At 40.6% G+C, this 72089-nt stretch overlaps 2 protein-coding genes and 1 long non-coding RNA gene across 11 annotated transcripts in view; all 3 read left to right on the forward strand.

The window, feature by feature from the left end:
• The first annotated feature begins 12633 nt into the window (after positions 1–12633).
• Positions 12634–23283, forward strand: LOC113127760 (uncharacterized). 4 transcript variants are annotated; one of them, XR_003295467.2, is made up of 4 exons: positions 12634–13911; positions 19073–19672; positions 20384–21925; positions 22293–23283. It is a non-coding gene; the product is annotated as an uncharacterized LOC113127760 (long non-coding RNA). The 4 variants fall into 4 exon arrangements; XR_003295469.1 differs by lacking the exon at positions 12634–13911 and having other exon boundaries at positions 17924–19246; positions 19418–19672; XR_003295466.1 differs by lacking the exon at positions 12634–13911 and having other exon boundaries at positions 17924–19672.
• Positions 23284–25172: 1889 nt separating this feature from the next.
• On the forward strand, positions 25173–39979 carry septin3 (septin 3). 4 transcript variants are annotated; one of them, XM_033325177.1, is made up of 10 exons: positions 25944–26424; positions 31651–32055; positions 32145–32273; positions 34521–34602; positions 34837–34974; positions 36433–36550; positions 37442–37537; positions 37663–37802; positions 37922–37973; positions 38526–38613. In XM_033325177.1, the coding sequence occupies exons 1-9, from the start codon at positions 26145–26147 to the stop codon at positions 37923–37925; spliced, it is 1392 nt and encodes a 463-aa protein (XP_033181068.1). In that variant the 5' UTR covers positions 25944–26144; the 3' UTR covers positions 37926–37973; positions 38526–38613. The 4 variants fall into 4 exon arrangements, with proteins under 4 accessions (XP_033181069.1, XP_033181068.1, XP_026158709.1 ...); XM_026302924.2 differs by having other exon boundaries at positions 26075–26424; positions 37706–37802; positions 38526–39979; XM_026302926.2 differs by lacking the exon at positions 25944–26424 and adding an exon at positions 26640–26798 and having other exon boundaries at positions 37706–37802; positions 38526–39979.
• A 15200-nt stretch (positions 39980–55179) lies between these two features.
• The window catches only part of atf7ip (activating transcription factor 7 interacting protein), a 38076-nt gene continuing 21166 nt past the window's right edge, over positions 55180–72089 (forward strand). For 2 of the 3 annotated variants that reach the window (XM_026302930.1, XM_026302933.1), the window contains exon 1: positions 55180–55756. The gene's annotated coding sequence lies outside the window, so the exon portion shown is untranslated. Of the gene's footprint in view, positions 55767–72089 lie in introns of all 3 variants that reach the window. The other variant, XM_026302931.1, reaches the window with a different exon arrangement.

A 72089-nucleotide genomic window follows, 5' to 3' on the forward strand; every position in this document is an offset into this window, starting at 1 on the left:
CTTCTCTCCATGTTAGAGCATTCGGGGGGGAGTGTTGGCTTTGGATGTTTTGATGTTTCTTCATTTTGTTTAGATTCCCGTATCTTGTCCTTGGCAGATTCCCGTCGTATCTTGTCCTTGGCAGAGGGAAGATTGTGGCGCAGGAAGAAAAATAGGTTGGAGGTGAAAGCTTTTACTCCTGATTTATTTAGAGACAATCCGTCTCCCTTAAAAAGATGCCTGCGATCCCAGAAATGGTTAAAATTATCAACAAAATGTACTGAGTGGACATCACATGCAGTTGAAAGCCATGTGTTCAGTGCTAGTAACCTGCTGAATTTCTCAGTTCCTCCTCTGACTGGTGGTAGAGGTCCACTGATAAAAACGTCTGCATTTAGCGACCTTACTGTGTTTAGCAGATTATTAAAGTCCTTTTTGAGGATTTCAGACTGCTGCTTCACAATATCATTTGCCCCTGTGTGTAGTACGAGGTTTTTCACAGTTGGGTTTTTTGCAACAATGCTCAGGATTTTGTCAGTAGTGTCAGAGACCATATCTTTTGGGAAATACAGCACTTTTGTGTTGTTACTGCACATCCGTCTCACATCTTTTATGGCCAAGTCGCCCACAATCAGAGTCTGAGGCCCTGTTAGCTTTCCTCTTAGTTTTCTGTCTTCTGTTGAGTTTTCAGACCTTACCCCTCTCTGTGGATGTGGAGGATTGTCCAAGTGATCAGATGAAGATCCAGGGTCCTGCGGTAGTGGAGTGAATCTATTTTGTAGCTGTACAGTTAGTTTCTTAGGAGTTTTGTTGCTCCTTTTCCCTTTAGCTGTTATCCATGGCTGTGCTTTCCTCTGCACATGAGTTGAGGAGGATGATAACGCTGGTCAGCCTGTCGCATCACAGATTTCTGGGCGCTGAGTTCTGCCTGTTGCTTGTCCTGATTTAGTCTTTGGCTTTGCTCCGAGAGCGTTCCAGGGAGGACTGATACCAGTAGTTTTATTTACCCGGACACAACCCTCCTGTTGCTCGGTCTTGTTAGTGATAGTTATCTGTATACTAGCATGCTCTTGTCTGCTACTATGGTAGAGTGGTAGAGTAGTGTCCTCTTTCCCAGATAGTCCATTTATCGCCACGTACATCTCTAACCTTTGCACTTTAGTTTCCAGCATAGTGATTATCTGTAGGAGTTTGCTGTGATCGTCCTCAGGGAAGGGAGGCATGGTCATCGGAGGTTGATCAAAAATAAAAGTAAAAATAAAATCCTCACTAAAATTCCAAATGCGGTAAAAAAGGGGTAAAATAATGTTAAAAAGTGTATTATAAAATCATTGGGTAAGAATGCATGAAGTAAAAAGGAATAAAAGCAAAGTAAAACTGACAGAAGCAGGAGCAAGCAGAAGTGTGTGTACACTCTACAGAGGCAGGAAGCCATCCTGCTTACTCATTTTAAAAACAGTGACCTGCAGGAGGTGGAAAAGGCATTGGGGATAAAGCATGCATTCGGTACAGTGCATCACCCACGGTCCCAAGGAAAGGTTGAGAGGATGAATCAAAACTTAAAAACCAAATTAGCTAAAATCTGTGCACAGACCAAATTGAATTGGGTAGATGCACTCCCCATTGCCCTTATGGCAAATTCAGAGTTCATTGAATCAGGCCACAGGGTTTACTCCTTATGAGCTCTTAACAGGAAGACAATTCCCAGGCCCAAACTCAAGTACCAAGTTAGCAAAGCAGGTTGAACAGTCACACAAGTACCAACCATATTTTAATGAACTTAAAGCTTTGGTGTCAGCTTTTGCATTACAGGTAAAGGAGAACCAGGAGGGGGAAAACGGAGCTGATCCACATACGGCGGAGTGGGTTCTGCTAGAGGTCATCAAACAGAAGTGGACAGAACCCCGGTGGACAGGCCCCTACCGAGTGGTGGAAAGAACGTCTCATGCAGTCCAGCTGGACGGCAAAGGAGAGACGTGGTTTCATTGGAGCCAGCGTGTGCCGGCACTGGAACCAGGACGCACCCTGCAGGACATCCAGAAGGAGCAGGAGGAGAGCGCATCTCAAAAGGGGGACTCGGCTGATTCTCCCATTCAGTCTGGTCCTCAATAAAAAGGGCAGAATAATCCCTTGGACCAGGCTCTGGCTGGGGTAGTCTACCCCCAGACCAGCAACGCGCCTGATCTGGACGGGTCGGGCTGAAGAACAGAAGAAAGAAACGGAGGAAGTCTGCATCCCAGAAAAGAGACTCTTGAATCGCTTTGCACCCGTTTAATTACCACTGCTATAGAAGGTAAACAGGATGTTAAACAGATGATGCCCCTCCTCGCCACAGGCACTCTGGAGAAGGAAGAACATAAGTTCTTGCAACAGTATGATCTCTAGAAGAGATCAAAAGGGGGAATTGTGAGGGGTCAAAAATAAAAGATTGAATTATTGTAATCACTGGTGAACAAAAGCCAGCCAGCCTAGCCCCGTTAGCTGGTGTGGAGCCACCGAGCTCAGGGTCTGTTAGCGGTCCAAGGGCAGCTCTGGAGCAGCCCGGAGAATTAGCCTGGGTTACGGTCCGACTGAAACAAATTCCTAAGCAGAAGCCCACGGCTCATCACCTGCCTGTTCACGTTTCTAATTTCTCTGGACCCCTCCCCGATCTGACCAGCGATGACATGTTTAGCTGCATGTCGTCGTTGAAAATAACAGTCTCAGCAATGCATTTAATTCTATATTAGATTCAATTGGTTTCACTCAAAATGTTAATAAACCCACCCACTGTTTCAATCACACCCTTGATCTTGTTCTGACCTATGGCATCGAAATTGAACATCTAATAGTTTCTCCTCAAAATCCTATTTTGTCTGATCATTCTTTAATAACTTTTGAATTTAAGATAATGGATCATGCAGCATTTGGAAGAAAAATCCACTAGAGCAGATGTTTATCTGACTACGCTGTTAAAAAATTTAAGAAAATGATTCCATCTTTATTTACATCTATGCCATGTGCCAACACAGTGGAGGGCAGCTGCCTCAATCCCTCTCCCTACCAAATTGATCATATTGTTGACAGTGCTGTAGCCTCACTGCGTGAAACGCTTGATTCTGTGGCCCCTCTGAAAAAGAAGTTAGTGAATCAGAGAAGACTAGCCCCATGGTATAATTTACATATTCGTACCTTAAAGCAGGCATCACGAAGGCTGGAAAGGAAGTGGCGTTCCACAAATTTAGAGGAGTTTTTTCTAGCCTGGAAAAACAGTCTATTAACATATAAAAAATCTCTCCGTAAAGCCAGAACTGCATACTGCATACATATTCATCACTAATAGAGGAAAATAAGAACAATCCCAGGTTTCTTTTCAACACTGACAAAAAGTCACAGCTCTGTTGAGCCCAGTGTTCCCTTAGCTCTCAGCAGTGATGACTTTATGAGTGTTATATGAATTCAAGCAGACACGGAGTAGGGAGGAATCAGGAGTCTTTATTTACAGCTCGAGGGAACGTGGAGGAATGCTGGAATCAGGAGATCAGAGCACCGGTGGTCTGGAGGTCAGTCGGCTAGGAGGTGGTGTGGGGCTCAGGAGAAAGAGGGTTTCGAGGATGGAGTCCTTTGAACGGCGATAGGTTCTGCGTTGCAACAAGTCACTGCAGTCACTAACGAGATTGGAGGTCTGTTCACTAGTGGCGGGCGTTTTTATAGGCAGCTGAGGGACGAGGGACAGGTGAGTCTAATTGATCATCAAAACACAGGTGAACTGGATAGTCTAACCGGATTGGGGGGAGAGTCCGGCTGGTCCGTGACAATGAGTTTCTTTACAAATATAATCACAACTATTATAAAATATAGGGATAAAATTCAGCAGATGCTTCCTATACCTACAATAAATGAATCTTATACTACAGTGGTTCTTGAATCATCTGTAAGACCTCATTTATGTTTAGACTGCTTCTCTCCCATAGATCTCTCTGAATTTACATCAGTAGTTGCTTCATCTAAATCATCAATGTGTCTTAGACTCCATCCCGACTAGACTCCTTAAAGACACCCTGCCATTAATTAACTCATCTTTATTAGATTTAGTAAATTTATCTCTAGTATCAGACTACGTACCACAGGCCTTGAAGTTTGTTGAGACACTGAAACTAAATGTGCTTTTGAGATGTTTTAAAGTGTTTACGGTTTCGTTTACATGAACACCTGTGCTTTCATTGCAGTAAAGCAGAGATCCAAGCTATCAGCTGTTTGCTCTGTGTCTTTGTGGTGAAAGCTTTTTGAAGCTGTTGCTCGAAGGCAAAACAAGATGTTTCACACCCTGTAAACTGCAGAAAATCAAAGGAGAATGAAGTGGAGAGACAAGGCTGTGCAAGTGTCAGAGACAGTTTGTGTCTATTGCGTTTTGGGATATTCAGATATAGTCGATTGAAGTGTTGCTCACTAGTCTGTTTTTGTCATTTTGTCTTAAGATCAATGTCTGAGTGTGGTTAAATTATTGCCAACTTTGACCACCTCAGCAGAATGTAAAAAGGATCATGTCAAAAATAATTCATTTATTTTTGCACTTTTTAGAAAACCTTTAGGACCTGATTCACACAACTAAGGACAATAAAACAGTAAATGTCAGGTTTGGTAAAAAAGGGACCAAGGACCCAATTGCAGGTAACCACCCGGTAAGGTCTTTATTGAGCCGTTGGTTATCGAGCCTCCGAAGGGAAGACAGGGGACCGGTTCAGGCGTTGGTTTCTGCGGCGGAGAGAGACTCTGGGTCGGGGAACTGAGATGGCGAGCCGGCAGGATCGCAGGGCGAGGAAGTGGCCGGGTAGGTGACGGGACAAAAGCTGGCAGCCTGAGGACAAGAAAAGGTAAGTTAGGATCAGGTTAGTCAGCGGTTTAAGAAGCCGGACTGTACGTGACTACCAGGGGAGGTAGACGGACGAACTGGCGATGAGACCGAAGAGGATCAGGGCTTTTATGGCAGAGTGGACTGATTGATAATCGTGCTGCTCGGCCTCCCGCACCTGGGACCAATTACCTGGGAGTAGAGGGATAGCAGTAGAGCAGGGAGGAGAGAGAGAGATGAGGGAGGGACAAAGGAGAAGGCGGCAGGTCCCTGCCGCCTCATGACAGTAAAGTTAAAAAGATAACTAACAAAATGTGAAAATAAGGAAAGCTTGTACAGTGAAATGACAAACGGACATTAATTACAGTGTTTTTCCAGAGACGAGAAGCCCTGAGAACAAAGATTTAATCAGGTTATGATTTAATTAATATTTTCAACTGAAAAATGACTTAATTATTTCAGAAATGTTTGCCTCAAGCGACATGTAACCTGAAAAGGTCAAAGTTTGAGTGATGTGTAAACACCAAGCAGACATGTTAAGATACTGTAAATGGGCGAAACCTGCTTTATTAACCAGGTCACATAGACCACAACCCAGCTTAAGATTTGAAGTGTGGAAGTCTATTCTGGACATTAAACTGTCTCTAACTTCACCCTAAATCATGTGAGGGGCTGAGAAAAGCCCATAGACTAATGCAGTGCACTGTATTTAGGAGATGAGTTATTGTAAAGAAAGGAGTACTGGTGCTTTTCCCACTGTGCACTGTGCCAAAGTTTCACTCTTTAAGATTTACTGCTCTGTTGAAAACTGCCTGACAGGTCCTACTTAGAGAACAAAAGCATTTTGGGACAGTTTGCTTTCTTGACATGTTCTGTCACCTTCTGACATGTTCAAAGGAAAAACCTGCCTCTGCAGTGCATGATGCTTGGTCATAATTCTGGTCTCTTCAGGCTGAATTTCCACTAAAATCATTCGTCATTACGTGTTGCATTCTGGTTTCAAGCAGGTATGTGGTGGTGTATATGTTTCTACTCTATTCCTGCATATGTGGCGGATGTACACAGACTTCTTGACGGTCTGTGATTTTACCAAGTAGTTTGCTGTTTTATCGGTTACTCTCATTCAAATATTACTGACTTTATGAGAAATAAGACAAATAAGACTCTTTGTAGCTTTGTGGCAGTTGTTCAGCAGTAAGGATCGGGAAAGGTAACGTTAAAGGATCTGTTTCCTTGTAGGTGAATCACTTCCTATTGCAAGCATGTGGTGCTGTATAGTTCGTCTACAGATTAGCAACAGACTAGCTATAGTCTAACACACCTAAATCCTATTCACACCTATTGCGGTACTAGTCAAGTACCTTTCTGTTTTGACCGGTATTTGTTGCTATTTTCTGACTTAGCGCTCGTTAGCCTACCAGTTAGCTTAGCTAGCTAGTAACTTGGCCTCTCCCTCTCTCTCTCTTTCTTGCTCGGTGTGCCACATGTTTAGTTATTCCTCTGCCTCCTTTAGTGATAATGATACCTGTAATAAGTGTAAGGTTCTGTTAGCCTTGGAGGCGAGGATCACTGATTTGGAAGCGTGGCTCCTCACCTTCGAACAAAAGCCAGCTAGCCTAGCCCCGTTAGCTGGTGTGGAGCCACCGAGCTCAGGGTCTGTTAGCGGTCCAAGGGCAGCTCCGGAGCAGCCCGGAGAATTAGCCTGGGCGACGGTCCGACGGAAACGTACTCCTAAGCAGAAGCCCACGGCTCATCACCTGCCTGTTCACGTTTCTAATAGATTTTCCCCGCTCAGCGACACACCCGCTGAGAAACCGACTCTGATAATTGGCGATTCCATAGTCAGGAACGTGAAAATAGAGACACCAGCGACCATAGTCAAATGTTTCCTGGGGCCAGAGCGACATCGAGTCAAATCTGAAGCTGCTGGCTAAGGCTAATCGTAAATATGGGAAAATTATTATTCACGTCGGCAGCAATGACACCCGATTAGGCCAATCGGAGGTTTAAGCATGTTTGTTTATTGGAAATTAGCAGAGGAGAAGTTCTTTTGGTTCACACACGAGTTTTAATTGAAATTCCAAACTCTTGTACAAGGACCCCTTCCTGGTCAGAAAATCACAGTCTGCAAGCAGTTAGCTGCCACCAGCCTCGCAAGAAAGAGATGCAAAACAAAAGAAAACATGACATTATATTTTAGCCAAGAATCGCATCTTATTGCTTAACTACAGGTGAGGGAGGTCGCGGTTTAGACTTGACTCCCCTTCGTTGGTGCTCAGGCTCAGTCCTGGCCTCTTGGCACTTGTCTCCTCCAATCCCTGGGGGCCAGCACCCTGTTGTGAGAACTAGGAAGTTAGAAGCTTCAGTCTTATCTGTCATTCCCTTATTTGGAGTTATTCATCACGCAGCAGTGTCGAGGTACAGTCTCTTCTCTGCCTTCAGCTTTCAGTGTCTAATTACCGAGTCACAACACATTCATAACCTGCAATTCATAACCACATCTACATAGGTATATTAGTATGCAATATTAGTGTGAGTGTAAGCGGTGCGTTCCTTCTGCAGGATCCTACGCTCTTTTCAATACCTTGTGTGTCTCTTCACACTGTGGAGACAGTGCTTTAAACCTTCTTTCTTTAGTGTGTCAGGTCTGCATAACTCTTTGCAACAATGTGTGCATAAACAATATTTAACAAGATAAATAGGATGTAATTGCTAAGAGATTGTGTCTGCCCCTTGAACATATAAATCAAATAAATCAGAAGTTAACAGAAGAGGAGTTATTCATAAAAACCTAATAAAAATTAAGACCACTCCTCTTATTGAACAGAAAAACACTCCACTCCCTACCAAATTGATCATATTGTTGACAGCGCTGTAGCCTCACTGCGTGAAACGCTTGATACTGTGGCCCCTCTGAAAAAGACATTAGTGAATCAGAGGAGATTAGCCCCATGGTATAATTTACGTATTCGTACCTTAAAGCAGGCATCACGAAGGCTGGAAAGGAAGTGGCGTTCCACAAATTTAGAAGAGTTTTTTCTAGCCTGGAAAAACAGTCTATTAACATATAGTCTAACCGGATTGGGGGGAGAGTCCGGCTGGTCCGTGACAATGAGTTTCTTTACAAATATAATCACAACTATTATAAAATATAGGGATAAAATTCAGCAGATGCTTCCTATACCTACAATAAATGAATCTTATACTACAGTGGTTCTTGAATCATCTGTAAGACCTCATTTATGTTTAGACTGCTTCTCTCCCATAGATCTCTCTGAATTTACATCAGTAGTTGCTTCATCTAAATCATCAATGTGTCTTAGACCCCATCCCGACTAGACTGCTTAAAGACACCCTGCCATTAATTAACTCATCTTTATTAGATTTAGTAAATTTATCTCTAGTATCAGACTACGTACCACAGGCCTTGAAGTTTGTTGAGACACTGAAACTAAATGTGCTTTTGAGATGTTTTAAAGTGTTTACGGTTTCGTTTACATGAACACCTGTGCTTTCATTGCAGTAAAGCAGAGATCCAAGCTATCAGCTGTTTGCTCTGTGTCTTTGTGGTGAAAGCTTTTTGAAGCTGTTGCTCGAAGGCAAAACAAGATGTTTCACACCCTGTAAACTGCAGAAAATCAAAGGAGAATGAAGTGGAGAGACGAGGCTGTGCAAGTGTCAGAGACAGTTTGTGTCTATTGCGTTTTGGGATATTCAGATATAGTCGATTGAAGTGTTGCTCACTAGTCTGTTTTTGTCATTTTGTCTTAAGATCAATGTCTGAGTGTGGTTAAATTATTGCCAACTTTGACCACCTCAGCAGAATGTAAAAAGGATCATGTCAAAAATAATTCATTTATTTTTGCACTTTTTAGAAAACCTTTAGGACCTGATTCACACAACTAAGGACAATAAAACAGTAAAGTTAAAAAGATAACTAACAAAATGTGAAAATAAGGAAAGCTTGTACAGTGAAATGACAAACGGACATTAATTACAGTGTTTTTCCAGAGACGAGAAGCCCTGAGAACAAAGATTTAATCAGGTTATCCATCCATCCATCCATCTTCTATACCCGCTTTTCCTGGCTCAGGATCACGGGGATCTGCTGGAGCCTATCCCAGCTCTCTCTCGGGTGGAAGGCAGGGGTACACCCTGGACAGGTCACCAGTCCATCACAGGGCCACACATATAGACACACAAAGACAGACAATCTCACACACTCACTCCTACGGGCAATTTTTTAGAGTCACCAATCAACCTAACATGCATGTTTTTAGACTGTGGGAGGAAAACAGAGTACCTGGAGTAAACCCACGCAAGCACAGGGAGAACATGCAAAACTCTACACAGAAAGGCCGGGACCCACGACCTTCTTGCTGTGAGGCAACAGTGCTAACCACTCAGCCACCATGCTGCCCCTTAATCAGGTTATGATTTAATTAATATTTTCAACTGAAAAATGACTGTTTGCCTCAAGCGACATGTAACCTGAAAAGGTCAAAGTTTGAGTGATGTGTAAACACCAAGCAGACATGTTAAGATACTGTAAATGGGCGAAACCTGCTTTATTAACCAGGTCACATAGACCACAACCCAGCTTAAGATTTGAAGTGTGGAAGTCTATTCTGGACATTAAACTGTCTCTAACTTCACCCTAAATCATGTGAGGGGCTGAGAAAAGCCCATAGACTAATGCAGTGCACTGTATTTAGGAGATGAGTTATTGTAAAGAAAGGAGTACTGGTGCTTTTCCCACTGTGCACTGTGCCAAAATTTCACTCTTTAAGATTTACTGCTCTGTTGAAAACTGCCTGACAGGTCCTACTTAGAGAACAAAAGCATTTTGGGACAGTTTGCTTTCTTGACATGTTCTGTCACCTTCTGACATGTTCAAAGGAAAAACCTGCCTCTGCAGTGCATGATGCTTGGTCATAATTCTGGTCTCTTCAGGCTGAATTTCCACTAAAATCATTCGTCATTACGTGTTGCATTCTGGTTTCAAGCAGGTATGTGGTGGTGTATATGTTTCTACTCTATTCCTGCATATGTGGCGGATGTACACAGACTTCTTGACGGTCTGTGATTTTACCAAGTAGTTTGCTGTTTTATCGGTTACTCTCATTCAAATATTACTGACTTTATGAGAAATAAGACAAATAAGACTCTTTGTAGCTTTGTGGCAGTTGTTCAGCAGTAAGGATCGGGAAAGGTAAAGGATCTGTTTCCTTGTAAGTGAATCACTTCCTATTGCAAGCATGTGGTGCTGTATAGTTCGTCTACAGATTAGCAACAGACTAGCTATAGTCTAACACACCTAAATCCTATTCACACCTATTGCGGTACTAGTCAAGTACCTTTCTGTTTTGACCGGTATTTGTTGCTATTTTCTGACTTAGCGCTCGTTAGCCTACCAGTTAGCTTAGCTAGCTAGTAACTTGGCCTCTCCCTCTCTCTCTCTTTCTTGCTCGGTGTACCACATGTTTAGTTATTCCTCTGTCTCCTTTAGCGATAATGATACCTGTAATAAGTGTAAGGTTCTGTTAGCCTTGGAGGCGAGGATCACTGATTTGGAAGCGCGGCTCCTCACCTTTGAACAAAAGCCAGCTAGCCTAGCCCCGTTAGCTGGTGTGGAGCCACCGAACTCATGGTCTGTTAGCGGTCCAAGGGCAGCTCCGGAGCAGCCCGGAGAATTAGCCTGGGTGATGGTCCGACTAAAACGTACTCCTAAGCAGAAGCCCACGGCTCATCACCTGCCTGTTCACGTTTCTAATAGATTTTCCCCGCTCAGCGACACACCCGCTGAGAAACCGACGATTCCATAGTCAGAAACGTGAAGCTAGAGACACCAGCGACCATAGTCAAATGTTTCCTGGGGCCAGAGCGACATCGAGCCAAATCTGAAGCTGCTGGCTAAGGCTAATCGTAAATATGGGAAAATTATTATTCACGTCGGCAGCAATGACACCCGATTAGGCCAATCGGAGGTTTAAGCATGTTTGTTTATTGGAAATTAGCAGAGGAGAAGTTCTTTTGGTTCACACACGAGTTTTAATTGAAATTCCAAACTCTTGTACAAGGACCCCTTCCTGGTCAGAAAATCACAGTCTGCAAGCAGTTAGCTGCCACCAGCCTCGCAAGAAAGAGATGCAAAACAAAAGAAAACATGACATTATATTTTAGCCAAGAATCGCATCTTATTGCTTAACTACAGGTGAGGGAGGTCGCGGTTTAGACTTGACTCCCCTTCGTTGGTGCTCAGGCTCAGTCCTGGCCTCTTGGCACTTGTCTCCTCCAATCCCTGGGGGCCAGCACCCTGTTGTGAGAACTAGGAAGTTAGAAGCTTCAGTCTTATCTGTCATTCCCTTATTTGGAGTTATTCATCACGCAGCAGTGTCGAGGTACAGTCTCTTCTCTGCCTTCAGCTTTCAGTGTCTAATTACCGAGTCACAACACATTCATAACCTGCAATTCATAACCACATCTACATAGGTATATTAGTATGCAATATTAGTGTGAGTGTAAGCGGTGCGTTCCTTCTGCAGGATCCTACGCTCTTTTCAATACCTTGTGTGTCTCTTCACACTGTGGAGACAGTGCTTTAAACCTTCTTTCTTTAGTGTGTCAGGTCTGCATAACTCTTTGCAACAATGTGTGCATAAACAATATTTAACAAGATAAATAGGATGTAATTGCTAAGAGATTGTGTCTGCCCCTTGAACATATAAATCAAATAAATCAGAAGTTAACAGAAGAGGAGTTATTCATAAAAACCTAATAAAAATTAAGACCACTCCTCTTATTGAACAGAAAAACACTCCACTCCCTACCAAATTGATCATATTGTTGACAGTGCTGTAGCCTCACTGCGTGAAACGCTTGATACTGTGGCCCCTCTGAAAAAGACATTAGTGAATCAGAGGAGATTAGCCCCATGGTATAATTTACATATTCGTACCTTAAAGCAGGCATCACGAAGGCTGGAAAGGAAGTGGCGTTCCACAAATTTAGAGTTTTTTCTAGCCTGGAAAAACAGTCTATTAACATATAAAAAATCTCTCCGTAAAGCCAGAACTGCATACTATTCATCACTAATAGAGGAAATTAAGAACAATCCCAGGTTTCTTTTCAACACTGACAAAAAGTCACAGCTCTGTTGAGCCCAGTGTTCCCTTAGCTCTCAGCAGTGATGACTTTATGAGTGTTATATGAATTCAAGCAGACACGGAGTAGGGAGGAATCAGGAGTCTTTATTTACAGCTCGAGGGAACGTGGAGGAATGCTGGAATCAGGAGATCAGAGCACCGGTGGTCTGGAGGTCAGTCGGCTAGGAGGTGGTGTGGGGCTCAGGAGAAAGAGGGTTTCGAGGATGGAGTCCTTTGAACGGCGATAGGTTCTGCGTTGCAACAAGTCACTGCAGTCACTAACGAGATTGGAGGTCTGTTCACTAGTGGCGGGCGTTTTTATAGGCAGCTGAGGGACGAGGGACAGGTGAGTCTAATTGATCATCAAAACACAGGTGAACTGGATAGTCTAACCGGATTGGGGGGAGAGTCCGGCTGGTCCGTGACAATGAGTTTCTTTACAAATATAATCACAACTATTATAAAATATAGGGATAAAATTCAGCAGATGCTTCCTATACCTACAATAAATGAATCTTATACTACAGTGGTTCTTGAATCATCTGTAAGACCTCATTTATGTTTAGACTGCTTCTCTCCCATAGATCTCTCTGAATTTACATCAGTAGTTGCTTCATCTAAATCATCAATGTGTCTTAGACCCCATCCCGACTAGACTGCTTAAAGACACCCTGCCATTAATGAACTCATCTTTATTAGATTTAGTAAATTTATCTCTAGTATCAGACTACGTACCACAGGCCTTGAAGTTTGTTGAGACACTGAAACTAAATGTGCTTTTGAGATGTTTTAAAGTGTTTACGGTTTCGTTTACATGAACACCTGTGCTTTCATTGCAGTAAAGCAGAGATCCAAGCTATCAGCTGTTTGCTCTGTGTCTTTGTGGTGAAAGCTTTTTGAAGCTGTTGCTCGAAGGCAAAACAAGATGTTTCACACCCTGTAAACTGCAGAAAATCAAAGGAGAATGAAGTGGAGAGACGAGGCTGTGCAAGTGTCAGAGACAATTTGTGTCTATTGCGTTGTGGGATATTCAGATATAGTCGATTGAAGTGTTGCTCACTAGTCTGTTTTTGTCATTTTGTCTTAAGATCAATGTCTGAGTGTGGTTAAATTATTGCCAACTTTGACCACCTCAGCAGAATGTAAAAAGGATCATGTCAAAAATAATTCATTTATTTTTGCACTTTTTAGAAAACCTTTAGGACCTGATTCACACAACTAAGGACAATAAAACAGTAAAGTTAAAAAGATAACTAACAAAATGTGAAAATAAGGAAAGCTTGTACAGTGAAATGACAAACGGACATTAATTACAGTGTTTTTCCAGAGACGAGAAGCCCTGAGAACAAAGATTTAATCAGGTTATGATTTAATTAATATTTTCAACTGAAAAATGACTTAATTATTTCAGAAATGTTTGCCTCAAGCGACATGTAACCTGAAAAGGTCAAAGTTTGAGTGATGTGTAAACACCAAGCAGACATGTTAAGATACTGTAAATGGGCGAAACCTGCTTTATTAACCAGGTCACATAGACCACAACCCAGCTTAAGATTTGAAGTGTGGAAGTCTATTCTGGACATTAAACTGTCTCTAACTTCACCCTAAATCATGTGAGGGGCTGAGAAAAGCCCATAGACTAATGCAGTGCACTGTATTTAGGAGATGAGTTATTGTAAAGAAAGGAGTACTGGTGCTTTTCCCACTGTGCACTGTGCCAAAATTTCACTCTTTAAGATTTACTGCTCTGTTGAAAACTGCCTGACAGGTCCTACTTAGAGAACAAAAGCATTTTGGGACAGTTTGCTTTCTTGACATGTTCTGTCACCTTCTGACATGTTCAAAGGAAAAACCTGCCTCTGCAGTGCATGATGCTTGGTCATAATTCTGGTCTCGTCAGGCTGAATTTCCACTAAAATCATTCGTCATTACGTGTTGCATTCTGGTTTCAAGCAGGTATGTGGTGGTGTATATGTTTCTACTCTATTCCTGCATATGTGGCGGATGTACACAGACTTCTTGACGGTCTGTGATTTTACCAAGTAGTTTGCTGTTTTATCGGTTACTCTCATTCAAATATTACTGACTTTATGAGAAATAAGACAAATAAGACTCTTTGTAGCTTTGTGGCAGTTGTTCAGCAGTAAGGATCGGGAAAGGTAACGTTAAAGGATCTGTTTCCTTGTAGGTGAATCACTTCCTATTGCAAGCATGTGGTGCTGTATAGTTCGTCTACAGATTAGCAACAGACTAGCTATAGTCTAACACACCTAAATCCTATTCACACCTATTGCGGTACTAGTCAAGTACCTTTCTGTTTTGACCGGTATTTGTTGCTATTTTCTGACTTAGCGCTCGTTAGCCTACCAGTTAGCTTAGCTAGCTAGTAACTTGGCCTCTCCCTGTCTCTCTCTTTCTTGCTCGGTGTGCCACATGTTTAGTTATTCCTCTGCCTCCTTTAGTGATAATGATACCTGTAATAAGTGTAAGGTTCTGTTAGCCTTGGAGGCGAGGATCACTGATTTGGAAGCGCGGCTCCTCACCTTCGAACAAAAGCCCGCTAGCCTAGCCCCGTTAGCTGGTGTGGAGCCACCGAGCTCAGGGTCTGTTAGCGGTCCAAGGGCAGCTCCGGAGCAGCCCGGAGAATTAGCCTGGGTGATGGTCCGACTAAAACGTACTCCTAAGCAGAAGCCCACGGCTCATCACCTGCCTGTTCACGTTTCTAATAGATTTTCCCCGCTCAGCGACACACCCGCTGAGAAACCGACTCTGATAATTGGCGATTCCATAGTCAGGAACGTGAAGCTAGAGACACCAGCGACCATAGTCAAATGTTTCCTGGGGCCAGAGCGACATCGAGTCAAATCTGAAGCTGCTGGCTAAGGCTAATCGTAAATATGGGAAAATTATTATTCACGTCGGCAGCAATGACACCCGATTAGGCCAATCGGAGGTTTAAGCATGTTTGTTTATTGGAAATTAGCAGAGGAGAAGTTCTTTTGGTTCACACACGAGTTTTAATTGAAATTCCAAACTCTTGTACAAGGACCCCTTCCTGGTCAGAAAATCACAGTCTGCAAGCAGTTAGCTGCCACCAGCCTCGCAAGAAAGAGATGCAAAACAAAAGAAAACATGACATTATATTTTAGCCAAGAATCGCATCTTATTGCTTAACTACAGGTGAGGGAGGTCGCGGTTTAGACTTGACTCCCCTTCGTTGGTGCTCAGGCTCAGTCCTGGCCTCTTGGCACTTGTCTCCTCCAATCCCTGGGGGCCAGCACCCTGTTGTGAGAACTAGGAAGTTAGAAGCTTCAGTCTTATCTGTCATTCCCTTATTTGGAGTTATTCATCACGCAGCAGTGTCGAGGTACAGTCTCTTCTCTGCCTTCAGCTTTCAGTGTCTAATTACCGAGTCACAACACATTCATAACCTGCAATTCATAACCACATCTACATAGGTATATTAGTATGCAATATTAGTGTGAGTGTAAGCGGTGCGTTCCTTCTGCAGGATCCTACGCTCTTTTCAATACCTTGTGTGTCTCTTCACACTGTGGAGACAGTGCTTTAAACCTTCTTTCTTTAGTGTGTCAGGTCTGCATAACTCTTTGCAACAATGTGTGCATAAACAATATTTAACAAGATAAATAGGATGTAATTGCTAAGAGATTGTGTCTGCCCCTTGAACATATAAATCAAATAAATCAGAAGTTAACAGAAGAGGAGTTATTCATAAAAACCTAATAAAAATTAAGACCACTCCTCTTATTGAACAGAAAAACACTCCACTCCCTACCAAATTGATCATATTGTTGACAGTGCTGTAGCCTCACTGCGTGAAATGCTTGATACTGTGGCCCCTCTGAAAAAGACATTAGTGAATCAGAGGAGATTAGCCCCATGGTATAATTTACGTATTCGTACCTTAAAGCAGGCATCACGAAGGCTGGAAAGGAAGTGGCGTTCCACAAATTTAGAGGAATTTTTTCTAGCCTGGAAAAACAGTCTACTAACATATAAAAAATCTCTCCGTAAAGCCAGAACTGCATCCTATTCATTACTAATAGAGGAAAATAAAAACAATCCCAGGTTTCTTTTCAGCACTGTAGCCAAGCTGACAAGAAGTCACAGTTCTGTTGAGCCCAGTGTTCCCTTAACTCTCAGCAGTGATGACTTTATGAGTTTCTTTACAAATAAAATCACAACTATTATAAAATATAGGGATAAAATTCAGCAGATGCTTCCTATACCTACAATGAATGAATCTTATACTACAGTGGTTCTTGAATCATCTGTAAGACCTCATTTATGTTTAGACTGCTTCTCTCCCATAGATCTCTCTGAATTCACATCAGTAGTTGCTTCATCTAAATCATCAATGTGTCTCTTAGACCCCATCCCGACTAGACTCCTTAAAGACACCCTGCCATTAATGAACTCATCTTTATTAGACTTGGTAAATTTATCTCTAGTATCAGGCTACGTACCACAGGCCTTTAAGACTGCAGTAATCAAACCTTTACTCAAAAAGTCTAGGCTTGGTCCAGGAGTCTTGGCTAATTATAGACCAATATCCAACCTAACATTTATTTCTAAAATTCTGGATAAAGCTATTGCTAAGCAGCTATCAGACCACTTACACAGGAATGAACTATTTGAAGATTTTCAACCAGGATTTAGAGCACATCATAGTACAGAAACAGCACTGTTAAAATTCACCAACGATGTTCTCTTAGCCTCAGATAATGGACTTGTTTCTATACTTTTCCTCCTAGACCTTAGTGCTGCATTCGACACTATTGACCACAACATCTTATTACAGAGACTGGAGCATGTGATTGGTATCAGAGGAACAGCATTAAAATGGTTCCAGTCCTATTTATTGGACAGATTCCAATTTGTTCATGTCCATGAACAACTATTCCACACGCACAAAAGTCAGTTATGGAGTTCCACAAGGCTCTGTGCTAGGACCGATTCTGTTCACCCTGTACATGCTTCCTTTAGGCAATGTTATTAGGAAGCCCTCTATTAATCACCACTGCTATGCAGATGACACTCAGCTGTATCTACCTATGAAACCTGTTAACACAAACCAGTTAACCAGACTTCAAGCCTGTCTAACTGACATAAAGGCCTGGATGACCAGTAACTTTCTACTTTTAAATTCGGAGAAAACAGAAGTTATTGTATTTGGGCCTAAAAACCTCAGAAATAACTTTTCTAAAATTATAGCTACTTTAGATGGCATAGCCCTGGCCTCCAGCACTACTGTGAAAAACCTTGGAGTTATGTTTGACCAGGACATGTCCTTTAACTCACACATTAAACATTATACTCTAGAACTGCATTCTTTCACCTGCACAACATTGCCAAAATTAGGAACATCCTGTCTCAAAATGACACAGAAAAACTAGTCCATGCATTTGTTACCTCAAGGCTAGATTACTGTAACGCATTACTATCTGGATGTCCCAGTATCTCCATGAAAAGCCTCCAGTTAATCCAGAATGCTGCAGCCAGAGTCCTGGCTTCAGGTAACCGTGAACCATCCCTTAGTTATGCTGCTATAGGCCTAGCCTGCCCGAGGACCATCGGTGCACTGAGCTCCCCTTCCTTCTCTTCCCCTCTCTTCCTCTCCTGCCCCTTAAATGTATATTTCACTATTGAATGTTACTAACCTTGTGCTCTCTCTCTCCCCTAGTTTGTGCTCTCTCCCTCCCTCTCTCTCTCTCTCTCTCTCTCTCTCTCTGTACCGTCTGCAGGTGTCCCTGGTCCTGGATCTGTATATCGCTGATACTGGCCCCACCAACCTGCAGTGTCTTTTTTTTGTTTATTGTTGCTGTTCTTTTCTCTCTCCTCTATCCACTCACCCCAACCGGTTGAGGCAGATGGCCGCCCAAACTGAGCCTGAGTTCTGCTGGAGGTTTTTTCTTCCGTTATAGGGAGTTTTTCCTCTCCACTGTCGCCAAGTGCTTGTATAAGGGATTTGTTGGGTTTTTTTGTTTTTGTAAAGTGCCTTAAGATGATTTGTATTGTGGTTTTGCCGCTATACAAATAAAATTGAATTGAATTGAATTGAATGAAGTAGAGCGAGATGTATTTAGATGTGGAGCGAGATGTATTTAGATGTGGCATTTATTTGTTAGATAAGTCCCGTAGGTGTTACGATGTGGTGGTGGTGAAGGATGAGAGGAAAAGGACCCAAATGCAGGACAAGTCCTTTATTTTGCCTGGATTTACCAGGCACAGGGAACAAACATCTCCGCCACTTGGCGGGCCAGGCATAAAACAAAAACTAAAAAGCTCTCCTCGGACAAACATAAACACATACGTTATACACAATCCAATGCTCTGATGAAGAACAAAGGAAACCAGGAGGTATAAATACCTTTAGAACAGAGAACTAATTAACACGGCTGAAACTAATCTTAAAATCTTAACTGATGAACATAAAGCTAACCAAGATCACACAGGAGAAAACAGGAAACTAACCAAAAATAAAAGTTCAAAACCAGAACTGAAGAATCCACATCATGACAGTAGGTCTGCAGTGGACAAAGTTCTCCATCATAGTCCACAGTTTGGGTGCAGACTAAGCAAAATATAAATGATGCAGCAGATTCACTTCTACTGACAGTGCACTGTGCTTTTTTGCATGTGCTTCCACAAAGCCTTGTTAACGTACATGTGATTAAATTTGCCTCTGGTGTGTATTTACACTGAGACTATAGAACGCTCACTCAAACAATGATGGGACATTTAGTGATTTCATTGATTAGTTGACAGTAAAATACTCACCACCTATTTTTGATATACTGATTAATTGTTTGTTATAAAGAGTGTAAAATAAAAATACCAAACATTGTCTAGCTCCAAACTCTAAAATGATTTTTTTTGCATTTCATATGGTTTGAAATCATCCTCACTTAATGTTTTGAAGTCTTGGTCAGACAAATCAAGGAATTAGGAGACATTTCCTTGGACATTTGTCACTTTTCCTGGTATTTTTATAGACTAAATTACTAAAAGACTAATTCCTTAATGCAGAAAGTCAAAAGTTTAATCTTTGACTTTCTAATATATGGTAGTTATCAATTCTTTCGCTCCTTCACAGGTGCTAACATTGCTGCAGTAGAAGAGATGCTTCAGTTTGAAAGAAAGAAAGAAGAAAACAAAGGAGCTAGAAGGATGTGAGCTTACTTGACCCCTGTAGGACTCTACTCATCCCTGCGTAAATCTAGTGGCTCAAGGTTGAAGTGATTGCTACTCATAACACCTGAATCTCCAGGTGAAATGTTGAGAGTTTTCACAAAGTATGAGTGTTACATCAATTTTGTTCCTTCTTTTAAAAAATCTATCATGAGAAATGTGTGCAGCACTTTTTAACCACTCAGAAAGAGGAAACAACCAAATAAAATAAGACTATCAAGCTTCTAGTAACTGTTTTTTTATTTTTCAGGCTGTTAGCTGCCAACCCAAATCTGTCTGAACAGGCTGTGCACATCCTTTTAGAGCGAGGTCTAGTTCAAGTTGAAGGACATTTGTCTTTATCTCCTCTCCCCTTCTAGGCAAAGGGTAATCTCATTATGTTTTGTCCCATTTGCTCTGAACTGAGTGTGTTTCTCTCTCCAGCAGGATTTGTTTTCTCCAGAGACCTGAGACTTCATTTTGAAAGACACTTTTAACCTCCCAAACCTTCCACATCCACATCCCTGTGAGTTTTTTTCCAATAGATGTTTTATGATTCAGTTTGTACAGTTTTATGATTTCAGAAGAACATAGTGCAGACCACTTTGGACCAGAGTCTGGAGATGCAGTCAAGGATTTGAGCGTCTGTCCTTGTTATTATTATAAAACACATATTTGCATTATAATGTTACAACACAGTACACTGACTGTGTCCTATTGCAATGATTTAGTGCAGGTTTCAGAGCAAACACAGGCTTTGGTGCAACGTTTTCAGAAACATATCTCTCCACTTCTTCAGGGCTATTATGACAAAATGTGAGAATCTTGAGTCATTGGGGAAACATTTAAATAGATGCTGAGCAGAGTTTATGACAATAATATAATGATGGTACAGAGTTAAGCATAAAGCCAATAATCATTCATGTGAAGTTACCAGACAGCTCAAACAAAAATGCAGTTTAACATCTAACCAGCAAATGTGCATATAAATCTAACTAACAAACGAAACCTGCAGAATGAACAATATATACAGAGTAAACACAACAGTGTGAAATACTCATTATTTACTGTAGAAATTATGATCATACCAGTCAAACAGCATTTACTGACTGAACATTTGCCAAGACTTAATTTTTAGTTTAGGAAAGAAGCACCTGAAATAATCATGTTTTTCTTTGGTGTGTTTTCACTCATGTTTATTTCTCTGTCTCTCATCGCACGGGGGTGACTGGACCAGGCAATCATCATGTCCATTTGAATAATCCTGAAGTCGTCACTCCACTTGTTTCTAACTTCCTGGACACTAACGTATTGACAGAGCAGCTGCCAGCCTAGTGGACAGACACACAAATCATAAACACACATACGCACTTTCAGTGTGAAATTTCACACTTTCTGAGTACACTCAGCGCAGTATTAACCATAAATCTGTGCATTTTTTCCCTTCCTGGTGGGTCACTGTCTCCTTCACTGGCTTGGAATAACTGTGTACACATGTAAACATCCACTTCTTTATTACCAAAATGACATTAATCCTGATTTTAATTTACACCAGTGACTACAAACTCATAATCTTTCCATTTACAAGTAGCAAAATCCTCTCATAGGTGTTATATGTTTTCATTGTGTTGAGTGGAAATAATTTCACAATGATTTCTGTGTACGTTTAGGACTGTCCTGACTTTGTAGATGTCTGTAATATCTTTTACTGTCTGCTTGTCTCCATCGTGATAAAGGTTAGTGGACTGTGAAAGCACCAGGGACAAGAATGAAAATAACTCTCAGACTGTAACAGTGATAAAATAGGAATTATGATCATTCTTCTACAAGGAACATCAGAATAACCCAATCTAAACAAATGAGTTTGATCACATGAAAAACTAAACAAATCATTATTTTGATTATTAGATGAAATCCCTGACAGTCTGCTGTCAAAACTAAAACATTGGGTGACAAATCTGATTCACAGTAGCTTCACCCATACACCCAAAACCTCTAAACTGAACCACAGCCTGTTTTGTTCAAAGCAAATGTGATGTTCTTTCTGTTTTCAGGTGTCACGTCTCTTTATTCCGAGCTGATCTGTTTAACTCAGCTACTTTTCATGTCCCCGATGCTCGTGCAACTTGAGCTAAAAGCACCAGTTATTAAAAAAGATGACATCCTCTAACAACTTTTCATTATGTAGGCCATCCTCTCTGTATTCAGCTTTTGTCTTGAAAACAGCGAGACAGAAAAAAACTTATGAGAGTGATTCCATGAAACACTGCAGCTGCCGTCAGTCAAGAGCAGATAAGAGGAGCCGCTCTCACAAAAATGCCCCCTTCTCTGTCTCAATGTCACATAAACCGTGTGATGGTCTCAGTGTTAAATGGAGTGGAATTGATTTTACGCAGCAAGGCAGCAAGCATCCAGATACAACTGAAGGGCTTGTTGCCCCCGCCACACACACACACATCACCCCGCTCCCCCGACCCAAAGAAAAAATTATTATAGTTATATAAGTTTCCCTCCCACTCCCTCCATCCTCTCAGCCATCAGTTGTTGTCATAGCAACCCCCACCCTCCTTTGAACGTCAGAGCCAGGAGCTGGAGGATGAACCGCATCCAGCTCCTATCTTTTGTGCCTCCCAAAGAGCACCTGTGATTTTTGCCATCTCACATCCAACTGTAGAAGCTGCGGCGCTGGAAATAATCTAATGGTTGATTGGACTCGCAGCTGCTCTGTATCACACACCTTCAAACACACAGAGACCAAGTGATTCAGCAGCATCTACAAGTAAGCACGATGCCTTTATTTACTACTGTGCACTATTTTTAGAATGCATCACCTGTATGCAAATTAAAAATTTGATAGACAATACGCTGCCTGCCTGTCACTGAAGGTATAATGTATTGATTCCTGTGATTGTTGCATATTTGCAAAGAGGGGGTAGAAAGACTTTCTAAAGAATGACTTCAAATTATGGGACACTGAGATGCTGCAGTTTGTCATGCATGATATCTCACCCTGGAAGGATTAGTTTTAATCGACCCTTCCCTGAAATCTCTCCTCTCGCCTTCTTTTCTTCGCCTCATCCATCATGTCCTCCCATCCATTGTATGTCCTTTTCTCCTCCACCCATCCCACCTCTTTGCTCTGACAGCAGTTATGTCGTGGCTGTTCCTGGACTGGTTTGTGCCCCTCTACCTGCTCGTGTCAGTTTTGGTGCTGGCAGGCTTCGGAGCATGCCTGTACTTTCTGGAGCCAGGACTGCAGGATGCCCACAAATGGAGCAACAAAACAGTCCGGCATCACCCGCTGGTGGCCAGTGTGAACTGCAGAGATGATGATAGCAATGCCCTGATATGATCAAGAAGGGAGGCGGCAGACCATCTGGCGCTGCTAGGACAACAGTGGGATGGGAGCCAGTACCTTAAGGATGGAGAGAGCAGGTGGGAGAGAAGAAAGATGGAGGGATGATGTCTGATAATACAAGCCCTGACCTGTCATTCCACCTTTTCTTTGATCTCTGTAGATTTTTACTGTAGAGAACAGGGAAAGGTGAAGATCTGATCAATTTTAATTCCAAATGCACAAAGAGGAGAAGAATATATGCAGGAAGAGACTGTGTGGTAATTGGAGGACATGTCGCCCCTTTAGAAACGTGTTTGAAACCTGATGTAAATTTCATGCCATCCTATATGTGTGCCAACTTTTACATACGTTTTGTAAATTGACAATCGCTTTACACACAGTGTATCATGAAGTTTACTTATATTGTGCATTTAATTAGTAAAACAAATAAGTGCAATGAATTTGTTGCCAGCAGGGATAGTTTTGAAGCCTCTCTCTGGTGATGTCAGCATGGTAGGTGCTGAGAAGCATGGTTTGTTAGTCCCACTGTGCCAAAATGGTGTAGTAGTGACTTTGTAATAATATGTACTGAATAAATACAACTGACTCATTTAAGGTGCCAGTATAATCCTAGATGGACCTAGATTACAAAAAATATGTATTTGGTAATGCTCAAAGTGTATATTTCCTGTTTTCATTGTTTTTACCTGGTGAGGAAATTGTGGATGTGTACCAACCCTTTTTGATGATCATATGCTTCTTTTATTCATACAAAAATAAAACTGTTTAGTCTTCACTTCTCTGCATTAGCTCTGTGTGTTATCATGAAATTAGTAATTAATATTATTCAAGGCTTATGTAGTGTACAGTATCTGCACCAGTGGTGGAAAGTAACTATATTTACACAAGTATTGTACACAAGTTTGAAGTACTTGTAGTGGAGCATCTCATTTTACTTCATACTTCTGCTCCACCAGATTCCACCACAGTCAGCTACAACATTAAAATGTTTTATGCAACAATTTCAGCAACCCCGTAATGTTGGACAGAATCATTTATCAGACACAGGAATTTCTGCTCCTACTCCTTTTACTTCTACTTTCAGTCTTATATTTTGCAAATAAAACCTGTACTTAAACTCCTGATTGCAGGAGTATATCTACATAGTGGTATTGGTGCTTTTACAGTACTTCTTGCAATACTCATCTGCACTGCACAGTCAGACTTCACAGATAGTGCCCCATGCACCAAGCAAAATAAGAGAACAGAGTGGGAGTGAAACAGTGAAGCTTCAGTGTTGAGGAATGGAGAGAATGGCACTTCTGTGCCCACCACTTCCTACTGCTGTGTTCCCTGTCTCGCACTATATAACCTGACTGCTCACTCAGTGTGTCAACAACGGCATCAAACTGCAGGTCAGTGTGTTTTTCCTCATTTGCAATGTTAAAAACTTCTATTTCTCTTTGTAGATATTTGTCATGTAATGGCATAATGATGGACAGCAGTTATATTGTTTCTGATTTCACTGTTTGAAAGTAAATTAATAGATTTAGTCAAGTGGTGCATTTGCTGTTTGTGTTTTTGATTTTACTTTATGCATCCTCTCTGCATTAAGGCTGCATTACTGCAGATAAAACTACCCTACCATTTCTAGGTAACTACAACAGTAATAATCATTAATGCATTCATGTTATGAATCAAGTAATATTAAATTTAACACCAATAGGAGCCATTTTATTGCACAGCATGTTCTTAAGAATATGATCATTTCTTCCATCATTGTCACAGGATTTAAAATGTAAAAAATATTTACACAGATAATGTTCAGCAACAATAATATTTATCAGACAACCACATTTTTTAAGAATTTCAATCATCTTAATTTATTTTTTGTCATTTCCAAAACAGAATGAGTGTTTTTGACCGTGTGGCACCTTTGATCCATCAAGTATCTGTAGCATCCAGAGAAACAAAGGAGCATCCATCACCTCCTCGATCGCTTTCTTCTCCAGTCATCAAAAAGAAAGCAATTCAAATCCCTTCGTTTGATGACAAGGGATTTATCTATGAAAAACAGACAAGCACTGACAGGTAAACTGAGCTATAGCTTGTATTCTACCTCTGCTGTGTATATATGTAATACTATAATTATTGCAGTGACTTTATTTAGCAGTTCACATTTGTTGTTCCCTCTTTCGGCTCCAGATCTTTTGTCCCAATTTCTTTGTCCATGACAGCCAGTCAGTCTGTTTGGAGTAAATCATGTCAGCTGTTACAGAGAAACCATGGAGAAAGAGCTTCAACTCTCCCAAGAACCAAACCCATAACATGCTCTCCAACTCTCTCTGCAAAGCCCAGCATCTTTCCTCCTCCAAAGGCAAATTCCTCTCCCACTCCCTCCACTCTGAAAGCAAAGCCAAGTGATTCTCTTGATCTCCCCTCCTCACAGCTGAGTGATCTTTCTCCATTACTGCACCAGCCAAAACCATGTGTATCTCCAACTCTGACCGTCCCAACACCCAGACTGAGTCCATCTCCAACATCACTGTGCCAAGGGATGAGTTTAGATGGCGAAGGGGGCAAGCAGCCTTCTCCTGTGGCTAAAGAACGACGTGCAAGATCCATTAGCATCACAAATACTAAAAGTGAGTCCAAGCATGACATTCTTGACCAACAGGTTTTACAGGATTTTACTCACTCTGTTTTAAGAAGATCTTGTCCCATGATGGGGAGAGACTGTCGAAATCAGGTTTACTCAGAGTCCCAGAGACAAGCACCCTGTTTATTGCAAGAAAAAATAGGTTTAGGTGAAAAAGAAAATGCTTCAAAAGATAAACAAACACATTCACCGAGGAATTTAGACTTCACTGCAATCCCCAAACTAAAATCAAACATCAAACAGCAACAGGAGTTCCTGCCAAGTGGAGCAACAGGTACGCAGCCATCATTTTCAGAGTCTGAAGGGATTAAGTCTGTTAATGTTGTTCACAGAGATGCTCAGTCAGCCACTCAGTCGAGCCTTCAGAGAAAATGCAAAGATTATCCTTGCACTCAGACTGCGGGTTTGGCCACCAATCCTCAGTATTCTCAGGGAGGTGCAGCTTTCCCAGTGACTCCTAAAATATCATTTTCCAAAGAACCTCTTTTGAGTCAGTCAACTCTTTCACCCAACATCGACACCAGAAGAAGACGATTTGACTTGCACAGTGTAAATAAAGTGGATGCAACATTTCTATCAGGTTCTAATTTAAGGAACCCTAATGTTCACACTGAATCTCAAACCATCAAGTCCCTTCAGAAATACAAGTTAAGGGGCCAGAGTCAAACTACCCAGATGGATTTGCAGCGCACAGGAAGTCAGTCTGAGTGTGTTTCAAAGGATTACAGGTGGAGGTCGAGAGACATCAACCAGAATCTAGAGGCTTCTCAGTGTGCACACAGATTAAATAGACTTAAGACATGTCTGGTGGCACCTCAGACACAGGAGAACTCCAGATCTCCTTCTGTTGAGTCCACCACATCACAAACTGGAAGCTCTGCAAAATCTGACATCCCACAAAACCAGTGGTTTGATCATGGGCAATCTCCTGTGCAAAATAAAAATCACAAAGAGTTAAAACTCCGTGACACGGGACTGAATCAAATACCCGACCATGGCGTAATGCCCACAAAGCTGCTAGACTATCCCTCAGAGAAAGGCTGGCCTCCATCTGCGGCTCAGTGGCCTTTCAGCACAAACTGTTCTGGTATCACTTCAAAGGGGGTCTTTGACCTGTCATCCCAGACACAGCACAGAGTGCACCAGAAAGCAGAAGAGACAACAACATCTTCGCTGCCACCAAACCAACCAAACAACTCTCCAGCAGACAGAGCTTTTATCATGGAGGAAACAGAGGACCCCTATTACGTCACCATGTATTACCCCGGCTCAGTGTATGTGGGTGAGTACAGAGACATCCAAACCCCTTTAGCTAAACAAAGTCCAAGTCATCAAAGCTCACATAACATTATTGCTTTCTTTCTAGTGTTTTAATTTGTTTAGAGGGAGAGAAGTTACATCATTTTCTATATGAAGTGGGTGGGAACTCAGATGAGGGGGTGGTCAAGGAGGAGACTGTGGGATTTAAGACAGTGCTGCTTATCAGTAGACAAACAGACATGCAGAAGAGAGACGTGACAGTGTTGGTTAGAAGACTGTCAAAGTGACAAGTACAAGACGTCAAAACAGCTTTTCACACAGACAAGCAAACACAACAAAAACATGCAGAAAGGAAAACACGAGAAGGGCAAATCGACAGAAACCCAGAGATAAAGTGTGAGTACTATAACACAGCAATCATATAAAGACTAACATAATATTACATCTAATAATGCCTGCTGGTAAAAATGAAGCTATCCAACTAAATACTGTAAATATACAAGTATATATGAAGTGTCTTCATCTACTTCTTGACATTGTGGCCCTTTGAAGTGAAGTGATATCTACTTTGTCCTGTGGTCAGAAGTTGTGTATTGTATGTCAGAGTACGTACACAGTTGTGGAAAAGTATTTGCCCCGTTCCTGAACGTTTTGCATATTTGCCCCACTTAAATGATTCAGATCACTAAACTAATTTTAATATTACACAAAGGTAACCACCCTTGGCCCCAAAAACTGCAATCAAGTGTTTGTGATAACTGGCAATAGTCTTTCACATCTTTGTCCCACAATTGTTTTCAACTACACTGGAGGGTTTTTGTTTAAGGTCATGCCACAGCATCTCGATCAGACTTTAACTCTGCCGCTCTAAAACCTTAATTTGGTTTTTTTGAGCCATCCAGAGCTGGACTTGCTGGTGTGTTTTGGATCATTGTCCTGCTGCTTGAGGTCATGAAGTTTTGGCCATTCACCTTCATGATTTTCTGGTAGAACTCAGAATTCATGGTTCCATCATTTATGACAAGTTGTCCTTGTCCTGAAGCTGCAAAGCAGCCCCATACCATCACACTACCACCACCATGTTTGACTGTTGGTGTGATGTTCTTTTTATGAAATGCTGTGTTAGTTATACGCCAGATGATACAGGATGCCAGCCTTCCAGAAAGTTCAACTTTGGTCTCATCAGTCCACAGAATATTTGGACTGATGAGACGGCGAATGTGAGACAAGCCTTTCTGTTGTTTTTGTTCACCAGTGGCTTTTACCATTTTGCCCAGTCTCTTTTTTGTTGTTGAATCATGAACACTGACGTTAACTGAGTCAAGTGAGGCCTGCAGTTCTTCAGATGTTGTTCTAGGTTCTTCTGTGAGCTCCTGTATAAGTCAGTGTTGTCAGCCTTAGAAATGCTTTAGAAGCCTTTCCAGACTGATGCATGTCAGTTATTTAGTTTCTCATCTGTTCTTGAATTTTCTTTAGATTGTGGCCAGATGTGTTGCTTTTTGAGATATTTTACTTTGCTTCACTTTATCAGACAGATCCTATTTAAGGGATTTCTTGATTCATTCTGATTCTGGCAGGAATTGGACTTTTTTTTTTCCTTTAATAAATAAAATCATCATTTAAATATTTGCATATTGTATTTACTCTAGTTATCTTTGTGTAATATTAAACTTTGTTTTAAGTGTGACAAATATAAAAAAAACTTGTCACAGCACAGTAATTGGTGTGTGCATTCCATCTAAAGGGTTAATTGTCAGATGATTTTAAATGAAGCCCCAAAAAGTAAAACCACCTGTTTGATTTACAAAACAATACCAAATCAAGATGCCCTTACTGGCTGCTCAGTCTCCATTCAGTAGATGGAGTTTGTTCAGTTGTCATGGAGACGGGTCTGTTAATATGTGAGCTTAGAATACATTTTTAGTATCATTATCAGAAAGTAAACTATATATTATATTCATTAGTCCTGATCTCAACCCCTAAGATTTATTTTCTACACAATAGGACTGTTTTTGTAGTGTATGTACATTTACTTGCTACATTTTACATTTACTCAGAATCTGGGTTTTTTCTTTACATGTGTGGTTTCCAGTAATAATAATACTAGAAGGGACATTGTAGATTTAAAATGAGCTCATAAATATGATTCAATATATTATATATATATATATATAATATATAATATTTAATCATAAAACAAAAAGGGTCTATTCTGTTTGTCATACTATGTTCATCTGTAGTTTTGCTTCAGCAGTGGTGGAATGAAACTACGTGCTGTACTTAAATACCTGAATGTTACTTGTACTTACATGTACTTGTATTTGAAATTAAGTTACTAGCTTACTATTTGACTTAGGATTTTTACATAAAATAACCCTGTAAAGCAGTATGGTGGCTAAGTGGTTAGCACTGTTGCCTCACAGCAAGAAGGTTGTGGGTTCATATAGAAAATGGATGGATGGATATCCCTGTAAAATGCCCACAATTTCAATTGTTAAACAAATTGTGACCTTTAGTTTGTCCATGCTTTCTTAGCATTGCTCCTTAATGTTCAGCTCCTTTAAATGATTTCAACTGAAAAAAAATGTAGGCTTTGAAAAGTCCAATGTACAAAGGAAAACTGTTTAAACTAAACTAGTTACTTAACTAAAATTACATTAATTATGTAATTTTCTATATGAGGACTTTTGCTGGTAATATAGCATTGTTTACACTGTTGTGTTTGTACTTTTACTTAAAAAATAACGAATGAAAGTCCTTGAGTACCGTTAGTTTTCCAGAAAATGAAGGAGCTGGCTGCTGATTGCACCTCTGAGTTCTAACTCAGCTCTTCGGGTTTAGATTTGCACATTCGAATGAATCAACCCGGACCTAATTTTAGATAATATTACATATTACATATTAGAAAACTGTCCATATAAATCGGCAGCATCACTAAGAAAAAAATACTTATAGTGCGCATGCGTGCTGCATCTCCCACTCCCTCTCCTCCTGTCGTCTTGGTAACGGAGACGGGGGCTCACGGCCAGAAGGAGCCAGAGGTGCTCAGACCATCACATGACCGCTCCTCTTACTGTGCTGGACCCACGCCGTTTGTCCTCGGAGCCACAATAGACCAGGTCTGTCCACAGAAACCAGGTCTACAGGTCAGTCCTGGCGCGCGAGATGCCACCGCGCCGACGTTAGCTGTGGCTAACAGCTAGCATTAGCATTAGCATTAGCAGCTAGCTGTTGTTATCCTGCGTGAGACAATGGGCTGAGATGGAGCTAAACCTCGTATGTGCGTTTACAACAGAAAAGGTCCGTGGTTGATCTGAATGACCTTTTAGCAGAAACATGAGGCCACAGCATCGGCAGTTTTGCACGTTTTCAGTCTGCGATGGTTTTTCTTGCAGTATTTCAGATGTACTGTATGTGTGTGTGTGTGTGTGTGAGTGAGTGTGTGAGTGACACACGGGTGGATTTAGTTTGAATGCACCAATTCAAAGAAAAGTAGAAATATGTTAGATACGAGTAAAACTTCTGATCCTTTTCATTATTGATTAATTGGTTGTTTGGTGTGTAAAGGATGATAAAACATTGAATTCTAACCGTGTTATTTAATGTTTGAGTTGTCAAACCAAGAGTACAAAAGACAATATTTAATGTAATATACTGCAAGAGCAATATCTGATGTATGACGTTTTGATATTTTTGGCTTGGAGATAATGTTTTGCAGCCAACCTATCAGTGCAGCTCTAGTGGTGAGACTCACTTCTAAAGCCACAGATTTACAGTAAAAACTGTGCACCGTTAATAGTTTTTCAGTGTAAAATAAATAAAAGGCATATAATCAACTTTAGGTAGCTGCTATTTGTAACTGCAGCTATCATACAGCCATGGAGAGGTTACATACCTCAGGCTACAGGACAGACCCATAGAGGAGAAAGTCATCCAGACTGAAAGACACACAAAGCTAAGTTGTTTTACACACCATTGTTTTGTGTGTCTTTCTGTCTTTGTGGCAGTTTTGCATTTCTTTGGCCTTCTTTAGCTTTACTCCTTTTGTGTTTTGCATCTATTGTGATCGTTTGCATCTCGTTGTGATTCCCATAAGAAATGTCAAGAACAGTCTCTTCAAATTGTGGCCATTCTCAGGAGTCCTGGGTCTCTATCTATCAGGCCTGTTAATTCGTCTATCCGTGATATTAACCATTGCTGCCTACGGGAGAGAGATAAACCAACGTCAGGTCAATGCCAGCCTCAGGCAGTGAGGAGGCTGAAGGGCAGGCAGAGCTGCATGACCACTGTGTGTAGTAAATCGAAGTGACAGCTACTGCCTCAGTGATCTGTATCTACATCTGTAGATGCTTTTACTGATGCACGGTTCGCTCTACGCATACATCATGGCTCAGCATCACGTTTGCTGCTGATAACATCTGTCTGCATTGTTTGCATTTCATGTAGGACAGGTTCCATTAACAAAAAAACATTTGCTCAAAAGCATTTTCTCACGTTCCTGCAGTGGTGTGAAAACCATGAAGATAGGTTGGATTTTTGCTGTAAAACAATATATTTGCTGTTAATGACTGTTAATGGCTAAATTAGCCCAGATGACTCTGCAGAGTTTGACTGTTTTGAGCATATACCTATATATTAGTCAAACACTCAGTTAAATGGTTGAAAATGAATCTGCAGCTCTTAAAACATCATAATACATCCATCCATCCATCATATATAGCTTATCCTCAAACATCCAGGGTCACCCTGGACAGATCGCTGTCTATTACAAACTGAAATTATTGTTTTTGTCATTTTTTTAAGACAAAATACCAAACAGTTTATGGTTCCAGCCTCATCATTTGAATTCTTGCACAACAGTCAACTAAATATTTTTAGATGGATGTTTCACTATTTTCCAATATTTTATAGACAAAACAAAACAATAATCAAAACAGTTATCAGAAGATGAGTTGATAAGGAAAACAGTTGTTAATTGACAAATGCCCTAATTGATAGCTGAAACACATAATGTGATATATATCTCAGAACCTAATCAAGGTACAGCTACATGCCTATATGTGTGTGAGAAATTTTACATTTAATTTTAGTGATCTGGGTGAACCAGTCCTTCAAACCTACTGCAACAACCCAGTTCTTCAACATAGAACAAGTAAAAGCAGGAGAGGCCTCAGCTGCTCCAGTGGCCTACTTCTTACTCATACGGCAGTATGTTCTAGTGACGAAAAAATCTTTTTCTGCTCTACAGATATGTCAGACGTAGTTCCTCCAGAAGTGAGACCCAAACCAGCTGTCCCTGCCAAGCCACCAAATGTGGCTCCTTCCCCCTCCAATTCCTTCCCACCCCAAGGTCCAGGTATTGGGGGAGGAGGAAGTGGCATCTCTGCTCCTCCTCCAAGTGGCATTCCAGTTCCCATCGGGAGTCATGGACCGGGTCATGGGGGCAGTCATAGTGTTGGTCATGGTGTGGGCCACGGTGTAGGCCATGGTGGGGGTCCTGCTGCAGCACACAGTGGAGGTCATGGTCACGGTGGCTCCCACAGTTCCAGCGGGGGATCCACCTTGCTGGGGTACATTGGTATTGACACCATAATTGAGCAGATGAGGAAGAAAACCATGAAGACAGGCTTTGACTTCAATATCATGGTAGTAGGTAAGTCACAGTGGGACTGGGTTTTAGTCTAGGTTCTCCCTGTGTCTCCCCTCGTTTCTCACAGTTTATTCCCGTCCTTATCATCTCAGGTCACAGTGGTTTGGGAAAGTCAACTCTTGTGAACACCTTATTCAAGTCCCAGGTGAGCAGGAAGAGCACGGGATGGGCCCGCGATGAGAAGATCCCCAAAACTATAGAGATCAAATCCGTGTCCCATGGTGAGTACAGGAAGAGCTTCTGTTCTGACATTTTTAGTAGCAGTTAATTTGACCATGTTCTTAGCCTAGTTTTGAAATATCAATGCACTCTAATTGCTGCCATGAGAGCTTGCTGTGTGTGTGTCCAGTGAAGCTATAATTGCTCGGGGCAAATTCTGTATCTCCTGCTGGTGCTTTATGTGACACTTTTTGATCATTGTTTACTGTGACTGTCTACCTTGTGTCATAGCTTCTGCTCCACTCAAAAACCTCATTGATTAGGGCAGTTGTTTTCATGTATTCTTTAACTAATCATTCAATTTGTTTTTTTCAGGTGGATTCACAATAATTCTAACAATAATGAATAAATACATATATAAAAAGTAATAAAGGTATATATAAGGCTGAATCTTAGAGGAAGGATCACTGGCAAATGACAGATTAGTTAACTAGAATTTTGGCTCAATCTGGGTCAGGGATTTCCTCCTTTCACACAGCTTTGTGGTGCAGCATCACCAGCCTGACCAGTTGAGCCAGTTTGAGTTCCAACACGTTTCTTGTTTCCATGGTACAATGTAGGTTTTGATAACCAAATATGTATTACCATACCAATTATCTGGAATTCATAGCAAATTACGTCTATTTCAAGCCATGATGTGTCGCATTTGAAACGGTCTGACAGCAGCACCCCTCACCCAGTGTTAATATCCTATCTGTCACTGCGGCAGACAGCTATGCACATTTATGAAATCAGTCAGAGGCTCTTTATCATGGTATATAGCACACAGCACTGTGCTCAGCTTCTGGGGCTAACATTTACATACATCTTTGATGATTTAAAAGCACCAGGGAACAGAGGAGTGATGGGTCAAGGTCTTGGCACAGACTCACTTTTGGTTGCTGTAGGTTACATGACCATGCACACACTGACTGTGGTTGACAGTGACCTGACATTATGCCCTTGTCAGTGAAATGACACTACCAGAGAGACACAACAGAAATGTGGCATCACATACAGATCATTTACACTTTGCTTATTACTACCTGACTGTCTGAAAGGTTGAACGATTCTTAAATTGGATGTATGGGAAATACTATTATTGACTATTTGATGTATGCTGATGATTCATGTCACCTTGAAGTGCTGGTTCGGAACCGATTCAGTGTGGTTGTTTTTTAGAACAAAGGAAGATCAAAGGATAAAATTTCCTGTTTTTTATGCCAGATCAAAAAAAAAGTGGTAAAGTAAGATATGTTGGCCGTATTTTAGGGGATGACCTTTGTGATGATGACTACGACGATGATGATATACAGCATCAGTGCTACAGACTTAATGCTCAAGCCAACATGCTGGCACATAAATTTTGTATTCTCTCCACCATACTTTACACAGCTCATCTATAGTGAATCTATAGTAAAACAAAAATGGGGAGGTGGCCTTTAATGATGCACTCAGAATTTTACTCAAACTATTCAATTTCAAATCAGTTTTAGTGTCAAATCATAATACAAGGCACTTTACAAAAACAAACCCAACAAATCCCTTATGAGCAGCACTTGGCGACAGTGGAGGGAATGGAAAAAACCTCCAGCAGGAACCAGGCACAGTTTGGGCGGCCATGTGCCTCGATCTGTTGGGGTGAGTGGATAGAGGAGAGAGAAAAGAACGGTAACAATAAACAATAAATAGACACTGCAGGTTGGTGGGACCAGTAACTGCACATCAGCAATATACAGCTCCAAGACCAGGGACACCTACAGAAGGTACAGAGAGAGAGAGGACAGTTAGTGACATTCAAACTACCAAGATGGATGAGTGCACGTGATGTGTCTGTGACTCAAAATGTGCTACACTTCAATCAATACTGAGGAATTATATTTACAGATTAATGTGTCATTTAGCTAATTCAAGAAATCTCATTATAATGGTTTTAACACAGCTAGCACAAAGTGATAGAAGGTACTCTTCTTGTCTTTGCATGATTTTAATCTTTGTTGATTCATGAGTTGAGTATTTCTGAGAATTTCTTGTTATTTCTTGTGTTTTCTTTCTCTCTCTTTCAGACCTAAGAGTCTGAAATACAGTTGACTGATTAACTAATTGTATCCTGTTTGTTCATCTGATTATTCCAAACATGAACAGTTGTTCACTATGTTGTACATTCAGATATCAAATTTACATCAAATACAAATCATTTGTATCATATTTATAGTATTTCCACACACAGAGCTGTGATTTATTTTGTTCTTTTTTTTTTTTTTTTACAGTCATTGAAGAAGGTGGTGTGAAGATGAAGCTCACAGTTGTTGACACTCCAGGCTTTGGAGACCAAATCAATAACGACAACTGGTGTGTTTTTGAACTCCTTAATCATTAGAGTCCCATAAATACCGTAATTAATACCTTGTTTTGCCATGAGCAGTTTTTTTATTATCACCATACAGAACTGTATTTTTATTTCAGGAGGGCAACAGTGTGTTTAGACCCCAAAAACAACACAGAATGTGGCCCTATTCTCTCCTTGAACATTTCTTTCACCAGGGTTTTTTTCTGTCCAGCTGAGCTTTTCTGTTGTGTTCACAGTTGGGAGCCAATTTCCAAATTCATCAATGAGCAGTATGAGAAGTTCCTGAAGGAGGAGGTGAACATCACCAGAAAGAAACGCATCCCTGACACCAGGGTGCACTGCTGTCTCTATTTCATCTCTCCAACTGGACACTCGTGAGTTAAACGTTATCAGAAGTAGAGATGAGATCATATCAAACTTTAATTGACGCCTCTCTTCCATTACACAATTTTAATACTACTCAGCTGTATTCGACTTGGTTTTGGTCATTTTCCATTACAATTGAGTACAACCTCAATGTGGGCAGGGCTGTCAAAGCAGGGCGGCGAAAACTGTCATGACTCCACCAAGTACAGAAACGTCTGCTCCTCCTCGTAGGACCACAGTGTTGTTTTGCAAGTAGCATTAGCCATTTGCCTTGCTAAAGACAGTAAAAATGGAAAAGCAAACATCACTCTCTGGCCAATCAGGGGTCGCTTGGATCCTCAGCCGAGGAGTTACTAAAAAAGTACCTGCTACCAGGTAGTATCGTCTAAAGGAAAACCCTAATAATAATAGAGTCGGGCAAGTTAGTGCTAGTGGAAAAGCCCCATTAGACACAACAGATTGAGTGGGTTCAGACAAAAGTCTATATTCAATAAAATACAATAAATAAATAAGGACACAAAAATTGACAAGAATCAAATGTGTGGAAGCTCAGATAGCAGTGATGCATCATTTAGGATTTTGACCCAACAGTACTCACTTCAAGTTTCATTATAAACACTGAACACAGTGCTGTTTTCAGAGTTAACTAACCTTCATGTACATCCATATAACAAATCTTTGATAACTTTTTAAAACAGCACCATATGCAAAGAAAATCACAGTATTATCTGCATACATAAGGTGGTTAATGAAAGATTCACCAACCATACATGCTGTTCCACATGCATTTATCTGTACTGACAGATCATCCATATAAATGTTAAAAAGAGATTAAATACGACCTTTGAAATTGTGCACTGTGTGATGATGTGCATGCCAGAAAACCAGGATTCTCTTCTGTATCTTCTGTATCAGATATTCATCTAATCTTAAAGGGGACGAGTCTTCAGTAAACTGCTTGTAGAGAGCAGCATTCATATTGTACACAGTGCCCATGTACCTTTAACTGAAAACACTTCATATCACATTAACAAGTATATATCAAGTGTGCTACTTTAGACTCTCTCTCCCCCCTCAACACCTCACAATTAGCTCCAGCTGACAACTGTGAAATTACTTTTTAATGGAGAAACAGATACAGTCTGCTGTGTATTACAGCCAGTGTATCTCATCCTTCTTAGGCATGGTAAGTGAGATGGACAGGATGTTTTGTGTGCAAGCAAACAAGAACTGGGACACAACCTTTTTCCAATGATAAACTCACTTTTCAAAAGCATCAAGACTGTAAATCTTTTGTAATTGCCACCAGGAAAAGGGAAAAGTAATGAGACATGAAATGTGACTAATAAAATCTGTTCCCTCTTCTGCTGTTTGTTATCCTGATTGTTTTTCACTGTTGCATAACGGCCTTCAAAGAGAAATCTACCTTCTAACTCATTTTCCTTCTTTGTCTTTTTTGTTCTCAGTCTTCGACAGCTAGACATCGAGTTCATGAAGCGCTTGAGTCACTCTGTCAACATTATTCCGGTCATAGCCAAAGCAGACACACTGACCGTTGAGGAGAGACAGGAGTTCAAACAGCGGGTGAGTTTCACTAAAGACATATCCCACTACAGCTAGATGATATATTGGTTGGCACTATATCTCACTAGATGTTGGCTTTTTGCAGAATTATTGTGTATGTCATCTCATATTTAAACAAGACATTTCAGTATAGAGAGTGTAACTATATTTAAGGTAAAATAGTATTTTACTTGTTTGGGCAACAGATAGTATAGGCAAATACATTTTTCTTCTTCAACCTTTTGGTGTTTATAGATACTCTAATCAATATTTTTATGTCAAATTGTCTGCTCCTAGTGCAAAGCAGCAGAGAATTATCACTTAACTCTGCAGTTCCCTCAACTCAACAGAGCATTTCAACATCTTTTGTAACTGTTTTGCTTTTATGGCTGTTGAATTACACTCTCGCTGCTCTCTTAAGTAATATTTCCATATACAGCCTGTGTTGAGTTAAAACAGTTGTCAAGGCTAAAACAGACAGTAGAACAGGAGACTGACTGTTCTTTGCCAGAGGGCTAGAAACATGAATCCAAAGCAGTGACAGTGTTGCTTCTTGTCAGGTGGATATGTAAATAATCCAGTGTTTACCAGTAATGTTGCCAACTTCTTAAGGTGATGCCAGTTTGCTTCTACTGCCCCCCAGTGACCTAAAATAGCAATTAATGCAAAATCCTTTTTGTATTTATAAATGTAAAGTGTATATGTACAAATATCAGCAGATACTGATTTACCTTATGAATTAACTCTCAAATGTCACTGGTGGTGCCTGCTTCAAAAATCCTGTATCGAACCCAGAACCCTTCCAGGCTGTGGAGTAAACTTGTGATTTAAAGGCAGGGCTCAGGCCAAGAAGTGTAACATAAAGTGTTTTGTTTCTGTTGTTTCTTTTCCTGGACTTGTGTTGTGCTACAGGTAAGGAAGGAGCTGGAGATGAGTGGGATAGAGTTTTATCCACAGAAAGAGTTTGATGAGGACATGGAGGACAAGAGTGATAATGACAAGATCAGAGTAAGTGGCTCTGTTCTTTCTTTCACACACAGTTGCCCGGAGAGTTTTGTTCCTCGTTTTTCCCAGCCACTCTCTTACGTCTGGGCTATATCATGTTTTTGTTTAATTACATAAACCTTGTGCAGCTCTTGTGCACTGAACTGTGTTTGAATGTCTGGACATATACAGGAGGCAATGCCCTTTGCTGTGGTGGGCAGCGACAAAGAATATCAGGTGAATGGCAAACGAGTTCTGGGGAGGAAGACAGCATGGGGAATTGTAGAAGGTGGGTGATGCCAACATGAGAAATAACATCTTCAGTCTTTTGCCACTGTAATAGTATTGATGGATTCAGCTAAAGAGCTGGTATTTGACTCTGGTATTTGATTTTTTTTTTTGTTGCAGTTGAAAATCCTAACCACTGTGAGTTTGCACAGCTGAGAGATTTCCTGATCAGGTAAAATAGTGTTTTAAATAGAAATTACACAGAATCAAGGAGCAATTCGAAATAATGGGATTTGTCTATTAGGAAATGTTCTCCACATTATAGTAAATATTATAATGTAATATAGGGAGTAAATTCATTGTTGATTTTGTTTTTTTTTCCTGTGGATATTTATCAAAAAAAAAAAAACAGAATGGTTCATGGTATTCATGGTAGAGGCTTTCTTTGTATTAAATAACATTACACTAACCCATTACCACAACTATCAATATCATGTCAGTCATCTAATCAAGGAATTGACTCAACTCCACTCTTATACATAGAAATATTATTTGTAATTGATATAATTTTTAAAATAAAAATGTACTGTTTGCTTTTAAGAAGTAATTTTAAAAATGTCACTTGCAAATGCCATTGGTTCACACTGCACACAGGGTCCAGTTATTTCTTTGAAATGGAACTGATTTTATCACAGAAACATTAAGATCATTAAACTGTGTTCGTTTCAAATACATATCTACATAATTAGTAAAATGCCCCAATCCCTGTGTGTGTCTTTCATAGGTCCCACCTCCAGGATTTGAAGGAAGTCACTCATAACATTCACTATGAAACATATCGTGCCAAGAGACTGAACGAGAATGGAGGTCTGCACCCTATACCTTCCAGTGACACCCAGGAAAGCAACCTGTAGTTGGTCAGGGAGAAGTTCAGCTAGAGTGAGAATAAAAAACAGTGCAATGTATTTGACAGATAAATCTAAAGAATATATTGTAATTGTGGACACCACAGCATCCCTGCATGCTTGGAAAACATTTAAATATGTAAAAATTGGTGTCATTTAATTGTGATATTTTTTCTGATTCCAAATTCCACCCCTCATTTTACCTGTTCTCTTCCCTTCATCATCCTGACACATATACATATCAAATCCAAGTCATTCCTTTAATATTTGGATGAAACGACAGTCCAACCCAGAGATAGTGCCATTATAAAATTAACTCTTTATCTATTGCCTTGTCACTTACCATTGTCTGGGTAGTATGAGCTTAGGAAGTGCAATGTTATTATATCAATAAGAGGCTGATTTAGTTTAGAGTTTTAGTGTGTAGAAAATTCAGACAAATAATTTAAAAAAATATATATTTAAACCATAATTCCAGTGTAATAGAGCTTCATGACCACGCTCTGCAGTTGTCTCTATACAAACAACATTTTTAAAATTCTCAACAGCAACTGTTCATTTGACAAAAGAATTCCTGCAGCTTTTCTGTCAGGAGGTCTTAACAAACGTTACAAGCTGTGGTCTTCTTTTATAACCACCCTCCCCAGGAAAACTTATGAAATTTCCCGAATGTTTCTTCACCCTGTTCACATTTGAGATTTCAGTTTGCCTTGTGTGTGTAGACCTGCATACTAAGAGGAGAGAGAGCTGCAACATTAGTCACATATGAAATGCAATTCTGTAGGTGGCAGTGTGTGTGTAATTAAAAAGTTCATGAGGTGCATGACTGTGCATACTGCAGGTTCTGATTTATCTTGATATTATAGACAGTATGCTTTGTTGTTGGGTATGGCAGGAAAGGAGTGTTCCTGTGTTCGTTTTCATTAGCTGACTATGTTCTTTTAATGGCAATGAGGGATAATTATAACACATCAGTTTTATAATTATTATTATAAATATTTGTGATGTATACATGGACATTTTTGTGTTAATTAAAAACAGACAGTTTTGATGTTAATCTTAAAGTAGCAGTATTTCATTAGACCTATTTTATCTGCCTAAAAAATCAAATGTCATGTACAAGCTTCCTCAACAACAGTAGCTTGTATATAGTGGAAATCAATATTTAAGAAACATTGATTAACCAAAGCCTTTGCTCCAGTGTTTTTCATTTTGTTAGGCTTGATTGAACTAATACATTTTCCTAGTCACAATACCCAACAGCCATTATTGAAAAGAAATCCAATTTACTGGTGTAATCAATGTAAGTGATAAACCACATGAAAAATTGTCATTACGTTTATTTAGTTGTCTTGTGCCATACAAAGTATTTATGAACATAGCAGAGCTCTGACTCATAAATGAGGACAGTATTTTGCTTTGAAACCAACCCTTTGTCATAATCCTAGGTCAAAATGAAGTCCTCCTGTTCACCACATGGTGGCAGGACTGATCCACATAAAGACAATGACTAGAATTGGCACTTGGGCAGGCTTTGCATCCTCCTCTGACAGTCCAGATGCTGAGATTTTTAGGTACATTTTACATTCTCTTTTCTAGAACTAATACAGCTCTTCAGATCAGGTTTACAAGAAGCTTCAATAAAATTAACCCGGTGGTATGCACATGTGGGTGCTATTCCCAATCTGTTTATTTATTAAGTAAACATGTTTACCACATTTTCTTCAGAAACTCAACATTTATACAGTTCTGCAGTGTACTGTCTGTGGTAGAGAACAAAGAAGCTAAAACTAAATTCAAAATTTCAGTATCTATCAATACTTTGGTTTGAAGTTTAATCATTTTATTGTCATACATGTGATTTCGATATGAAAGTGATGTCTACAACAAAATTATAATTGTGACTTCAGTGCAGTCAAAGGTTTTCAAGCATAAATTTGAAAGTGTTTGTGTGCATGGTTATATACATATAGTCTGTTTGCCTCACACATCACTGCAAGTTTACATCAATTTATAAGTTATTCTGAATGTGTGATGTGCACATTAGATGGACATTAAAAGTGCTGTCTTAACTCCTGTAACTACATTGATAGCCCACACATCACTCATCCCTTTTAATCAGCAGAATTTCACAATGTGAATTTATTTCATAACCACTTTCAAAAAAGTTGTGGTGACACACTAAGATACAGTTTTCAGTGTTACATTAAGTTATTTATACATTAATATCTTACTATTGTAATTTATTATTTATTTAATAAAAGTGCATTTCCATGTTTTTGAAAGAGCTTTTATTCATAAATGTCACAATGATTGCTTTATATGATTTATATTGTAAATATTTATGTCATATCCTTAAAATGCTTAAATTAATTTTGGATTTTTATATTATTAAGATTATTATTTATGGTGTGATAATATAATTAATACATTTTAGGAAAATCACCCATTCATGTGTTTACATGAGAAGTTTATGATGTTACTGTGCAGAACCTTAAACTAAGCAGTGGGTCGTTTCCTGTTTTTATGAGCTGCAGGCAAACCATAGAGGCTGATCACAAAAATGTAGGTACGGTAGAGAAAGTGATATCAGACATCTATTATAATCTGCTCGAGTGAACCTATTCTTAAAAAAATATATTTCTCCATTTTTGGCCACTTGTGGCAATGCAGTTTACAACTGTCTGTGCAGGAAAACATCCTTGTTCCATTCAGGTTTTAACTGGATGCACTACAGTGAAACAACCCTCTGCACTGTGTCCCGGAATATGATTTGCCTTAGTACGGTTCAACACTGTTCATCGCTGCATTCTGACAAAGAAGCATAGACAGTAGAGGATATGTTTGGAAAGGACCTTGAATCGTTTCTTTGTCTTGTGGTGTGCCACAAGGATTCACTTAGGGTCTTATACTTTTACTCCTGAGGCATCTTGAGGTTTATTAGATATTTCATTTATTGCTTTTTAAGAGAGTAATATGAATAATATGCTATTGGCTCTTTACACAGAATAACCAACTCAGGAGTGTTGGTCTAACGAGTCGCACCTGATTTCCATAGCTCACCTAATGAGCCTATGGGACTAGTGGTGGAGTGAAACCAACCTGGAGGATGAATTGGAGTTTCCATACCAGCTTTCTCTTAGACTGATGAAGCTACTTGGATGTGTAGTAAAACGTTTCAAACCAAAAAACTGAAAGTCCAATTGTCATGATTCAACCTCTAGATAACTTCCCCTGGATGAATGAGAATCTTCACAGGCATATTCCAGGAGAACTTGCAGGTCTCCATAAATGCTCTGGTTCCTCTGTCAGGTCTGTGTGCTCCTATCATCCAGCCATCTAGGCATCTGATTCCCAACCAATTCCTCTTAAAGCTCCTCAGGCCTGCTAGCTACTCAGCAGCCTACCATTTTATTGTACATGTCCTAATGCCAACAATAAATAAAATGCTAGTCACTGTCCTTTCTCAGCCAGCTAGCACCAAATGTGCTATTCTCAAGGCAGCACCACCTGCAGTAAGCTGCCAGTCTATCCCCCAGTTAATGATAGTAGTGACCTGGTTTCTACCTATCCTGAAGGCAACTTGTCTTCCTCCCCATATCCCAGCTGGTAATTAAGCATCCTCAACTTTGGCTAGTCACATGCATGCCAACTTTCACTCTGCTCCTGCTTGCCGATCATCATCCACCCTACTCCTGACCCAGTTGGAGCTGGCTGATGTCCAGCAGTCCTTAATTGTGGTTGGCTTGAGTCCACTAGAAAAAAACCATAACTCCTGAAAATGCATGTGCCCAGGGTACTGGAGCTGGGGAGCATGTGAGGGAAGGCTCAGGTTCCTTCCTGTGCACCTAATCCCCAGTCACTCTGCATAACCTGAACCCAGCCAACCTGCACATCCTAATCGCAGTCATCATGTTTCATCAGTTCCATTCCTGGGCTGTCTGTAGTCTGCTTTTGAGTTGGCTGTTGTTGCAAATGCCTCACCAGTTCTTGGTTTGGCTCTCTCCACTAATGCCCCATCATTTCCCGGTTCTGGTCCTGGGCCTCTCTAGTAGACACCTCCAGCCACCCATGTTGCATAACAACTGGCTTCCTTCAAGGACAACTCCTCATGCCAACTCCTGAGTCGGCCTCTCCAGCCAGCACCACCTCTATTCTAGAGTCAGCCTCACCAGCCAGTGCCCTACATGTTTCAGAGTCAGCCTCCTCAGTCAACGGCAGCGCTGCCCTCTGGCCCTATGGATGCCAGCCTTCAGCTTACCCTTCTGAAGGAGTCTGTCTTCAATGCTGACCTGCATCTTGCCCTCCTGATGGGGTCCATTTCCAATGTCGCCCACCTGCTTGTCCCTTAGAGTGATTGCACTTTCACCATCTGGTTTCTGCATTTTCCTAAGAGTGAGTCCAACTTTGTGCCTGTCTTTGTCAGTATTTGGGTCCTTAGTCTATGTATTTTTAAAACATTTGTTACATGATGTTAACATGTCTTACAAAACATTAACATGACATCTTTTGGAACTGACATAAATATATAGTGGAGGAGATGACTATCATCGATGAATGTGCACCCACAGTATGTAGGGACCTCTTGGTGGTTGTAGACAGATGTAATGCAAGTCACAATTTCTTTCTAAACCTATCCAAGTCGTTTTAATGCCTAAGCATAACCAAATAGTTTTTGTGCTTAAACATAACAAGATATGTAGCGCAGTCCTGCTTTACATATGTGGGAAGTTCCAGTAGGTGCCAAGGTGGGAAGCTTGTAGGAGCGCTTGTCAAACTCAGGGATTGCACACTCCCTGGTATATGAGTTGGATGAGCTGCTGCTTCTCAACACCAAAAACTTAGGCTTTGGCAGATCCGCCGCCCTCCGTTTCACTGAGACCTGGCTCAGTGAAAAGACAGAAACATGGATGTGCCATGAGCTTCCCTGTGTCACCCATTGTTGCCAACCTGTACACGGAAGAAGTGGAAAAGAAAGTTCTCAGCTCCTTCACCGGGATGGCACCGACCCATTGGTTCAGATATGTGGATGACACCTGGGTGAAAATCAAGACCCAGGAAGTTCAAGCCTTCACAGATCACATCAATGCAGTAGAAGCAAACATCAAATTCACCAGAGAGGGCACCAAAGAGAACAGGCTAGCCTTTTTTTTGACTGTGAGGTTGTCATTGGGTCTAATGGTAACCTAGAGATAGAAGTCTACAGGAAACGCACACACACAGACCAATACCTTCTTTTTGACTCCCGTCACCCACTGCAGCACAAACAAGGAGTCATCAGGACTTTATGCCACAAAGCAAACAACATCCCTACCTCCATGGAGGCCAAGAGAAAGGAGGACACACATCAAAACCTGCTGCCCTCAAACCTGTGGCTACCCTAAGTGGACTTTCAACAAGGCAACATCCACATCAGGCAGAAAAACAAGAGACAAGGCTGAGCTTCAAGATCCACAGAGGAAAAACCTAGTCATTCTTCATGTAGCAGGTGTTTCAGAGAAGCTTAAACGTAGTTTTGGGAAACATCAGATACCAGTTCACTTCAATCCCACCAACACACTGAGACAGAGACTGGTTCACCCTAAAGACTGGACACCAAAACAAAAGAGGAGCAATGTAGTATATAATGGCCAGTGTAAGGAAGAATTCTCAGAACTCTACATTGGAGAAACCAAACAACCACTTAACAGGAGGATGGCCCAGCACAGGAGGAGCAGTTCCTCAGGACCACAGTCAGCTGGCCACCTACATTTAAAGGCGACAGGACACACATTTGAAGACAATGATGTACATTTTGGACAGAGAAGACTGGTGGTTTGAGAGAGGGCTCAGTGAAGGTATACAGTGGGTACGGAAAGTATTCAGACCCCTTTAAATTTTTCACTCTTTGTGTCATTGCAGCCATTTGCCAAAATCAAAAAAGTTCATTTTATTTCTCATTAATGTACACTCAGCACCCCATCTTGACAGAAAAAACCAGAAATGTAGAAATTTTTGCAAATTTATTAAAAAAGAAAAACTGAAATATCACATGGTCATAAGTATTCAGACCCTGTGCTAGTATTGAGTAGAAGCACCCTTTTGAGCTAGTACAGCCATGAGTCTTCTTCGGAATGATGCAACAAGTTTTTCACACCTGGATTTGGGGATCCTCTGCCATTCTTCCTTGCAGATCCTCTCCAGTTCTGTCAGGTTGGATGGTGAACGTTGGTGGACAGCCATTTTCAGGTCTCTCCAGAGATGCTCAATTGGGTTTAGGTCAGGGCTCTGGCTGGGCCAGTCAAGAACGGTCACAGAGTTGTTCCAAAGCCCCTCCTTTGTTATTTTAGCTGTGTGCTTAGGGTCATTGTCCTGTTGAAAGGTGAACCTTCGGCCCAGTCTGAGGTCCTGAGCACTCTGGAAGAGGTTTTCTTCCAGGATATCTCTGTACTTGGCCGCATTCATCTTTCCTTCAATTGCAACCAGTCGTCCTGTCCCTGCAGCTGAAAAACACCCCCACAACATGATGCTCCCACCACCATGTTTCACTGTAGGGATTGTATTGGGCAGGTGATGAGCAGTGCCTGGTTTTCTCCACACATACCGCTTAGAATTAACGCCAAAAAGTTCAATCTTGGTCTCATCAGGCCAGAGAATCTTATTTCTCATAGTCTGGGAGTCCTTCATGTGTTTTTTGGCAAACTCTATGCGGGCTTTCATGTGTCTTGCACTGAGGAGAGGCTTCCGTCGGGCCACTCTGCCATAAAGCCCTGACTGGTGGAGGGCTGCAGTGATAGTTGACTTTGTGGAACTTTCTCCCATCTCCCTACTGCATCTCTGGAGCTCAGCCACAGTGATCTTTGGGTTCTTCTTTACCTCTCTCACCAAGGCTCTTCTCCCACGATTGCTCAGTTTGGCTGGACGGCCAGGTCTAGGAAGAGTTCTGGTCGTCCCAAACTTTTTCCATTTGAGGATTATGGAGGCTACTGTTCTCTTAGGAACCTTGAGTGCTGCAGAAATTCTTTTGTAACCTTGGCCAGATCTGTGCCTTGCCACAATTCTGTCTCTAAGCTCCTTGGGCAGTTTCTTCGACCTCATGATTCTCATTTGCTCTGACATGCACTGTGAGCTGTAAGGTCTTATATAGACAGGTATGTGCCTTTCCTAATCAAGTCCAATCAGTTTAATTAAACACAGCTGGACTCCAATGAAGGAGCAGAACCATCTCAAGGAGGATCAGAAGAAATGGATAGCATGTGAGTTAAATATGAGTGTCACTGCAAAGGGTCTGAATACTTATGACCATGTGATATTTCAGTTTTTCTTTTTTAATAAATTTGCAAAAATTTCTACATTTCTGTTTTTTTCTGTCAAGATGGGGTGCTGAGTGTATATTAATGAGAAATAAAAGGAACTTTTTTGATTTTGGCAAATGGCTGCAATGACACAAAGAGTGAAAAACTTAAAGGGGTCTGAATATTTTCCGTACACACTGTATATGTGGAAAAACCCTCCCTTAACAGGGGTGGAGGGCTCAGACATAACCTGTCTTCAATCTACCAGGCTGCCCTTTCATCTATTCTTAGCAAATTAAGGAACAAATCAAATGTCTGCCAGGGAGGACACACTCTTGGTGATTCAGGGAGGACACACTCTTGGTGAATCAGGGAGGTCACATGAGTCAACTATTAGATCCTAACGACGCTTACCTGAGCTCACTTTTTTTTGTTCACCTAATGAGCCTATTCAGGCCAGGTGTGAAGTGAAACCAACTCAGGAGTGTGGGTCTAATGACTCTCACCTGATTTACATAGCTCACCTAATGAGCCTATGGGACTAGTGGTGGAGTGAAACCAACCTGGAAGATAAATTGGAGGTTCCATACGAGCTTTCTCTCAGACCGACGACGTTACTTGGATGAGTAGTGACACATTTCGACCTAAAAACTGAAAGTCCAGTTGCCATGTCTCAACCTCTAAATGTCCTGGACAGCGCACTACGGCTGCCAAGATTACAGCTTCTCTGAGCGGACCACAGCACAGAGCATGATGGTATAACAAAAGGAATCTGAAGCATAGACAGTAGAGGATATGTTTGGAAAGGACCTTGAACAAATGGAATCTGCTTCTATGTAAATGAAGGATGGTGTACAGACATCACAGTGTTGAAACTGTCTCACTTGGAGAACCTCTTCATAAATTGCAATCTGTTTTATTCCCTGTGGGAGTTTGCCTCGTTCAATCTGATCAGCAAGGTAATACAACAGCTGCTTGAGTAGGTAACGAATATGGAGATGCAACACCCAGAATACCTGCTTATAATTCTGGGGGATTTTAAAAGAGCAGACCTCACCCACGAACTTCCCAAATAAAGAAAGCATATTAAGTGTCCCACTAGGGACACGAAAACACTGGACCATTGTTACACAGTTTTGAAGAACGCTTATTGCTCTGTTCCCCCTGCTGCTTAAGGACTCTCTGATCACTGTCTGCTTCATCCCATCCCAATCTATAGGCAAAGGTTAAAATTCTCTAACCTTGTGCTAAGGATTGTGAAGAAACGGACAGGAGTTAAAGCTGGAGCTACAGGCCTTCTTTACATCGGTTTTTGTGAGAACGTGCAGGCGAAGACCTTCTGTGAATACAACAACCAACAATAGTTCACATCAAACCTCAGGAAACTTCACCAGGCCAAAGAGGAGGCCTACAGAAGCAGGGACTGAACCCTGTTCAGACTGGCCAAGAACAAGCTGACAAAGGAGATCAGGGTAGCTAATAAGTGCTACAGTGGGAAGCTGAAAACCAGCTTCTCAGGCAGAGACTCTGCGTCAGTTTGGAGAGGCCTGCAGCACATTACCAACTACAGAAGACCATCCTCCCACCCTGAGGAAAACCTTTGACAGACAATCTGAAAAACTTCTAATGCAGGTTTGAAAAGAGACCTTCACACTTCTCCCCCTTGTGAATGGACTGCCTGCAACCCCCAACTCCCTCCACCCAGACCAGCACAAAAGATCGGTGAAGAGGACGTACGACAGCTGTTTCAGAGACAAAGATTAGGAAGGCTGGTGTCTGATGTCTGCGGCCATGAAACCCTTTGAAAGACTGGGGCGAACCACCTGAAGGACATTATAGGCCCACTGCAGCTGGCCTACTGGGCAAACAGATGATGATGCACTACATCAGTGTTAATTTTGACAGCAGATTTTAATTTAGTTTTAGTCATATTTTAGTCATCTGCTTTGTTTTAGTTTTAGTCTAGTTTTAGTCGACTAAATAGAATAAGATTTTAGTCGACTAAAATCTATTGGGTTTAATTTAAGTGTAATTTAGTAAAACTATTGTAATATACAAAATATTCTAAATTAAAATTAAATGAAAAACAAGTTTCATTAAATATATATGGAATATGGCCTTTCCATAAAAGACCAAAAATTAGATATGCATCGTTTATAACTTGCATATGACATTCTTCATTCTTTAAAGCAAAAGTGCAACTCCAAAATATTTAAGAGAAAAACTGTATTTAGCAGTAACGCCATTGCATCAAAGATGAAACTGACCCATATATCTTCTCTTTGTTTTCTCCCAGCTGTTTCCATTTCATTATAGTTTAAGTCAGACAGAAACCCAGTGTAGGCTATGATGATGTCGTGTACTCGCGTATCCCGCGTCACTAGGTGGATCAGTTACTTTTTAAATGTGCGTGTGCGTCTAAGAAGATTGATTCTGATTGGATCTTTTCTAAAAACGTCCCTCACTCACATTTTCGTCTCGGTTTTATTAGTCAACGAAAATGTCAATATATTTTTATTTAGTTTTCGTCGTCATCACTTAATTTTTATTTAGTTAACTTCTCATTTTCGTCAGTGAAAACTTGTCGTTGACGAAAATTATAACGAAAATATTTCGTCAACGAAATTAACACTGCACTACATTTTGCATCACCACGACTTCCCAGGGATGTATGTGAAGATCTTGTTTGTGGACTTGAGCATGGCGTTCAGAACCCACTCAAGACTGTGGAGATGATAGTGGATTTCAAGAGAAGACCCCGACCCCCTCTCCTCTCCTCATCCTAAACACCATAGTGTCTACTATGGAAACCTTCACAATTTCCTGGGACCTGAAATGGACCTCCCACATAGACTACATCTGGAAGAAATCCCAGCAGAGACTGTACTTCAGACTTCAGTCAACTCAGGAAATTTAACCTGTCACAGGAGCTGCTCCTTCTACACCACCATCATACAGTCTGCACTTCAATCACTGTTACAGTTATAGTTAAATCGTTGTACTCCTATTTGCACCAGTTCACAGATTGTATGTATGATTTATTAAAGAGTTCAATTCAATTCAATTCAATTTTATTTGTATAGCGCCAAATCACAATACAAATCATCTCAATGCACTACAAAAACTAAAAACCCAAAAAAATCCCTTATGAGCAAGCACTTGGCGACAGTGGAGAGGAAAAACTCCCTTTAACGGAAGAAAAAACCTCCAGCAGAACTGGGCTCAGTTTGGGCGGCCATCTGCCTCGACCGGTTGGGGTGAGTGGATAGAGGAGAGAGAAAAGAACAGCAACAATAAACAACAAATAGACACTGCAGGTTGGTGGGGCCAGTAACTGCACATCAGCGACTCCAGGACCAGGGACACCTGCAGAAGGTACAGAAAGAGAACAGGGAGAGAGGGAGAGAGCACAAACTAGGGAAGAGAGAGAGCACAAGGTTAGTGACATTCAATGGTGGAATGTGTGAAAGGGGTGAATGTGAGGGGGAAGAGAGGGGGAAGGGAAGGGAGGGGAGGAGGAGGGGAGCTCGGTGCACCAATGGTCCTCAGGCAGTCTAGGCATATAGCAGCATAACTAAGGGATGGTTCGGGGTTACCTGAAGCCAGCCCTAACTATACGCTTTGTTAAAGAGGAAGGTTTTAAGTCTAGCCTTAAAAGTACAGAGAGTGTCTGCCTCCTGAACCCAGACTGGGAGCTGGTTCCACAGGAGAGGAGCTTGATAGCTTAAGGCTCTGCCTCCCATTCTGCTTTTGGAAACTCTGGGAACCACAAGTAGACCTGCACTCTGAGAGCGAAGTGCTCTATTGGGATAATATGGTACTATGAGGTCTTTAAGGTATGAAAGAGCTTGATCATAAAGGCATTTGTATGTGAGAAGAAGGATTTTAAATTCTATTCTGTATTTTACAGGGAGCCAATGAAGAGAAGCTAATATAGGAGAAATATGATCTCTCTTGCTAGTTCCTGTCAGGACTCTGGCTGCGGCATTCTGGATTAACTGGAGGCTTTTTATGGAGATACTGGGACATCCAGATAGTAATGAGTTAGTAATCTAGCCTTGAAGTAACAAATGCATGGACTAGTTTTTCTGCATCATTTTAAGAAAGGATGTTCCTAATTTTTCCTCAAAAAGACTAGAAATTAGGAGTGATATGTATAAGATTCTTAACTCCTATCTTTGTTTTTTAAAATTTAACTTTTATGTTAATTTATGTAGATATAGAACTTAGTGAACAAACTTGGCCAATGAAGCTGATTCTGATTGTAATAACAACAATTAACCTTCCACTAGTAGGGACCTACTCAGCCATAACTATGAACTGATAAGAAATCCACATGAGCCATTGAATAGCTGATTGCATTCAGAGTGTATAGATCATAGGAGGTACTCATAGGTATTAACATGTTCAAACTGATTCTAACCAAGTAAAATTTTTTAGTTAACCTTAAAAAAACAAATGCCTAGAAAAACACTTGGATATGGGTAACTGATACATTTTTGCTAATGTGCAGAGTATCTGTATCATGAAGTGAACCTTATCAAATTAGTCTTGATTGTTAGTTGACACATATTTTGTAGTTTGTTGTTTTACTACATTTATTTAGAATGGTAGTGAAAGAAAGGAGAAAGGTAGTGGTAGAAAGTGGGAATATAATCATTGACCTGGATTTGGTTCATAGAATGATGCTGTTAGATATCTGATGATGAAGTAGACTAATGTGAACTTTGCATAGTTGGATGTGCCTTGACCAAATGTAATTCAGGGGGGGAGATGGAATCAGAAATTGCCTCCTTTAACATTAACATTGAGAGAACAAATCAAACAAGTCCAGGTTTTGTCCAAAGTTCATTGTTTGGGTTTGCTGGTCCACCTGATTCAAGCCTTTCAACTTTCTAAAAATTGTCCGTATAATGGTAGTTATTTGCTCCAAGTGCACACTGAAGCTGTAATTACCCCATGCAATGAGCAATGGTGGACTGTTAATCTGACATGCCAGGCATTTTCTTGGTGGGCTGATGCCAGAGCGACTTTTTTTGTCCCAGTCCAGTCCTGATCACGAGTGTAGCATGAAATAGGTGAAAACTGACATCAAAAGATGTTGTATGACAAGTCACGATATGTGATTTTCTCTGGAGATGGTGCACCAAACCAGAGCAAAAATTCTAATGAATGTTCTATTTCACAGGTGGTTGCAATTCATGTTATTCTCTTGCTGTCTATAAATAAAGGAAGTTGCTGGCAGCCAACATACTATAAGAATGCTAAAATGCTTTACTGTATAATATAATGGCTACGTAGCAGAAATCAGAAATCACTAAATTTAGCTTTAAGATCTAAGGGTATGTTAAATTTTTGTATTAAAAAAACAGTTCATCAAATTGCCCTTTGTTTGTAGAGACGCTGGCTGGTTCTCTAAAAGGGGGGCACTTGGCAGGTGAGAAGATACTCACAAGTTCCCCAGACAATTATAGGGTACCAGACGCTGACAGCATTGTCTCAACTGTTTGTTGCCAAGAGAACTGACTGTTATTTACATGTTTGAGGCTACTACAACACTCGTGCAACTTCCTTAGAGAAGTTGGTTTGTTAATTTTCAGCTCCTTGATTTAGGTTAAGATATGAAAAGCTTGTTATGCTGTGTCAGACATGTACAGATGCATACACTTTTATATTTATAGCTTCTCACCATACATCACTCAAATCTCATCTGGTAATTACACTAACTGGACAGATGGTGGCACTATAAAAGGCAACTTTACACTTTAGCAAATAATGCCTACAATCTATGTTTCATGTGTTATGTAATAGTGAAAGTAGGCAGCATCTTACTAAATATTAATTGATACACCTTATCCAATAAGCCCATTTTTGAGAAGCATTCATTTAATCAGGTTGCAGCATTATGTAATCATAAATATTGTCAGGGGCATGATTGCGCAACAAGAAGTCACACTCATGCAGGAAGCACTTTGAAATGCCCATCACTGCCTCTACAGAGTACATTCATAAACTATCAGACCCCTTCACTTTTTTCAAGTTCGTTATGTTGCAGCCTGATACTACATTTGTTTAACTTCTTTTTTTTTCTCAATCTAAACTCAGTGCCACATAATGACAAAGTGAAAACAGAATTTTTGGAATGTGCAAATTTATTAAAAAGGAAAAAGTAAAATGTCACATTTACATAAGTATTCAGACCCTTTACAACAACACATGAAAATTAGCTCAGTTGCCTCCTGATTCTCTTGATCATTGTTGAGATGTTTCTACACTTTGATTGGATTTACCTGTGGTAAATTAAACTGGTTGGACATGACTTGGAAAGGCACACACCTCTCTATAGAAGGCCTCACAGCTGGCAATGCATATCAGAGCAAAAACCAAACAATGAGGTCAAAGGAACTGTCTGCAGAGCTCAGAGACAGGATTGTTGATAAGCACAGAGCTGGGAAAGTCTGCAAATAACTGCATTGAAGGTTCCCAGGAGCACAGTGGCCTCCATAATACTCAAATGGAAGAAGTTTGGCACAAGTTTGTCACGCACCCAAACTAAGCAATTGTGGCAGAAGGGCCTTCGTAAGAGAGGTGACCAAGAACCTGATGGTCACTCTGACAGAGATCCTGTGCGGAGATGGGACATAATTCCAGATGGAAAACCATCACTGCAGCCCTCCGCTGATCTAGGCTTTATGGCAGAGTGGGAAGGCGAAGCCTCTCCTCAGTGCAAAACACATGAAAGCTGCTTGGAGTTTGGAAAAAAGCAACTGAAAAGCAACTCTTAATTTGGGAGGAACAAGATTGAACAGTTTGGCCTCAATTCTGAACATCATGTCTGGAGGAAACCAGTCACCTCTCATCAGCTGCCCAATACCATCCCATCACTGAAGTATGGTGGTGGCATCAGGCAGTGGGGGTGTTTTTCAACAGCATGGACTGGGAGACTGGTCAGGGAAAGCTGAATGGAGCAAAGTACAGAGATATCCTCAATGAAAACCTGTTCCCCAGTGTTCACCTGTGAATTCTCCAGCCAGAGAAAGCGACTCATACTCAGAATTTAACCCACCCAAGTGTACACACAGCAGTGGATCTGGACATGTTTTCAGCTGCCATTTAAGCTGTTTATGGAGCTCTATTGTTCATACACAGAGCATGAAATCAAAATTCGTAAAAAAAAAAAAAAGACAAACAAATGTTAACTGAACATATTATTCATTTATTGAGGGAGGTCTCTGTTGTATCTGTTCATATTACTGTAATCACCAGATTTACAGTCACTGGGCATCTTAATTGCAGAGCAAATACCACTGAAATTTTTGTTTTGTGTAAAACAACTGTGCTCACAACTTACTTTTCAGACTATTTTATGGCTTAATAGTGGAGTTCTGTCCTGATCCTCGTTGTCACTATAATCCCAACATCACTGTCATTACTCAAGTTGCTCTTCATTTTATTTCACGCTATTGGTCCTTCAGCAGTCCTGGCAGGGAACTGTTTGAGCTGCTTTCTCTTAAATTTGTTACTTTTTTTCTGGTAATGCTTTCTGGTCTTTTCTTAGTCAAAAGGCCATGGCACTCAATGCCAACACCACTTCCCACCACTTGAGCTGTTTACTGTCTGGTTTACTAACACCTGTAGTTCAGTGGCGTGACTAGCTCCACTGGTCTGCCCTTATCTGTGACCTTTCAGCAGATTTATTATCTTGAATTGGGGTTAAAGGCAGTCTGTCTGCTAATTTTTTTGCCAGCTGTCCTTATTTTTCACTTTCGTCTTTTCTTTCTCCTTCCACAAGCTATAACCTAACACCGCCACAGGTTTTTAATTGGCGTCAGACCTGAACTCGTATTCCAATCAGATAACAATTTTACTTACACAGTGACATTTAAATTGTAGCCTTGTTTTTTTGTCATGCAAATACAAAAACATGTGTATGTCAGTGGTCAGCCGGCCATCAGCTAAAACCTTTACAGAAGATGTATTGTGGCTTTGTCAGTTTGCTTTGCCAGGTAAACTAGATTAGAGTAGGTAAACATGCTACATTCCTCAAATTAGACTGTTCAGAGCATTGGATCATGCCGATTGTTGATTACATCTAGGAAGACCTGGCTTAGGTTCTTTCACAATGTAACATGTCTACATTCAGGACCTTGCAAGACTGTGCTGTTTACACTAAAAATACACTGATGCATTGTGTCCTGATAATGTTTAAATTATCTTAGATTATGCCTTAGTATTTAATTATGTGAAGATTTACTCAATTCAAATTACCACAGAAGGTATTACAGCTATACCAGCTGTATTACTGAGCTGTTTCATCTAATAATTTTGCTTTGTGTGCTGCTTAATGGAGCTTGTCATATGCAAAAGCACTGTCATATTGAAAAATGTACATTACACATATTCCATGGAGGCATTTGATCAAACATGTAGGTCACAAACAAAATCCTGTCTAACTTCAAGATTTCTTTTTGTTAGACTAGCACCGCTGACCTTCAGTACAAGACTGAATGAGAGAAAAGCACAGCAAAAGACCAGGGAGAGCACAGCTACAATCTGTCACTCCTGATCACATGGATTTTGTTATAAAAATATGCAAGGTGACTAGCTATAATACAGACTACAATGGTTTAGGGTTTTCCTTGTGGACAACAACAAACACTTTAATGCTTTTGACTAGAATTTCATCATAACTCGCCCTCTGCTGGTCTCCTGCGGAAGTGCACGGTTTAGACACACAAGGGAGTCAACAAAATGGCTGACAGAGGACAGCTAACCATATGTTGTTGTTGTTTAATGTAATGGATTTGAGAGTCTGTGTTAGGGTTAGATTAAAATGATTTGTTCCATCAGGAAACCATCAGGAAAGAAAAGAAAAGAAAAGAAAAAAAGAAAACCAATGAAAAGAAAAAGAAAACAAATGAACCCTAGAAACCCTGTTATTTATAAACCAGACTAGGCTTGTCTGACCATAACCTTAGGCTGGACTGTTTTCTTGTTACATGTCCATTTTTATATCCCTAAGAAAACCAGTCAGAGACCACTGAGCTGCTGGGCACTTGAACACTCACATGTCAACCACAGCTACGTTCCTCTGGTACATAACCTAGAACCCTACAATAACACATGTCTGTAAAGGAGTTTACAGACATTTTCTCAAGCTGTTGTTCGGATGACTCCTCCTCCCCCCGTGTGACCCCTCCCCCTCAGCTCGGGTGTGTCCGTAACGGATAAATCCCTCCCCCCTCCGCGCTAAAGCTCGGCTCCCTGCTATCCCCGCTTCCAACTGCTGCCACTGTGACTCTGTTCCAACTCCCAGTCCGGGTACTCCGAGCAGAGGTGCAGCTGCTCTAAAACACATTTGTGTCAGTCCTGCCAGATCCTCCACACACCCGCTCTACCGCGTCTTGGGACTGTTTATACCTACCTTTCTGGCTTTAGCTACCGACTCTCAGCACCGCGACCAGTCCTGAGAGGGAAGAGCTAAGGTTCACACCTCGGTCGCTCGGCGTCCCTCGCCCCTCCCCCACCGACGGCTGACGTATTACAGTGGATTTGTGCACGAAAAGAGGAGGAGTCAATTTGTGAGAGAAACGGGAGAGCAGTCGGTAGAGTCCGCGAATGCACAACTACCCGGTTGTTGTAACAGCTCACTAGTTTCCCCGGTGAGTGTTTTGAGAGTTGTGGTCTTAAACTGTACTGACGCCACGTCCTGACTCCAACGGTCGTGCACAGCGGGGTCTGGCAGAGTCCGAGAGCGGCCAGAGGCGGAGGGACACAGTCGGTTCTTCACCCAGACGGAAAATCGCGGGAACATCGGTTGGCGACGCGACAAGTCGGTGAGTCAAGGTACTGCAGCTAGCATGCTAGCCAGGTAGCTCTCACCTGCCCTTTTATTTCACTAAAATAGATTAATGTACTTTTTGGAACTTGGCCGATTTAAATATAAACATTTGATTATGAATTGCAGTTGAGTTGTGGATGACACATTTTGAAGTCAGCCATCCAGGTTGCGATTTCAGCGACCGTAGACATTAGCTAGTACCCGCCATATTAGCTTAATGACAATTACATTATGGTTGAAATTATGTTTTTTATTACTTTGTTAAAAAGCTTTTCACAAGACACTCACAAATGGCTAACATCTACTTTTTTTCTGAAAGTACTTTTGCGAGTTTTGCTTTTGTAGTTACTGGATCGCTAATTGGGTATGAATTCTAATTAATATTATATAAATGTTACATTCTTGTTTTTTATTATGGTACAGGCGATATCTTTGGTTTTTGTTTTTATTTAAAAAAATAGTTGTTTTACACAGTGTGACACTATTCTTGATGTTGAGCAGTGGTGACTTGGTGTGAGAATGCTTGTACATAAATACACACACCAACTATATGAACAAAATGAAAAAAGGGATCCATTTTTTGTTGAATCTAGTATGACTTACCCTCAAACTACCTGTATTGCCACTGGTCTGTTAAATACAATAAAATGGTTTTAGATGTGATTCAGTGAATTCCACATGTAGCAGCTGGCATTATGCATTTCTCTTCAATGTATCCGTACCTCACTGAAGTCTTACAGGTCCAACTCTACCAAGTCAATGAAGCGACCTGGCTGTGGTGCTCAAACAAGCCACAAGCACACCCAGCGTATTGCAGAGGTGGCAGCTTGGGGGGAGGGGCAAAAAGGATGAGAGATTTTGATGATAAGGTGCCTACTCTCAGGTTTAGCAAAAATATAATAAACTAGCTTTGTCGTTTTAATTATTGTCCTTGGTGACGCTTTAATGATCGCTTTATGGCTTCTTTTAAATACTGAAATAATATGATTTAATGCAGATTATTAGAGAGTATCCAGAGATTCAAACTCAACACATAAATTAAAATCTGACTGTCAGACAAAAGTGGATTAAGGTGAAAAAGAAACTGCTGCATTCACTACAATGAGCAGTCAAAAATCTCTTCCCCTGCTGTTTGGTGTATAGTGGTACAACCCAGTATTTTTCCATGCACCACTCTGCCCTAGGATGTGGGTGTGGCTTAATGTCAATGGTAAAACAAGAGTTGAGTAGTTTTTCTTTGCCCTGTGGGTTTTTAAAAGAAAATGAAATGCTTCTTTTTTGGTTTAGTGAAATGACTACACATAGCTGACCAATTTTGTGTTTTTTGGGTGCACCAGAGAAAGGGAAGTCATCTACAGTCTGGGGAATGAGGCAGTTAGCAAAAGTGAAAGTTTCATCATGTTCATTATGTTTTAGAAATTAGGATTCAATTTATCTCATACACAGGGAGCTTTTTCTAGTTTGCTTTAACCTTTGGTACACCCCCCCCCCACACACACACACATACTCACGCACACTTAATAAGTGGCAGTGCTCACATGGGGCACTTGTAGTTTGTTTTTTTTTTTCTGCAGAAGAGGAAGCAACTTTGAAAGGCTCCACCTACATTTCTCAAAAGCTTTCATGTACATTCTGTGGCAGGAGTAGTAAATTTTTACTTTGCTAATATTGTTTAACCTCCAATCCAATATAATTTGTGAGGCTTTTTGATTGTACATCTGATCTGATACAACAATTTGCAAAACTAGCTACACTCAGAAAATGGAGGTTCAGACTGGCCTCGAAATGTCCTACATAGAGAGAGAGAGAGAGAGAGGGGAGTTTGTGTATTTGGTAGGGACATGTTTCTCAATCCTGGTTTGTCAGTGTTTAATGCCAAATAGAAGTTTTTAATTTCAGCAGAGTTACATCTGTTATTTTTGATAGATGTTAGAGGGCATATGGTAATATTACCAGATGTTTAGTAACTCTAACCTTTATGATTAAAAAGCAATCACATTTGATGGATGGGAGACCAGCCACTTCATTAGTGAGCTGCAGTATGTACCCACATAAGGGAATCTGTGAACAAGTCATGTAAGAGGCCTATACAGCTTCTCCCTGCTTTCAACACATGTAACAAATGTAGGTGTACTTTTTCAATACTGTAGATATTAGGGCGTTTTCTATAATATTGCTTATTTAGGAATTCTGAAGTATGAATAATATCTAAGTTAAAAAATTTAGCAGTTCTTCAAAAATGATAAAATTGCCTCCATCAGTATGTAAATATTGAGATGTTAACCCAATCCTTATATTTCTCCATATAAATTACAACTATATTTACATACTTAATTGATTCATTTGTAATGTTTCAGCATTTCTTATGGAAATGAGTTCAGGAATCGTATAAGGTTCCAGTGCTGTGATTTTTAATTATGATGATGGAAATGTCCATTCCTAAAATTTCACTTTAGATTTTCAAACCATGCTCACCCACATTCAAAAGAGCCAGTTTCAGTAAGTTCTTGCTATTTTAATTGCTTTTGGCTGAAAATGACAACAATAAGACATATGATCTTGGTTTAGTCTGAACATGTCTGTGATTGTTCAATAACTCGCTTGTTATTTAGCCCCTATGAGACAAAGCGGCTGGACAAAATAATAGAAATGTCTGTCACTGTAAAACTATATAATTCAACTCTAGAACAATTTTTTTTTTTTAAAAAACTGAACATTTAGTACAGGAGGATTTATTGCGGGACTGTTACATTAGGCTGCATAATGATTCTTATTATCTTGGTGTACCCAATAAAACTGCCAGTGAGTGCACAGTGTAGTTTCCCTCTGTCATTGCCTTATGCAGTAGTTTTACAGTGTGTCTGTCTGGGGACTAAGCCTGAAGTTTTACTGTTAAGACTGTTCTCCACTTTGCGGCATTGCCAGGTTTGTGATTGCAATTTAACATGTCACTCATGTCTGAATATGAGCCCAGATTGTTGTGGCAGTCTTACTAGGTTTGATATCCAGTAACACTTTCAACCTGACATGCCATTGTGCTGATTAAAGTAAAGGCCATAGCAGAACAAAACACGGTGAGAGACAATTTTATATTTTATGTTGTATCCTTGTACAATCACAATACAAACCGTGGTAGCTGTCTCCTTCCAGGTATTTTTAGTCCTAGGTCATGCAAATTATGAATAAATGGATATTCAGCAGAATGTTTCACATACAGCATGTAAGCAGCTAAGAATGTAATGAACAACAGTATATTTTCATTCTGTGCATATGTGCTATTGGTCATTATAAATCAAGCAGCAAAGATCTCTGATGAATCTGATGAGAATGGAAGGGATAAGTGTCAGTCATATGTCTGTGGAAGAACAGCTAATTCATTTGCTTCAGATAATTTATTTTCAGATCACTGCTAAATATTGTACAACGATTGACTCGTAGAGTGTGTTAAAAATTAAAACTGTAGTCTCTTCACAGAAGAATTCACATTGCAGGTTAGGATAAAAACCAAGTCATGAAGTCTAAGGAACTTTATAGATTATGTGTATAAAACAATTTCTGAAGCTTTGAGTGTTCCCAGGAGTACGATGACCTCAATAACTGACATGGAATAGGCCTAGAACCACCAGGATTCTATTAGCGGTCTGGCGAAACATTGAGTATCTGAACAAGAAGGGTCTTGGTCACATAGGTGATGAAGATCCCCTGTTCACTCTTAACAGAGCTTCAGGAGTCCTCTGCAGACATGGAAGAGCCACCTAGAAGGACAACCTTCTCAGCAGCACTTCATCACTCAGAAGAGGGGCTAGATGGGAGCCACTGCCAGGGCTGCCAAGAGGGAGACTGGTCAGAATTATGGGCAAGATGACTTCATCCAAGTACAGACAAGCCCTTAAAGAAAACCTGATCCAGAGTGAATATTACCTCAGAATGGGGCAACAGTTCAACTTTCACAGCAACGGTGAACAAAAGCATATATATAGACAACACCAGATTGGTTTTGGAACAGGTCTCGACTGTCATTGAGTGGCCTAGCCCAAATCCCAATCTTAGAAAACATCTGTGAAGAGACATGAAGATGGCATTTCACTGATATTTCACATCCAATTTGATGGAAGTTGAGAGGATTTGTCAGGAAGAATTGCGTAACCTGCACAAATCCAGGTGTGCGAAACTTGTATAAATGTACACAACAAAACTTGAAGCTATAATTGTTGCCAAAGGAAGTTCTGCAAGGTACTGAATTTGGATTTAGATTAGATAAAATGTACTGATCCAAAAGGGAAATTCCTTGGTCACATTTGCTCAGTTACACACACACACTTGAAAAATATTAAATAATGAAAAATGAAAATAGAATGGAATAATAAAACAGAATATAGCCGCAAGTGGCATTGAACGGCCCTTGCCGTCTGCAACCTGCCGTGACCTGTCAAGACCCACCCTAACCACCCGTGACCGTCCATTACAGCCCGTGACCAACCCCTGGTGCCGGTCAAACTGTGTAGCCAATGATTTCAGTGGGAGCCCTTTAAAAAGCCTGAACACATGACATCATTCTGTGTCTCCATAAAGTTACATTGGACAGAATTCTCATTGAAAATATATGGTGGGTTTCAGTCATCGCCAAGGCAACACCATTGAAAATAGGGCATGGATGTCATTGACTTTTTTGATCAGCAACTGATCTAAAGGATTTTTCTGCCAAATATCATTCATATGTGACAAAGTAAGTTTTTTGGTCTCAATACAAATTGTCCATAAGCGAGGCATAAAGCGGATGCCAACTCCAGCTGTGGTACAGGAAAACCGTAAAAGTTATCAAAATAATTTGGATAATTCTTGGTGCTCCACATTTCTAGGTGATGTTGACCAAGAATGAGGTCATTTGGTCAAAAGCCCTAGGACAAGTTCGTTAAAGTATGACGTGTCCAAAAACGGTACGTTTTGTAAAATTCCCATTGGAAATGAATGGCGACATTTGGTCATCGCCAAGGCAACAGCCTTGAAAATAGGGCATGGGTCCGATTGGCTTTTTTGATGGGCATACCCTAAAGGATGTCTGTGCCAAATTTGGTACAATTCTGACGAAGTAAATGTTTTAGTGTGAATGCAAATTTTCAAATTGTTATGCAGGGGGCGCTATTGGGCCTATTTCGATTTTGTTTAATCACATGGGTTCAGGGTGGCAGGGACTACAATTCATCAATTGGTCCGATTCAAATCCGACAATGTGTGTGAGTTATTACAAGGTGAAGAAATGGTGGCGAGCCAAAAACCTGCGTCAACTTGCCGCGCCCGCGGCAATAGGCGCAATGTATTTTGATTTTTGTCGGGGGCGCTGAAGAGCGATTCTTTTCAGGTCATTTATGAAACCAATAAAATATCAAATTTTCACGCGATTCTGAGTGGCATGCAAATTTTGGTGAGTTCAGACACGTTCAGGGGGTCAAATTTGAGGGAGTTGCAGACCGTGAAGAATAATAACGAACAAAAAATAAATAAGAAAAATCCTAACAACAACAATTTCCAGGCCCCCAGCCATCTATCAATCATAATATATACATTTTCGGAAAGGTCTAATGCCCAGTAACGTCATGGTGGGGTGCGGGTAGACGCTAGATGATGCCTGAAGCCGCCCCCCCCCCCCATGAAGTCGTCCCTTGCACGTTGAGCAATAACAATAGTCCCTGCACTGGGACCTTTGGTCCTTACTCGGGCCTAATAATCCTAACAATTTCCAGGCCCACCGCATGACCGCATGATATACATTTTCGGAAGGGTTTAATGCCCAGTAACGTCATGGTGGGATGCGGGTAGACGCTAGACGATGCCTGAAGCCGCCCCCCCATGAAGTCGTCCCTTGCACGTTAAGCAATAACAATAGTCCCTGCGCTGGGACCTTTGGTCCTTGCTCGGGCCTAATAATCCTGATGATAACAATATAGCCGTTTTTCCAGCACCCTCAACATATATATTTTCTGAAAGCTTTTGCGCATCCCTATGTCGTGGTGGGGTCCGGGACAGTGTTTAGTGGTTCGTTAGTGTGTTTGACCCGGTTAGTGGGTCTCTGCGTATTGAGCGGTTATAATAGTCCCTTGCCTTCACCTTCGGTGTGGGCTCGGGCCTAAATATACAACATTTGCATATGTGCAATATACACATAGATAGAAGTAAATGTACAGATACATGCTCTATACAAATACTCTATACTGTCAAAACCACAGAAGAGACTGTGGAGGAGGATGGTGGACTCATCTGCTGCAAAGGGGGGGGAGTTATTAAACAGAAGGATGGAGAACGGTATGAATGAAGTCCTGTACCATTCACTGTGACATTGGACCTGAATGAGTCTGTTGGAGAATGAGCTCCGCTGACCCTCTATGGTCTGGTGAAGTGGGTGTAAAGAATTGTCCATGATGGAGAGCAGTTTGTCCAGTGTCGTCCTGTCCCTCACTGACTTGAATGTCTTCATGTCCCTGCCGATAATGTGTCCTGCTTTCCGGATCAGTTTGTTGATCCGACTGATGTCCCTCTTTGTGGTGCTGCTTCCCCAACTGATCACAGCAAAGTAGAGGAGACCCACAGACTGCTAGAAAAACGCCAGCATCCAGCATTAAAGGACCTAAGCTTCCTCAGGAAGTAGTCTACTCATGCCCTTGTACACAGCATCACTGTTGTCCTTCCAGTCCAGCCTGCTGGGGTCCACTGGTGTCCTCTTCCTCCTAAAGTCCACTACCAGCTCCTTGGCTTGTCCACATTAACCCTCTGGGGTCTGACGGTATTTTAGGGTTCTGGACAAGTTTTGACATACCCTGACATTTGTGCTTTTTTCAGTTGCTTTTAAACATATTAATGGCTAAAGTCTGATAACACTGTAATCAGCACAAACTGGGCTACAATAATATGTGAGAAGCAAGTTTATACATGATTGTGTTTTTGAGAAATCAGCGTTTATGCATGGTTAGTGAAAAACAAAAATTTTTAAGTAGCTGAAATAAGACCATAAAACACAAGACTTTGAAGAAATGCATCTTGTAACCAAAAGTGTTTGCTTCAAAATGATGTGAAAATCATCTTGTTCACTCATTCACAGAAAAAAAATACACTGATTTAAATTTTCTAAGACACTTTTTGTTTAGAAAAGACATATGCAGGAAGGTGTGTCTGATTTACGCTTCTTCACTGTAGCGTGCCATCATTCAAACGCACAGAAAAAGTGAGTAAATTCTATGATGAAGTTTGATGTTTTATGCCATTTCTCAGGGGGCGTGTATAGAACTACCTGGCTCACCTCAGATTATTTCCATATGAACAGTGCACTCAGTTTGAGGCGCGATCACATTAGCTATAATGACGTGAGACAGGAGAAAATTTACTGCTCCTTACATTCATACGGATTAAATAAAAAGTGATGATTTGTTTTGAACTTGAATTGTTTCATTTAAACAAAAGACATTTCAAGCTTTCTAGCCATATATTTCTTCAGTGTTCACTGATATTCTGGTTGTTTTATTTACATGTCTGTGAAGAGAGATGACAGAGAGTGCACCCTGTCTGCTTTCTTTGTTTTACAAAAGCACAGTGTTTTGTTATTATGAGTGTATACAACTAAAACTAGACCCTTTACAGATTCAGATAATGTATTGCTTTTATCTGTACGATCAAAACTGATGGCGTAATTTAAGTGTGTTTCAGTGTTATCAGGAGACCATGCCACAGAACGCGCCGGCGCGTTTGTCAATCCCTGAGGGTTAAGGAGCAGGTGGTTGGTCTGGGACCACACCACAAAGTCTCCGATCAGTGTTCTGTACTCCGCCTCCTGTCCATCCCAGATACTCCCAACCACCGCAGTCATTGTAAACTTCTGTGGGTGGCAGGACCCAGAGCCGTAATGGAAGGCTGAGGTGTATAGGGTGAACAGGAAAGGAGATAGGACAGTCCCCTGTGGTGCCCCCACATTACTGATCACAGTATCAGACAGGGAGCTCCCCAGCCACACAAACTGAGTAATGAGCAATCCAGGAGACAGTGGAGGAGCTGACACCACAATTTGGCCCTGGATGAGAGTTTATATGAAGATGTTTTCACTTCATCACTATGAGTTAATCATTGTACATTGATGGGGAAAATGGCAGTTTAATCAATTGAATATTAGATTTATAGCAGAATGTGTAAAAAGTAAAAGGGTCTGAATAATTTTTTAAGCATCTGTATTTAGTCAGAAAGTATCGTTGAGTATCTGAGTGAAGCAGCGTGTCCTCTCAGGTTGCATGAATGCTGACACTCACTCCAAACTTTGTTTCAGCTGCAGACTTTACCTGCAGTTTGAAGTCCGCAGTATAGATCTGTCTTCTGGAGAGCATTTTCACTTGTGTGCCCATCTTTAAGAACAAGGGAGACGTGCAGAGTTGTGGAAACTACAGAGGAATAAAGCTGATGAGTCACACAATGGAGTTATGGGAAAGAGTAGTGGAGGCTAGGCTCAGGTCAGAAGTGAGCATTTGTGAGCAGCAGTATGGTTTCATGCCAAGAAAGAGTACCACAGATGCAATATTTGCTTTGAGAATGCTGATGGAGAAGTACATAGAAGGCCAGAAGGAGCTGCGTTGTCTTTGTAGATTTGGAAAAAGTGTATGACAGGGTGCCAAGAGAGGAGCTGTGGTTTTGTATGAGGAAGTCTGGAGTGGCAGAAGAAGTATGTTCGAGTGGTGCAGGACATGTATGAGAGCTGTAAGACAGTGGTGAGGTGTGCTGTAGGGGTGACAGAGGAGTTCAAGGTGGAGGTGGGACTGCACCAAGGATCGGCTTTGAGCCCCTTCTTGTTTGCTGTGGTGATGGACAGGCTGACAGATGAGGTTAGACAGGAATCTCCGTGGACCATGCCAACATCATGGTCCACGGTTTGTTGTTTGGAAGATTTTAAGTATCTAGGGTCAACAGTCCAGAGCAATGGAGAGTGTGGAAAAGAAGTGAAGAGACATGTGCAAGCAGGTTGGAATGGATGGAGGAAAGTGTCAGGTGTGATGTGTGACAAAAGAGTGTCAGCAAAAATGAAAGGAAATGTGTACAAGACAGTGGTGAGACCAGCAATATTGTATGATTTAGAGACTGAGAAAAAGAGGAGGCAGAGCTGGAGGTAGCAGATCTGAAGATCTTAAGGTTCTCTCTGGAAGTGACAAGGATGGATAGGATCAGGAATGAATACATCAGAGGGACAGCTCATGTTAGATGTTTTGGAGAAAAAGCCAGGGAAGCCAGGTTGAGATGGTTTGGACATGATCAGAGGAGGGACAGTGAATACAATGGCAAAAGAATGGTGAGGTTAGAGCTGCCTAGGAAGACCAAAGAGGAGGTTCTTGGATATAATGAAAGAGGACATGTGGATAGTTGGTGTGGGTGAGGAGGATACAGAGGATAGGGTTAAATGGAGGCAGATAATTTGCTGTGGCAACCCCTGAAGGGAGCAGCCGAAAGGAGAAGAAGAAGACACTAAGCTAGTGACTGTTTGACAAAATTACATTAAATTAAGGTGCAAAGACAAGACAGAGTAATAAAAAAAAAACTTATAGCCCAGAAAAATGGTATCTAGGGTACTTTTCTCTGTATTTTAATTAAAAAAAATATTTGCGTGACATGAAGCAGTTCATACTGTACTCTGTTAATTATATCAGTATCACTGAATATCACTGGAAAATCAGGATTTGGCGTTTCTATTCTGATCAGACTTTACTAATGTAAACAGCCCTTAAACAGCAAAAGAAGGCAATATATTCATATAATAATGCATTTTATATAGTACAGATATATTATAATTATGTTAGGCCATGTTTTAATACAGTTGCAAAAAAAAGTAATACTACTGTCTGTAATTTCCTGGTTTTCTGCATAAATTGGTCATGGAATAATAGGATCTTCACCAGAGTCACAAGTATCAAAAAACAATATTTCTAAGCCAGTGGGAAACAGACAGTCATGAACTTTCTCTTTCCATAAAAACGTACAAAGCGATGGTAAAAATAGAAACCAACAGTTTTTTAATAATTGGTTGAACCAGCTTTGGCAGCAACCAAGAGGAGTAGAAATGTTGGACCATTGTTCCTTAAAGAACCGCTTCAATGTAGCCACATTCTTAGGACATCTGGTGTGCACAGCTTTCATGAGGTCGTTCCACATTCTCTGTTGGGTTGAGGTGTGGGGTCTGACTAGGACACTCCAAGAGGTGGATTTTGTGTCTCCAAAGCCATTCTGTAGCAGATTTATTTACAAGTGTGTACAAACTTTCCCAAACGTTCCACACTTTCCCATTGAACTCATTGGGAAAGTGTGTCCAAACTTTTGACTGGTAGTGTAAGCTTCTACTGGGTGTCAGCTTGCAAACAGCCACACTGACATTGTCCTGAGGATACCTTGATTTTGTTTCATCTGTCCGCAAGACACCTGCTCAGTAGTGTTGCAGAGTTGGTCTTTGGCAAACTTCAGGCATGCTGCAATTGTTTTTTTTGTTTTTTTTCAGCTTCAGTTTCAGCTTTAGTTCAGGCATGCCATGTTCATTGAGGGTCGCTGTCTTACATGTACACCTACGTATAAGTAGATGTCTTATAAGCATCTACTTCTTGAACACACTTGATTAAAGTAATTAGAAGGGCAGTAGCACACAGGGAAGGTTAGGCACCACTGCCCCTTTGCTCTTTTTTTTTTTTTTTTTAACCTCACTGAGCAATCTGCGTTGTCTTTGAAGCGATCATGGCTGGGTACCCATGTCTATGGAGAGTACCTAGAGTACCAAATCATCTCTATTTAAAGACGGTATGACTAACTGTGGTCTGAAGAATATCTAAAGTTGTTGAGATTATTCTGTAACCCTTTTCAGCTACATGCAGATCAACAGCTCTTGATCATAGGTCTTTTGAGATCTCTTTTTTGTGAGGAAAGTCCAACATCAGCAGACGCTGCTCATGAATAGCACACTGACACTGGGTCTTTTTATAAATCAAGGCAATTCTAAATCTCACCTCCATTCTTGTTTTAAGTTCAATGTTGCTAACACCTTTCTCCAGTTGCTATGTTTGGTGACATCAGAAACCTAGTGTTTTTCCAACAACACTTTGTATTTTTAATGGGTGTGTTGAATAAATGTTTATATTTGTGATTGGTGACAATTTCATGACCAAATTATGCAGAAAACTCGGAAACTGCAAACAGTGCCCTTAGTTTTTCTTGCAACTGTGCATTTGTCAATGTCCTCAAATGTGCACAGTGTTAAAGGGAGATTTAGACACCCTGTTTGTGTGGAGAGTGGGAATTTATGTTTGTACAACAATACAACTTCTGATGAATCTCATTCACCAAGGACTGTATGCTTCTTATCTCTGTGTCATTTTGTACTGCCTTTGGTGAATTACCATATTCTGACTGTGTTTATATTTGTTGCAAATGGAAACACTTTATTCCAGTGCCAATAGGTTCTTCCACGCTCCCTGTTTTCCTGGCCCTGTTTTCTTCTGGACTTCTTTGTGACCAGTCAGTCCCAATCCGGCTTCAAAGTTTCTCAAGATATTCGGTCTGATTCAGCCCTGGACACTATTCCCACTTTCCTTTGTTGCCCTATCCTGACTGCCTTACCTGACAAACTCTTACATCATATACTGTTTTGGTTCCTTTGTGTCTTTGACAGATTATTCAATGCAGTCTCTGTAGCTAAGTGCTTTGTTTGGATTTTGCCTGTTTGTCCACTGCCTCTTGCTTACTCTCTTGGATTTATTGCTTGGCTTGGACTGTGCATGGTTTACATTAGACTTTTTGGTTGAACAAAACAAGGCATTTGAAGGTATCACCTTAGACTATGAAAAATATGAATTTTCTGACATTTTGTAGACAAAAAAATTACCAGGTTACTAATAACTTTGAACCTACAACCTGCTAATTTAGCAAGCTATTGATGATGGACGGCCATTTACCTTACTGGAAAAAACCCATCCAAAATGCTTCATATTAAGGGGAGTACACAATGCTTCTTGTCTCATTTGAAAATAAAAAACACTTGATCAGATGCCTTGTTACAACTGGTGTGCAGAATGTCAATAGGAGTAATGCAGGTCATCGATGTGAATTAACCTTTATGAACCTTGGAGTGGATTTCTGGCTTTTAAGTTGGGAGCTTGTCTGGGAAAATTATTGATGTGGGTACATTTAGCAAAGAAACACTGAAAATGTACGCACATAGGTATAGGTCCCTAATATACCCAGAATCAAAGAAGGGTCAAAGGGTCAGCTTCTGTTTACTGGCCTTATAACAGTGAGGAGAAGGATCCAATGGCAGAACCTAGCAAAATACAGACTTTTGTCAAACCAAGAGTTGGCAAGCTAACAGGACTTCGTACTCAGCTGTCACTCTTGGACAGTTGGCAGCAATTCTAATGATGTGCAGATCTGTCCTATTGCACGTTGTCTGTGGGCTGCATATGACCAGGTACACCAACGGTGCTGAACGCCACAAACCCAAAACAAATCAGACACATTATTCTGACAAATCGAGGCCTAATTTCTCAATGGTCATGTGACAATCACAGAAACAACCCAGGTTTCAAAGCAAGACTTAATTTGGAACTGCCCTATCTTTTTGACACAAGCTTTAAAACCTTGGTATCCCATGTAACTTCATTGGTACTGGCCACAAAATTCCAATTTAATTGTACTTGTGAACTTCAAATAAGCCAGTTGTCAGTAATCTCTACTAGAGCTGACAATGATGGACCTGTTAGACATGTGACAATATGATAAGTTTCTTGAACTTGAATCAACATGTTTAAAGAGGTGCAAAGGAGCCAACTTACAATAGCCCTGAAAGCATAATGCACTGAAATTTAGGAAAACACATGCCGATATACAAAACGCAAGCAAAAATAATTTCACTAATTTAGAAAAAAAAAACACTGCAAAAAGAGAAAACACAATCAAATACACAATTTCACTGAATAAAGAGAAAACACAATCAAATACACAAAAGCAATGCAGAAAGAGAAAATCAAATACAGAAATGTGATGCCAGAAAAAACGCAACCATATACATATAGAGTGATGCCTCCTTGTATTTCAACTCATGCTGTGAAAAGGAGCTCCTTTTTGTCAGTCTGCATTCGTTATTGTCTTTCTTTCACTGTGCTTTCAGTCTGTCCGTTTTCAAAAAGAGGTCAATGGTAGAGGAGAAATCTAATTACTGATCTACTGCATATATGTGTATTTACAGCAATGCAGGGAAATCAATTCACTATTTACCTGCAGAACCCAATTTCTGGGTAACCAGGTGCATGTAAATGTAACGAATGAAATTGAATATTATGCACAATAGCTTCAAGGATCCAAAACTCATCTCTTTATAACCAACTCATCTCTTTATAACCATCCCATTTTTCAAACATCTTATAAAATTGATGGCCAAGGCAAGTATCCACTCCAAGAAACTTTCTTATAGACAAATTTTAAACTATGAGAAATACAGTTTTAATTTAGAATGTTTAGTGTTATGGCAGTGGTATCTGAAGTGATTACGTTGAAAATTGTGGCCTAATAATACACAGATGGTAAATAATTTAATCTAAATTAACATTCACCAATTGCTGCAGGTGAAATAAGACTTTCTTCGATGCAAAAATGTTTACCCCTTGAACATCTTAAGAAATCAAAGCCTTTAAAAGAGCAAACTAGCAACTAGAAAAAACATATTTTCAGCTAGAGTAACAAGACAAAGTCATGTGCAGACAAAGGCAGCGATGCTCATGATAAAATGCATGCTTTCAGCTGTGACTGCGTACAGCAGCAGGAGCCATTTTGTGTTGTTGGCATTCACTGCAAGCAATCCATCAAAGGATGTGAGTGGGGGTGGGGTAAGTGTGGGGTAGGCTAGCTGTTTGACTAATCCAAATCAAGTTCAGGAAAATTTGTAATTTTGTAACAGAAAACAATCTGTGTTAAGCTCATATCTACTTTTGACTCATTTCCAAATGAGTCTTTTAGGCAGAGAGAAGAAAAAGCAGCTTATGGTGCTGCTGTTTTTTTTGTTTGTTTGTTTGTTTCTTCATGTTTAGACATAATCATAGATGACAAAGAAACGTGATCAAATAGCTCATGGAACCTGAATTGCTCTTTCAGGGCCAGGAGTGGCATATCCACCAATTTAGGAGAACCATGGTCCAATAAGTCTAGTTGCTCCTGTCTAGCATAGGCTAATTAAATTTTGATTGTCTAGGGTTAGAGTCTGAATTACTCACAGAGTGTTGAGTTTGTCATTCACCTCTCTAGCTCCCTCCCTTGTTGGTGAGAACACCCTTCTGCTGCAGTGGTTTAATCCATGCTTGGCTGTAAAACTCCAGACTGAAGCAGACTGCTGAAGTGGGGGAAGGGTGCTGGCGCTGTGTGCCTTGCTGTGGACTTCAGTTTTCTCTGCGGTGCTAGCTATAACTCAGGCGATCTAACGTAAACTGTAGTTAGTGTAAAGGTGCTCTTCAGGTTGCCAGAGTTGTGCTAGTAAAGAGAGCACATTTATGTACATATATATTTCAGAATATATCCAAAAGTGCTTACTGTGTTTTTTTTAGTTTAATTTTATTTCCATGTTTGTTTCTGTTTTCATTTTTTGAGCTTTAGTGTTCTGCTCAACATTCATTGTTTTTTTTTGTTTTTTTTTGTAGTTATGATATGAACAGCACAGCAACACAAGGCCTTAAAACAATCACCATGTGCTTGCTTGATTCACATGGAAACTCCTGGCGTTGCCCCCTCCCTGTTTTCTTCCCTTTTCCTTTTACCCAGCCTTTGCCTCTCCAGCCATTTTAAAAAAAGGAAGAAAAAAAAAACACGCGTACAACGTTGGTGCAATGGTAGTCTAATGGCAGTATTGTGAGACTGCTGTTGAACAGTTACATATGTCTTTAGAATTATTTTCCTTTTACAGTCTTATTTTGGATACTGTGATTCAAATGATTTCCCCTTAAGATCTATCCATATGTTACTGGTCTCTTTCAAACCTTATTAGTTTATACTAAATCTAGGAGAATTGAATTCTAAGCAACACATTAACTCATTTAGGTGCAACAGTTAATTGGGTTGTTTGCTGTGTATTACAGATCCCTTAATCTTTTATTGGATTTTAAACTTGTAAATAGTATGTAGAATGTTATTTTGGGGGCTTGACTAGTTGAACATGTAAAGATAAAAAAACAACCAGACCACATGAAAAATGGGAGCCAAATACACATACTTAAAGAAATGTCACAGGAAGGCTCAATAATCAGCGGCAGCCTATAATAACTCGGACTCTTGGTTCCATCTGGTTTCTTGCTTGTCCTGTAATAGCAAAAATTAAACTGTCTAAGCATAAGGGAAAGCATGAAAAAGAAATGCAGTTGGGGTAAAGTGGTATTGTCTATGGTTGATGTGTTTTTTGCAGGTTGTGTGAGATTAATGTGATGAGCAGTATGAACAAAGGAACAGTTCCACTTGACAATATTCAAAAGCAAAAGCGTGGTTCATGTTTACTTTTCCAGGCAGTTCACATTATTTGTATATGTCAATATATATATATATACCTATTAAATATTTGTAGCTGAATGTTTGAGCTACTGTAAATGCAGAAATTGTCGCAGAAATTGCGAGACTTGCTAGCATATATAGTTTATCATAGGAAAATTACATCTCCAACAAATTTCTCATATTTTGTATTTTTAGTAAGTGTGATAATTGTATCATTTAGATCAAATAATCATACCATATATATTTCTGGTATAAGTTTTAAAGTAGTCAGTCATACAGTTTTGGGATTTCAGATATGAGTGCGTCAATCAAAACACCTGAAAATACCCTGTTAGCAGTCATCTGCACCTAGAGCCTCTTTATACATGCACTGGGTGAGGGGCAAGATATTCTTTTGTACAGGCTTACCACAAAGGTAACATCTAGGTAGATAAACACATCCACACTCACACACTTTCACACCTCTGGGCAAATGAGAGTCCCTGGTCCACTGTGACTGGAAACTGGAGCTCCCAGAGGAAACGCAAGAAACGCCATACAGAAAAGCCCAAGGTGCTTAGATAGAAGAGCTTTACATTGTCAGCATTACATTGATCACTGGTTGAAACAGAGAAGTTTTTAGTAAAATCAGTTAGCAAAACAAAGGGAAACCAAACCAAATGTAATAAGTGAGCGTCACATTTATTCCATCCATTCAACTGAAATGAAATATCTTGGTAATAATTATGCAAATAGCAATTATTTTTAATACTGTGGTGCTAACATAACATAAGGTAGACGCAGGATATAGCAGACCCTAA

Source organism: Mastacembelus armatus, chromosome 1 (assembly GCF_900324485.2).
Source record: "Mastacembelus armatus chromosome 1, fMasArm1.2, whole genome shotgun sequence".
Classification (NCBI taxonomy): domain Eukaryota; kingdom Metazoa; phylum Chordata; class Actinopteri; order Synbranchiformes; family Mastacembelidae; genus Mastacembelus; species Mastacembelus armatus.

What these genes read in the sequence shown, in the direction of transcription:
- septin3 (XM_033325178.1), top strand. Translation starts at nt 25,206, where the DNA reads ATGATGGGGAGAGACTGTCGAAATCAGGTTTACTCAGAGTCCCAGAGA. An exon ending in CCCCGGCTCAGTGTATGTGG is followed by an intron (nt 26,425 to 31,650) that starts GTGAGTACAGAG and finishes TCTGCTCTACAG; the next exon opens with ATATGTCAGACGTAGTTCCT. An exon ending in GATCAAATCCGTGTCCCATG is followed by an intron (nt 32,274 to 32,586) that starts GTGAGTACAGGA and finishes TGTTTTTTTCAG; the next exon opens with GTGGATTCACAATAATTCTA.